Here is a 64,814-nt window from a genome sequence, read left to right as displayed (position 1 = left end):
TGTGGCCTCTCCCGTTGCGGAGCACAGGCTCCGGACGCGCAGGCTCAGCGGCCACGGCTCACGGGCCCAGCCGCTCCGCGGCATGTGGGATCCTCCCAGACCGGGGCGCGAACCCGGTTCCCCTGCATCGGCAGGCGGACGCGCAACCACTGCGCCACCAGGGAAGCCCCTTAATCTGCTTTTAAAGAGAAAGATGACATTTCTTATACTTTAATGACATGGAACAAATTCCTACTGGCTCTACCGATGTTACCTGGAAAACCCAGGGATAGATGAGATGACCCAGGATGAACATTTACCCTGAGAAGAGAGCTGAGGCTGGTGTCCTGGAGACACCATTTACAGAGCTTGAGGAAGACAGAAGGAACAGCCAGAGGGTCAGGAGGGGAACTGGGAGAGCTTGGTGCCACAGAAGCCGTGACAATTTCACAAAGTAAGAAGTACTCAATAGTTAAATGCCGCAGTTCCAGTAAGATGAGGACTCAAAACGTTCCATCAGATTTGGCAACATGGCAGTTCACTGACATGATGGGGCAGGAGCCAGATGGCCGTGGATGGAGGAGTCCATGGGGAACAAGGATGTGTGTCCCCTCACAGCCCTGAACTGTCAGCTCCTTTGGCTGAGCAGTCAGATGCCACCAGAGCAGGGCCAGGGACAGGAATCCATCCTGGTCCCATCAGTGCTGAGAGAGCAGGGTGAGCTCAATTTAGTGCATCTCCATGACTTAGAGAAGCCACCCGTAGGGGACGGCCATCTACCCCAGATGGTAGTGTCATCTCCATGGAAGATCAGCCCATTGCTATGAGACTAAGAGGACAGTTTACGGAGAGAAATGGCAACTTTGCTAAGCCCTGGAGATGTTTCCAAATTTCCCTCTCCTATCTCACTTATTGGGTGAAGTGATACGGAAGTGAAGGATCTGGCCCTTTGGTTGCAAACTCAACATTTGTTGAGAGGTCCTAATATGCCAGTCACTTTGCCCTGTGTGTTTACATGCATCCTCCCACTTAATCCTGCAACAACATGTGGCCTAGATACACCCATCTCACGTATGAGGAAACAGAGATTGGCTTGCCTAAGCTCACAGAGCCAAACAAGCGGCGGAGCTGGAATGTGTACCTCCAGGTTGCTTTGATTCCAGCTCCAGGACTCTCTCCACTACCACATAGTGTAATTAGGAGGAATTATTCAAAGAAGGCTCCCAGCTCCCTCCTTGTATGAAAAGTGAAGAAATTCTGGGACCTGGGACTTGGACAGAGGAGACAGCTTGTTATATCCACAGGTTTCGCTGGGAAGAACTGAGCTTGAAGGACCAAAGACCAAGCCATGCTCCTCCCTTCTCAAAGGACTCATCCAACAAAGGCTCCTGCCTGGAGCGTCCCAGCTGCTTATCTCCAGAGCACAGCTCTCTGTGTTCCCTGGGTAGGCCCATTATAAGACCAGCATGGGGCTTTCTCCCTGGGCTGGGTGGCAGTTTCCAAGGAACAGGAAGCCTGGGCCAGTGCAGAGGAGGTAGGGAATGAGTGGCACGTACCTCTCAGAGTCACCCACCCACATCGAGGAGACGTGGAGGTGTCCTGGGGCCATAGCGGGTCATGGCATGGGACGGTCTCCCAGAAACCATCCACTTGGGGGTGGTGGGGGAGGTGCCAGGGGGCCTCCTTCCATCCACCATGCATTTGTCCCAGGTTCTAGAAGCTGCATGGGCTAAGGCTCTGGTCATGTGACACTCAGGGATATGCCCATCCTCCTCTGGGGGGTTGTCCCACTTAGCCCCTCCTACAGCACAGGCCTGGTGGAGAACAGAAAGATCCACAGAGCCAGATGGCAGACCCCACGAGGCAGCAGCTAGGAAGCCTCCACCTGCTTTTAAAGCAGCTTTTAAAATCAGACAGCCTGGATTCAAAGTCCAGCTCTGCCACTTAGTAGTTGTTAGTGTGGGGGAAGCTTATTCCAGTTCTCTTGGCCTTGTTTCCTCATCTGTAAAATAGAGCTAATAACAATGCCTACTTCATGCGCACAGAAGATAATACACATCAGGTGTTCAGCACAGCATCTGGCACATAGCAAACGTTCAGCAAAGGCTAGCTATTAGTGTCATTATCCTCATCATTATCATTACGAGGAGCTCTCTCCATGTGCATCTCTCAATGTCCTCCCAATTGCATCAGGACATCGGCTAAGCAATTACGGAAAACAATAGGTCTTGGGAATCTAACCAAACCCCAGAGGCAGCTGGATGGGCAGCAAGGCTGTAACTGGCTCCTTCTCCAAAGAGCCATCATCACCTGTCCTACCCCTAATGCATTCACTTGACCCTCCCCCATTCCCCAGGGAAATTCCAGGGAAATTCAGCCATCAACAGAGCTGACAAAGCCAGAGAGTTTGACTGGAACCTGGAGATGCCAGGTGGACCCAGGGACCATAGGACAGCGTCACCAGCAACACTTCCCCTCAGTACACACACCCATCTCCCTGGAGATTCTGGATCAATGTGGGAAATCCCATCACCCACCCACCATGATTTTTTTAGCCTCTATAGATGTCCTGGGCCTAAGGAATATTTTTCTCTTCCCATCTAGATACTGCTTTTTCTCTTACCTCTCCCTGACACACATCTCTGCACCCCAGCAAATCAATTTCTGCCCTAGGAAGCCAAGAGAGGAGAGAAAGGGTCTGGTTCCTAAGGAAAAAGGAACAGTAATGGCCTAAGCCCTAACTCTCTGACCCAAGGCCTGGCTTCTGGGATATGACCAGCTTCCTCTCGGGGGCAGAGATGGCTGGTTCTCTTCCCAAACAGGTGTTTACTCTTGCATGGGAACTGCCCAGGGACTGACTTTCTTAGTGCCTTTCCCACTTGATCTAGGTGGTGCCATGTGATATGTTGACACCCATAAAATATGAGTGAAAATGACATGTATCACTTCTGAGCCAGAGCATTTAAGAAGTGGATATGCTTTCTTCATCTTTTCTTTCCTCTGTCCACCGGCTGGAAGCAGATGACAAAGTCACTAGGCTGAAAGGATCTGAGCCCCTGAAAAATCATGTGGAAGAAAGCCTCCCATGGGCCAGACACCCTCACTGGACTGTTAGGTAGATGAGAAACAAACTTGGATTGGGTCAAGCCACTGGGATTGTGGGAAATTTGGGGATCTGTGACAACAGTTGTGTTACCCCTACTGCTAAATATAGTAAGCCTGGCACCTGCCCCCTCCCCATGTTTTGTCGTGCAGACGGAGCAAGAAAATAATTGGAGGAAGGATTTCCCCTGACATCGACAGGCGAGATTAAACAATCTTGGGGTGTCCAAAGGCCAGGCCCATGGGCGCAGGACTGGAGAAGTCTGTGCTCATGGCTAGAGGCACGCGAGTGTGTGGAGCGTGCTGGGAATTCATCGTGGGATCATAATGGGCGAGGCCAATATATTGATATTAAACACAGGAAAAGTAAGTGCAGAGCAAGAAGGGCTAGATCTTTCAGAAGAGGCCAGTGGGACCACCCATCCAATTCTCCTGGAAACAGTTGAGTAAGCCCTGGGGCTTCTTTGTAAACATGCCTTTTGCTGAGCTGGCAAAGTCAGAGAAAGAGCAAAGAGGGAAACCGAACAGGCACTGGCCTGCTCTTGCCCCACCCCAGCTGCTTGGTGAAGACTCACCTACTCTATTAAGATTCATTTCAAATCTCACCTCATCTATGAAGCCTTCCCTGACCTCTCTAGGTGCAGCTACTGGCTGTGTTCCAAGCACGGTGTCCACACTGAATCACAGCTTCTATCACACTGGGTCACGACCACGCCTTCCTGAGGACCATTGTGGTTTTTGTACCACCTGGGCCTGGCGCAAGTTCCCGGTACGGAGCAGGCACCTATATGGTGGGTGAATTAATGTATGATTAAATGAGCAGAACCCAAAGTTGAAGAACCAAAACTAAGAACAAAAACTGAGGATGTCTGGGCACTTGGGTGGACAATCTCAGTTTTCTACCTAGGGTACCATGAAAACATCCAGTGACACATTTTTCAGGTCACGCAACTTTTATTGCTGAAGACCACTGCTAGGGGTGCTGTGGATGTGAACGTTGCCACCCCCTAAAAACCCCCAGCTGTGATAACACGTCACCAGCCCCCTCAGACCCTGCCCAGTGAAAGCTAGCCAATTCCAACTGCTCTTCCAGAACAGTGTATCCCCTGAGCAGCCGTCTGCCTGGGCTGGGCTGGGCTGATCTGCTCGGACCCTGCCGATGGGAGTCATAGCACTACCAGACAGGCCCAAAGATGGTAGGAGAATGGGATTGCGGGAGGATCGGGTGCCCCAGAGAAAAGGATGGGGAAGGTCCAGGACTTCAGCTGGTGTGGGGGCTAGACGCACTGATGCCCTGCAGGAGGGGCAACTTGGATCCTTCAGAAAAGCTGTTCGGAGGGCCTGGGGACAGAGCCAGCTTTCTCTCGAAGGCAGTTTTCATGGCAACACTATGTCTCTGAGGAGGTGAAAGATGGAGAAAGCTGAGAAGAAATTCCAAAGTCCCAGGACAGCCCTGGGTACCAGGGATGCCCATCCACCTGGATTTTCCCAGGCTCTGGGGCCAACAGAGAAGCAGTATCGGTTCCTTCATGCTCCTGCAGCCCTCGGATGCAGCAACAGTTGTGGTTCTCTTTGTGAAGGATTCGCCCGCCAGCCCAAGTGAGGATTTGCTTCCCTGAGTATCTCAAAGGGCCCCTCGAGGGCAGGAGCATTCTGTGGGACTCCAGAGGGGCACAGCTGCCAGGAGTGCCTCTGAGTTCCTGAGGTGATTGATGTTAGCTCTCTAGGCTCCTGAAATTTTTTTTTTTAATTTTTATTGGAGGATCGTTGATTTACAATGTTGTGTTAGTTTCAGGTGTACAGCAAAGTAACTGTTATACATGTACATATATCCACTCTTTTTTCTTTTAGATTCTTTTGCTCCTGGGATTTGTGGAGAATTTTTAAAAATACATCTACTTCTATTTCTTTTTTTTTTTTTTTTTTTTTTTTGCGGCACGCGGGCCTCTCACTGCTGTGGCCTCTCCCATCGTGGAGCACAGGCTCCGGACGCGCAGGCTCAGCGGCCATGGCTCACGGGCCCAGCCGCTCCGCGGCATGTGGGAATCTTCCCGGACCGGGGCACGAACCCACGTCCCCTGCATCGGCAGGCAGACTCTCAACCACTGCGCCACCAGGGAAGCCCTACTTCTATTTCTTGACTATAAAAATAAAATGAAATAAAATTTGCCTCCAACAGCCTGTGACCAAACGAGGACAGTGAGCCCTGTCCTGAGTTGTCAGTGGGGACAGCCACGGCACGGCCCCAGCAGGAGGGCTGAGAGGGGAGAGGCCACACAGAAGGTCAGCAGGAATGTCTTCCCGCTAGGGATGGTCCCGGTACCCTATGAAACCTATTACTGGCCCTTGATGGCAGTGACGGCTGGGCCACCGTCGGGGTGGGGGGGTTGCGCAGCCCATTCGGGACTAGTCTCCAAGTTAGGGTCAGAGAAGTAAGAATTCCTGATGTGACCTTCCAGGCCCTTCCCTGGGCTCCACCTCCTCCATCCATTATGGTCACCCCTGTGGGAACCTCCATGGTGTCCAAACAGTTATCTTCAGGTGATTTCCAGCCTGGTGTTTGAGAAGAGCTGACAGCTCTCCTGGTTTCTGAAGACCTTGGGAAAGCAGTGACACACACATGTGCCCACGCACACACACATGTGTATTCACAGAGGCAGCAGGCAGTGGAGGTGGCAGTAACGATGGTGTCTGGTGGCCTTTAGCCCAGGTGATGGTGCCTATGGCCCGATCACATTGGCCAGAGTCTTTACAGCAGTCAGTGCCGTGCGGTGGAGCCAGACTTAGGCTTTCTGGAAGCGCGTCTCACTCTGAGGAGAGAGGGAGAACAGGGTGCGGGTGGGCAGGGTGTGCCTGGAACACAGAAAGCTGAAGGTGGGGGCTCAGAGCCTAAAATTCAGCCCAGCTGTCATCGGGCACTTCCCCTCAGAGAAGAGGGGCAGCCCAGAGGAAAAGATGGGAACAGGACCTGCCCCACTGGATTTCCAGAGAAGCCTTCCCATCCCCACCTGAGCCCTCACCGCCTGGGCAGAGAAGGGAAGGGTCGGCACAGCATCCCTGCTCTACAGCTAGGACGCAGGCCCAGGGAAGGGAGGGGCTGGACCGGGTCCACAGAGGTGGGGGGTAGACCTCCATTTCCTGAGGCCCAGTTTCCCGGGAGACCCACCTCCTGCCAAGCAGGGGAGGCCTCCTCCTGTCAGTGTGTGGGCTCCTGACGCGGCCATCACTGGGCGGAGGACAGTGATGCTGGGGCCGGTACCCAGCCTAGACCCACCACTTTGCAACCCTCTGAGCACTGTTTTTCCGGAGGAAAAGGGGCGGAAGGAGCACAGGCAGCTGGGGTCGGCCCAACATTTGACTCCTGTCCTGTCCTGGTCGTTCTGAACACCCCCAAAGGCAAGGCGTCAAGGGGACCTCGCCGAGACCCTGGCGAAAGGGTCTAGGCCCTCTTCCAGGCACCCCACCTTTGGGAGTCCCCGCCTGCTGGGTGCACACACCCTGCAGGGCTCTCACCTCCATCTTGCTGTATATCCAGTGGAGGACTTCCGTCACTTTGGTGTACACGCCGGGTTTGTTTCTCTGGCCACAGCCCACGCCCCAGCTGGTGACTCCTGCCAGGTACCAGTGGTGGTCCTGCTCGCAGACCAGGGGCCCCCCGCTGTCTCCCTACAGGGGAGTGCACGCCCATCAGCAGGGTGAGAGAGGTGGTCCCTGGGCAGGAAACGGTGGGCATCTGACTCTCCCTCCGACCCCAAAACCTCAGCCTTCCTGCCCTCCCTTGGGGTCCCAGGGCCTGAGCCCCAGGCAGGAGCAGCCTCACCTGGCAGGAATCTCTCCCTCCCTGCAGGTCCCCCGCACACATCATCCTCGGGGTGAGGTAGCTCTTGTAGACCAGCTGGTTGTTACACTTCTTGAAGTCGATGAGGTTGACCTGCACCTCCCGGAGGAGGGGGGATGTCCTCTCTTCAGTGCAGTGGAGGAGAGACGGGACGGGAAGGGAGTGAGACTCCGGGCGGCCTTGTGGCCTTCCAGCTGCCCCACCCCACAGCCCAGACTGGCAGCCTCCCGGGCGTGGAGGGCACCATTCCCACGGTAGGCCACCCAGGATGTATGGGCACATACACCCTCACACCAGACACAGCTCACGACACGTAACAGAGGCGCACGTACACAGACAAACGCACGGGCCCATCGGACTGCCTTACACGCTGCACAATGCCTTTCCGTAACCGGAGCAACGTCAAATGGATCACTCGTTTCTGGTGACCACGTGCTCTGAGGAGCGCAGGTGTGATGAATCCATGTACAGAAGGAGAAATCTAGGGCCGAGGAAGGACTTGCCCGCGGTCACCCAGCCAGTCAGTCACAGGGCCAAGATCGAAACGAGGCTGCTCCTGGCCGGTCACCGCCCCATCCCTCGAGCGGGCCCGACACCTGCGGCGGCCATAAGCTCACAACTCTCATGGCAAGGCCAGCTGTGACTGCTGTGCCCTCCTGCCCGGTACACACGATCTTACAGACCGGACACCAGACACGACCACCCTGCGATCACGATGAAGTGAGAGAAAACCAAACCGCTTCCTAGCCTTGTTTCAGCACAGACAAGACACAAGGTAGGTCAAACCACGAGAGGACCAAATAGCCCCCTGTCCCAGCCAGGATGAGCAGCCGCTGCTTCTTCACCAGCTACAGCTTTAGACTCAGTCTATTAAACTCTTCCTAAATGAGATTGTTAAGATATCCACTCACAGGATCATCCCTGCTTCCTACAAGCAACCAACCTAGAGAAATACTTCACTTCTTTGAACCCCCTTCAAAGCACCTGAATCCTATAAGTCCTTTCTGCCACCCTCTTGTCGAGATGCCCCACGGTTCTCCCTGGTGTGAGTTCTCCCTCGGTTCAATGAGCAATGAACCCAGGTCTTTCAAAGACAGGGGTTTTCCTTGTGTTCTCGGCTGGGGCATTGTCACAGCAGCTGCTTTGATGTATACACAGGTGTATATACACACACATTCACACCAAGGCCCATGAATCTATATATCCAAACCCTCATCTAGGTAGACCCTCATCTCTATACCCTGACATATCACCCCCACACACTCTACACAGACACATATGTATACACACACACACACACACACACACACACACACACACACACACACACACTCTAGCATCTGCCTCTCACCATCTGTCTCCTTGGTCTTGCCGAAGCCTGTGACCCAGCAGGTCTCATTGAGGCTGAAGGTCTGTCCATGCATGGGGAGGCAGGCAGGGTGGACATGTGCTGTGACAAGACCTCAAGACATCAGTGAAGGGACAAGGCTGGAGGTTTTCGGGGGGTGGTGTGTGGAGGGACAGGAGTACCAACGTCCCAGGACCTCCTCCTTCCCCCCAGAGTGCTTCTGAATCTTTCAGGGCCTTGAACGGACCAGGCAAGAAACTCAATCACTTTATCTTGACCCTCCAGCCTTTAGGTGCCGTCAGAGTCCCCCAGACATTCTGATTTTTCAGTGGGTGACATGTGGGCAGATGCACACGTCTTGGAAGCTCCCTTGTGCCAAGCTGATACTGGGTGGCTGAGGGTCTCTCTGTTCAAGAGCGGCTGTCCTGGCTGAGCCTCTTCCACGCCTGTCCCTCAGAGCAAGGAGCAGTGCAGGCTATATCCCAGGTATTACTGCCATGACGTCTCAGGGGTGTGTCCTGCCTGGTCTAGGGAGGGCACCCCTGGTTGGCCAGGGCCTGAGCCTCTCTCTCCAGGGTGAGACAACCTCTCCAAGTGGGGAGAGCGCATCCCTAGAGGCACCGGCCACGAAACTGCTGCTCCCTTGCTCCCACACTCAGAATCATATAGAAGGTGCTGTTATGCATCAGTTCATAAGCTCCCTCTGAGGACCAGTGTTCCCATGTGGACTAGAGCCTCGACCAATTTTGCAAGAAGAAAAGAGTTGATAGAATGTTTGCAGTGTTCACGATTGTTATGCTCACTGCAGCTTCCCGTGCCTAAAACAGTGCCTGACACATAGAAAGTGCTCATAGGAAGGAAGGAAGGAAAGAAGGGAGGAAGGGAGGGAGGGAGGGGAGGAAGGGGAGGGGGGAGGGAGGGGAGAGAGGGAAGGGGGGAGGAGAAAGACAGAGGGAGGGAGAATGAATGTAAAATTTTGCTCCTGTAAATTGGGAGTCTAACACGTTTCTCTGCTAGAGGGTAAACAAACAAAAAATAAATGAAGGGATGGCATCAATTATTAACCAAAAACACAAAACATGACTTCTTAAAATAGTGTGTGCCTATTTTAGAGACATGCAGTCTTAAAAACATGTAACACTATTATATATTCTACTCTTTTTATGGGGTAATTAAATTGATCAGTGAGCCTTCACAAGTTTTCTCAGCTAGTACTGTGACTTCGAAGTGCTCAGCCTACCAGACAGTTTAAGAAACTCTGCCCTGATCTCTAAACCAAAAATCAGTGCACATGGTCTGACCACAGGACTACGTAAATCTAAGCTGTGACTGTCTCAGCCTAGAGATATCCTTCCTTCCTAGGAGAGTGGGAGGGGGTAGCAGCGGCTATCAGAGTCTAGAGAGGGACTGCTGCAGTCTGAAAAGCATGGGTAGTGCTATAATAGCTTTAATTTAGTTTTACAAATTAATTCTATTTGGAATTCCAAATAATATTCAGGGGGTTTGGGGTGATGGCAGGTAAGATCTGGACGGTTAGCCAAATGAAGTCTGGGTTTTACGAGGTTGGGAAGGCCTGTTCTGGTCCTTCAGACTGCCTGCCCCCTTTTCTGTGTGCACGAGGGGCAGGGCAGGGGCAGCACGGCACCCCCATCTCACCGTCCCAGGCTCCACAGACAAGGCTAGGAGGGGCAGGAGAAGGGCTGAGAGGGCTCGCCCGTGGCGGGTGGTGGGCTTGGCTTCTGCTGGGCTGGGCTCTGGGCCAGCTCCACCCAACCCAGTCCTGCGTTGGGGTTGGGGTTCTCCTCCGCACACCGCTGTGATGAGCTAACCGCTGTGACTCAGGACCAACACCGCCTCCGTAATTCATGTGCCGGCAAAGGCCCGCTCACAGGCCCAGAGCACCAGAACGGCTGGACTAACCAGAGAGCCCTCCAAGGCTTCCAGAAGCCTCTGTAGCCTGCCAAGACTGATTAGGTGCCCGAATCTGTGCCACCATGGCTCTCCGGGGTGCCCCCGACATCACATCACTAGCTTCTAAGTGGCTGTTTGTGTGTGTCATCCGTTTTGTTCTCTTTGCAATGGAACTGCAGAGCCGCTATGTAGTAGACACATAGTATTTGATGCGTGAACAAATGCGTGGATGAAGTAATGAAGAAAAACTCTGATCTCCTGAGAACTGCAGTAGCATTTCCTTCCTGCAGGCCCATTTGGTCCTCAGCTCCAACCTCAGCTCTCACGGCAGTGAGATGTTTAGATGTATAGGTACTTTTCTTGTGTTCTCAACTTTGGTGTTGGCAATTTGCCAGCAGAGAGCAGCGTGGGAAGAGCATTGCTTAGGAGCCAGACCCAACTGGACCCAGTCTTGGAGCTGCCACTTATTACTGCATGGCCTCAGGGAATTCTCTCTCTCTAAAGCTCCTCTTCTCAAATGTAAAATGAAGCTAATAATAGTACCTGCTCCACAGGACGGGTTGTGAAGAGTAAACGAAATTGTAGACGTAAAATGCCTACCACAGTGTCTGGTCTCTGTCAAGTGCTCGATATACCAGTGAAACAATTCGATCTGTTTATCTTGATGAAGACCAGTATCCAAACCCTGGCTCTGTCACCAATTTGCAATGTCGGATGTGTCACTGGGGCAAGCTTGTTTCCAACCTCTGGGGCTCAGTTCCCCTAACTGTAAGACAGAGGTGTTCCACTAAATGATCTCTAAAAATCTTTGACATCCACCATGCTGAAGCTCTGGACCCTGGGATGGGTCAGTGGATGCTGTGTAAAGGCTGGGCCCCAGGGCTACTGGATGAGCAGGGTGGGGTGTGACAGGCATGGATTCACTCACCGGTCAGAGTCAGGGGCTCGGAGAGCCGCATGAGGGCGATGTCATAGTCGTCCCGGTTGTCCGTGTAGTTGCTGTTGATAATGATCTGGGCAATGGAGGCTCCCTCGGGCAGCTGGTGCAGGTTGTTGGTGCCCACGTACACCTTCCAGTCCTCCAGGATCTTATCTGGGGTCCTGCCAGAGCCACAGAGAGCACGGGCCAGTTACCACCTGGCAGAGCCCTCTGGCAGCACCTGCTGCACACAGGGAGCTGCAGCCAGAGCACCACTGGAGGCCGGAGAATGGATGAAATGACCTCTGGAGGGAGCTCCCTATCTTAGCCCAGGGATCTAGGGCAACCCCCTACTTCCAAACAACCGCTCTGAGCTGGCGGTTCTGTACCTTGCAATCGAAAACGGGAGGGATGAGTAAGACTTCTGGGACCGCTGGCCCCACTGTCTCCTCTGGGCACCACCAAGGATCAAATAAGGTGGGTGGGACACATCTCAGTGGTAGTAGCCTCAGCAGAAATGGAGCTTTCGACAGGACAAAGTGACCCACTGAAGCCTCGCTACTGGGGGAAGCCAGTGCCCCCTGAGGCCTCGTCTCCGAGCCCTTTCCTGTCCACCAGCTCAAAGGACAGGCCTGGCTGGTGACTGTCAGCAGCTGACTGCACTGCCCTTCCCACAATCCCCATCCCTCAATTCCTGGCACAGCATTCCTGACGTCTTGGGCTCCTCCCCTCTAACTTCCAGTTTCTGGAAGCAGCAACAAGCCCCAAACCTCTTTATTTCACCCTGTTCTTTACGGCAGGCTCACAAGCCCTTCCTTCTACCTGCCTCTCTCTCTTCCTTGGAGCCACCAATAGTATTTTCTCGCTCTGTACTGGCTCAGAACAAGTAATCCCAACTCAGTCCCAGGACCAAATACCAACGGCAAATCATGGTCCTCGCCACACACGAGCCGCCCAGCCCACAGGGGCCAGGCTTACAAACAAAGCCGCCCTCCACAGAGAGAAGTCAGTCTGCCCTCAGCCCTTGCTGGTGTCCCCGACCCTCAGCGGTGTCGCATCACTGCCCCCTTGGGCACTTACATGAAGAAGCAGTGGGCGGCGGTGAGAACCCACTGGGCGTCGATCAGCGTGCCCCCACAAATGTGGGTGTGGGCATACTGCAGACTAACTTGCCAAGGCCACTTGCTCTCGGGGGCCAGCGCCCCTCCCACGATCCGCCCGGTCATGGCCCTCAGTCCACAGTCTGGGGAGAAGCAGAAGAGATGAACTAGTATGAACTCAAGCTTTTCTCAGAGCTGCTACCATGCTCCCAGGCCCAGGGAATCTCAGGCAGCCGCATCCTGAGGGTACCACCCACCCACGGAGGCCGCTTTGCTCACTTAATCTGATGAGGCACAGCTGCTTCCTGCCAACACAGAGCTCTCACATGGTGGGTTAGCTTTCTGGGATCATCCAGTGGGTCGTTTGGTCCTAGGAAAGATCCTATTTCCTCCCACTCATTCATTCTTCCATTAATTTGATAAATGCTTCCTGAATACCTCACGCTTTGGGCACTGTGCCAGGCATTAGGATCACGACGGTGAATCCCAGGGCTGCTGTCAGGAGCTCGCGAAAGCAGACCAAGTGTCTAACGTGACCCTGAATTGGTAAGCACTGTGCTGCGGATCGTTTCAGAACAAAGGAGAAAAGCCCTTCCCATGATGCACAGGTAGGTGGTGCCCACATGTTTCCTCAGTGGGTCATTTCGTGCTGTTGGGGACCCTGCACCCCAAGCAAACATTTCCGAACATGTTCTGGAGTGAGTCCTCCCCCCAAAATCATGGACAGAGTTTGTTCACATGTGTGTTCTTTCTTTGAAGAAGGGGAGAGTGAAGAGCCAGCGGTGGTCTGAGGGGGCTCCATCCACAGCACTGTGCCCGCCTGCTTAGGGGAGCACCCCACCTGGTCATCATGAGAACACAGCACTCATGGACCGGTTAACAGTTTGGGCTTTGGGGTCAGACCCAAGGTCCAATACCAGCTCCTTACCTACCAGCAGTCTGACCTTAAGTAAGGCAAACTTTTCAGTCTCTTTTCAGTAAGCGGAAAATAATGGCACCTGCCTCGTGAGAATTAAACGTAATCACGTTTGTAAAGCCATAGGCGCAGTGCCTTGGCATCCAGTGTGCTCCGTAAATGTTGGCTCTGGATCTAGCTCCACGTCTATTGATAGCAGAGCTTTAAGCTGGCCCTGACGTGCTCTCCCAGTCCTCTGCCCTCTGCCCAGAATCCAGGAGACTTGAATGGCGAGGTTGCTGGGCTAAGCAGAGTCAGGAGAAGGGGAAATGCTACCCTGAGAATGTCCATCCAGGTGCCTTACAGGGACGCTGGCCCTGAAGCAGGCCTGCTGCTCCAGCCCCTCTTCCTGGCTTGGACACCCAGGGCTGGCCCTCACCCTCATAGGGACCCCACCCTTCTGCCCCCTGACTCCCACCCCACACAGGCCACTATCCAGGAGAAAGGGCATCTTCTTACGGGGACACTGGAGAGTCACATACTGCTGGGAAGGGCATTCAGACCTGCAGGAGGAAACACAAAAGATGAGAAAAGGGCACATTAGCTGCCTCCTCCAGGAAGCCTTCCGTGATTGGCTCCTGCTAAGTCTCATCCCATCCCCTCTGCACAAGAATATGGAGATTCTTTTCTTCTTTTTTTTTTTTTTTTTTGTAACATCTTTATTGGAGTATAATTGCTTTACAATGTTGTGTTAGTTTCTGCTGTATAACAAAGTGAATCAGCTATATGTATACATATATCCCCCATCCCCTCCCTCTTGCATCTCCCTCCCACACTCCCTATCCCACCCCACTAGGTGGTCACAAAGCATCGAGCTGATCTCCCTGTGCTATGCAGCTGCTTCCCACTAGCTATCTATTTTACATTTGGTAGTGTATATATGTCCATGCTACTCTCTCACTTCCTCCCAGCTTTCCCTTCCCCCTCCCCATGTCCTCAAGTCCATTCTCTACGTCTGCGTCTATATTCCTGTCCTGCCCCTAGGTTCATCAGAACATTTTTTTTTTCTGTATATATGTGTTAGCATATGGTATTTGTTTTTCTCTTTCTGACTTACTTCACTCTGTATGACAGACTCTAGGTCCATCCACCACACTATAAATAACTCAATTCTGTTTCTTTTTATGGCTGAGTAATATTCCATTTATATATGCGCCACATCTTCTTTATCCATTCATCTGTTGATGGACACTTAGGGTGCTTCCATGTCCTGGCTATTGTAAATAGTGCTGCAGTGAAACTTGTGGTACATGTCTCTTTTTGAATTATGGTTTTCTCAGGGTATATGCCCAGTAGTGGGATTGCTGGGTCATATGGTAGTTCTATTTTTAATTTTTTAAGGAACCTGCATACTGTTCTCCATAGTAGCTGTATCAATTTACATTCCCACCAACAGTGCAAGAGGGTTCCCTTTTCTCACACCCTCTCCAGTATTTATTGTTTGTAGATTTTTTGGTGATGGCCATTCTGACCGGTGTGAGGTGATACCTGATTGTGGTTTTGATTTGCATTTCTCTAATGATTACTGATGTTGAGCATCCTTTCATGTGTTTGTTGACAATCTGTATAACTTCTTTGGAGAAATGTCTATTTAGATCCCATTTTTGGATTGGGTTGTTTGGTTTTTTGCTATTGAGCTGCATGAGCTGCTTGTATATTTTGGAGATTAATCCTTTGTCAGTTGCTTCATTTGCAACTATTTTCTCCCATTCTGAGGGTTGTCTTTTAGTCTTGTTTATGGTTTTTTTTGCTATGCAAAAGCCTTTGTTTCATTAGGTCACATTTGTTTATTTTTGTTTTTATTTCCATTTCTCTAGGAGGTGGGTCAAAAAGGATCTTGCTGTGATTTATGTCATAGAGTGTTCTGCCTATGTTTTCCTCTAAGAGTTTTATAGTGTCTGGCCTTACATTTAGGTCTTTAATCCATTTTGAGTTTATTTTTGTGTATGGTGTTAGGATGTGTTCTAATTTCATTCTTTTACATGTAGCTGTCCAGTTTTCCCAGCACCACTTATTGAAGAGGCTGTCTTTTCTCCATTGTATATTCTTGCCTCCTTTATCAAAGATAAGGTGACCATATGTGTGCGGGTTTATCTCTGGGCTTTCTATCCTGTTCCATTGAGGTATATTTCCGTTTTTGTGCTAGTACCATATTGTCTTTATTACTGTAGCTTTGTAGTATAGTCTGAAGTCTGGGAGCCTGACTCCTCCAGCTCCATTTTTCTTTCTCAAGATTGCTTTGGCTATTCAGGGTCTTTTGTGTTTACATACGAATGGTGAAATTTTTTGTTCTAGTTCTGTGAAAAAAGCCAGTGGTAGTTTGATAGGGATTGCATTGAATCTGTAGATTGCTTTGGGTAGTAGAGTCATTTTCACAATGTTGATTCTTCCAATCCGAGAACATGGTATATCTCTCCATCTGTTGGTATCATCTTTAATGTCTTTCCTCAGTGTCTTATAGTTTTCTGCATACAGGTCTTTTGTCCTCTTGGGTAGGTTTATTCCTAGGTATTTTATTCTTTTTGTTGCAATGGTAAATGGGAGTGTTTCCTTAATTTCTCTTTCAGATTTTTCATCATTAGTGTATAGGAATGCAAGAGATTTCTGTGCACTAATTTTGTGTCCTGCTACTTTACCAAATTCATTGATTAGCTCTAGTAGTTTTCTGGTAGCATCTTTAGGATTCTCTCTATATAGTATCATGTCATCTGCAGACAATGACAGCTTTACTTCTTCTTTTCCAATTCGGATTCCTTTTATTTCTTTTTCTTCTCTGTTGCTGTGGCTAAAAGTTCCAAGACTATGTTGAATAATAGTGGTGAGACTGGGCATCCTTGTCTTGTTCCTGATTTTAGAGGAAATGGTTTCAGGTTTTCCACCATTGAGAATGATGTTGGCTGTGGGTTTGTCATATATGGCCTCTGTTATGTTGAGGTAAGTTCCCTCTATGCCTACTTTCTGGAGAGTTTTTATCATAAATGGGTGTTGAATTTTGTCAAAAGTTTTTTCTGCATCTATTGAGATTATCATATGGTTTTTATCTTTCAGTTTGTTACTATGGTGTATCGCATTGATTGATTTGCGTATATTGAAGAATCCTTGCATTCTTGGGATAAACCCCACTTGAAGATGGAGATTCTGACCTTTCTCCCTTCCAGTGGGTCAGACCCTTCCAGTGCTTTCTGCAAGAATGGGGATGGCTTAGTGCAAACCATGCCCACTCTTCTCCCAACCTCCCAGTTTTTCTGTGGCAGATTGCACATATTGGCTAGGTCCGTGTCCTTTGAACTCATGACTTCACTGTCCCAGCATCTTTCCCCAGCTAAACAGGTGACCCAAAATTCCTTTGACAGTTGCTCAATGTTCAGCCAGCAACGTAGCATGCAAACCACCCAGCATAAAGCAGGCATGCAGGAGGCAGCTCATTGCCTCCCTTCCCTCCCCATGCCTACTTCTCTCACAGCCTGGTTTCTTCTCTCCCCTTCCCAAGGTAAACGCTGCTGGCTGGTGGAGCACCACCCTCCAACTCCTCCCCTCCACCCAGTGGCGGTGGGAAAGAGCCGCTGCAGTGCAAAGATGACAGAGAGCGAGGCCCAGGGGGATGGCCATGCTCCTCAGATGGGCCTCCCTGACCCTGACTACCTGCACCTGGTACTCCCCCACTGCTGCTCTCCCTCCCCATTCCCCACCCCAGTGATGTTTCCCCCTTTTCACCCCAAGCCGCCTCCCTGCAGCAGCTTTCAGTACAAACATCAGGCTGACCAGTGGCCCCGAGGTTTATTCATTGTCTCTGGCAACCAGGTAAACTCTTGGGGGCCCCTCTGACCTCGAGGTGCTCTGTGAACCCAGCTTCGACTACTTTCAAGTCAGGAGGCTGGTAGTGAACGAGAGCTGTTTCTGAGATGCTCTTGACATTCATGAGGGACTCCTGGAGGTGGGGTCCCAGAAAGGTCGAGGGAGAGGGGCTCCCTGACTCAGAGCACTCCTTCACTCGCCTGCTCACAGGTGACAGCCTGGCCCGCCTCACACACCTGTAGATGCTCTCCTGGAAGGTGGAGCTATATTTGGAGATGGAGAAACTGCTGTCAAAATTCTTATTGGTCACCTTGGCTGTCCGGTAAGCACTGTAAAGAAGGAGAGGGAAGAAGAATGAACCTCCTTGAGACGGTGCACACCCACGGTTCCCCAGCCAGCATTAGAGTCCCAGTGAGCCCTGCTGCAGAGGCCAGAGGCAGTTAAAACCCAACAATCTCAGACCCCACCCACATATTCCACCACTGCCCCCTACTAGCCCTACGCACTAACCCAGTAGTTTTGAAAGTGTGGTCCAATCCCAGGGGACAATGTTAGCACTGCCTGGGAATTTGTTAGAAATGCAAATTCTTGGGCCCTGTCCCAGACCTACCAAATCAAGAATTCTGGTTTTCCGTTTTAACAAGCTCTCCAGGCGATTCTGATGTGCTCTCAAGTTTGAGAAACACTGACCTAGCCCTTTTCTATCCAGACTGTGATCCATGGACTGACAGCAGCAGTATCACCCAAGACCTGCTGAGCCAGACTCTGCATTTTAAAGATCCTCATGTTATGGGTTTGCACATTAAAGCCTGAGAACCGTTTGGCTTTTAGACCACAGCGTGCCTAAGAATCACCCCCAGTGTTGTTAAGCAGGTTTGAAATCCTAATCCCAGAGATTCTGATTTCAGGGTGCATTTTAACAAGCACCCCAGGTGATTCTGCTGTGGGTGATCCATGGACCGCTCTCTGCGTGGCCCTTTGGTGTGTTTCTAGAACATGGGATACCCTTGCATGAGAGCATGCCTTTGCGGGCGCTGGCCCTCTACCCAGGGGCCTCCTCCATGCTCTGCTGACCTCCAGGCACAGTCAGGCACCCTCCCCGTTGTGTGTGCTTTCCATTACACATCACACGGCGCTGTGATTACTGGTTGAAGCCTCTCTTGCCCACACCATACCAGAGATTGTTCAAGGGCAGGGATCTTGTCTGGGTGAATGGCTCAGACATAATAAAAGCTCGATGAATGTTCTTTAAATAAATGACACTATCTATTGAAGCCCAAGGGAAGTTCGCATTTGCATAAGGTCACACAACTCAACGATAAATGATGTCTGTTGTCTTCCAACTAGATCACCCAGGTCGTCTTTCACAGATGGGAACTCTGAGGCTGAGGCAGGGGCAGAGAACTGGTTCTAAGTCCTCGTCCCCAAGCCCTGGTGTTCTAGGTGGTTTCTACAGAGAGCCCACAGTGAGATCCTAAATAAACCTTTCTCGCTACAACTTCACACACATTGGTGAACCCCCAAACTACTTGGTTTGAAACCCAGACCAAGAGGGAGGATGGAGGTGACTATGTGGCCTGCCAACCGGGGGCTCCTTCAAGGGGGAAGGTCATGGTAAACCCCACTCCCTACTCCACCCGCTGGTACCAGCTTCTTGTTTCAGATCTGTAGGGCCAAAGATGCTAATGACTCTACCTAGCTACATCTGCCCATCTCGTTCCTCTTTTGATGCATTCTAGCCCAAGCTGCAGCTCAAAGTCCACTGAAGGGTTTGCACAGCCTGAGTTGCTGGTTCCCAGATGTGAGGAGAAGACGAGACCTGCCCCAGTGCCTACCCACCTCACAGGGCCTCCGCGACCACTGAATGCAAGCGCGGGCACGAGGGCGCTTTGATGCAAAAAACCATATAGGAACGTCATCCTGCTGCAGATCTGTAAATAACTACTTTGGCCTCCTGGAAACAGCGTGCCCCCAGACTTGGGCTCCTCGGGCCACTGTCCCTTTGAATAATTCAAGTGTGCTATGAGCTAGTGACCTCAGCCCTGGTCCCCAAGAGTCTTTTTAATATGAGTTTCCATCAATGATCCTGAGATGCCCTTGTGAAGGGTCTGAGGCACCCCTGAAGCTGGGACTCATGGGGGAGGTTTACCTCTTGAAACCCAGCTGCTGGCAGGTCTTCTTCGAGTAGAAATCATTCCAGCTGTCACTGCAAATGGGAAGCCACTTCTGGGAGGATCCAGAGTAGACTTTAAGCAGAGACTTGTCCCAGTCAAACCTCACTGCAGGGCAAAAAAAGGTCAAGGCAGGCCCTCAGCACCAGGAAGCTCCAAGTTCTTGAGGAATGAACCGAGTAAAGCTCTGAGATGCTCCTGTCCTAAGGCTTCTCACTGAGGCCTTGCAAACAGCCGGGAGCTCGGCCCGGGATGGGATGATCATCAGCCAGTGCTCAGAGCCCAAATGCTCAGTAAGGGCAGAGCCAAGGCAAGGGGCTGGGGCGGAGCAGAGCGGCGATCCTCTCCATCCGACAGGGCCCACGGGCCGTCACTGGGAGAAGGGGTGTGCACTGCCAGAAGCTATCACCCCAAGAGGGCAGTGACGTGCCCAAATAAGAGAGGGACAAGGGGAGTGATGATCCAACTGAGTGCTCGCTAGACAGGCTCAATCACAGATGGATGTGGTCATGGGCAAGGACACACATATACACACAGGTGGAAAGGGCCAAGTGTGCACCCCCAGACACCCACATTAGGGCTGTACATGGACAACACAAGTAAGAACCACTGAGGACCAGCGCTCAGAGATCTTTGTGCTCACGAAAGCCTTCATTTCCAAACTGACCTTCCTGAAACCATAGGGGTGGCAGGTCAGAGGTCACCTGCTGGGCACATGGACAGAGCTCTGGACCCCACACCTGCCTCCAGCCAGAGCAGCCCTGCTTTGCTCACTCTGGGAGCTGCGAGCTGTCAGATTGTATCTGAGAACCACTAATCTTGTCCAATCCACTCATTTTCCAAGTTAGGAAACTGAAGCCCAGAGAAGGTAAGTGATTAACCCAAGTCACATAGCACTCAAAGCCAGGTTCCAAACCCCAGCCTACTGTAACTAGAACCCAGATCTTCTGAGTCTCTGTCCATTGCCTCCCATTTGAGCTGATACCCAGTTTGCAGCCCCCAGAGTGTACATGCGTGGGTGTGCGCACGCGCACGCACACACACACACACACACACACACAGCCGGCCTCCTTACCACAGCCCAGCTCGTCGCTCTTCAGCTTACAGTCCACGACCCCATCACAGCGCACAGCCTGCTTGGGGCAGCTCTCTACCGGCTCCTTGTACTTGATCCCTATGTGGTCCCGCCAGAAGTAGACTGAAAAAAATGAAGCAGAAGCCAGGTCACTGCCAACCCCAGAGAGACATGACACTAAGCAGCCCAAGGCCCTGGGTGTTCTGAGACACTGATCTGCAATCCCTCCTGGACTCTGGGTCTCTCGTCCCCCATCTGTACGGAGAGAAAGCCTGCTCAGGAATGCTCCGGAATGCTCCAGAAAGCTCCTGCAAGCAGGGCAGCACTCAAGAGCAGCCACCCAGAGAGGGAAGGAGGGAGGGAGGGAGGGAGGTGTGGAGACGGTTACTACTCTGGGAGCTCCCCTGCCCTACGTGCTGGCCAGAGTGGTGGTCAGAGAAGGCCCTTCCTCCACCATCCCAGAGGCCCCTTCTCAGAGCCACTCTGGCATCCCTCCGCCTCTGTGCTCTGCGGGTTGTAGCAGAGACGTTTCCATCTTCAGTCATACACTTGCAACCACTACCTGTCCTGTCTTCACAAGGGCTGTCCTCCCAGCCTCAGAAGCTCCTGGATTTTCTTCCTCCTCCCTCTTCTCTAAACAAGGGATGTCCCCTTGGCTCAGTTCTTGCCCCATTACTTGTCTTGATGCCTTTAAATGTCTTCCCACTCCGCGAGCAACTCTAGGTGGCTGATTCCTAAATACAAATTGGGCTGAAAAGCCAACAGCTTTACAAGCCATATGTGAAAATCAGCTTCATGACTTCTTCTAAGACCCACCTCTTTCCAAACTAGGAACCGTCATCCCTCCTGCCCGGAAACACCTCCCCTTGGTTGCCTAAGAAACCCTGGGTTCTGACTCCTCACCCTGCCTCTTGTCTGCAACCTGTTCCTCAGCCCTCACATATCCCACTGGTCCCACTATGCTCTCCGTCACCCCGGGTGAAGGTCAGCCTTGTGTGACTGCTCCTTCCAAGTCCAGACACCAATCCCTCCTAACCTCTTGGACTTCCCCCTCCTCTCTGTGCCCTGGTCTTTCCCTCTCCCACGTCCTGGGCACTGAGGCTCCTGGGATCACTTTGATGTGTAGCAGAGAGAGCTCTCAGGGGCAGGGGCTCTAGTCCTGACCCCACTGCAGAGCTGCTCAGTGATCACTTCCCTGGCAATTCTAGAGGTCAGGGAACTTCAGGGAATGCTGTGAAATCATGCTGGGCACCTGCCCTCAGTTGCCATCTCCCCCCTCCATGGGTCATTTCCTACTGGAGCAGCTGTCCCGTGTGGGGAAGGGAGGCAGCAGGGTGGGGCACCCCAGCGGGAGGTTCACATGGTTGCTACGTGGCGGCAGGTTCCGTGTTGACGCCTTCACATGCATTGTCAGGCAGGCGGGGAAACCGAGGCTCGGGACGTTAATTAACTTGCTGAAGTCACACAGCTGTTAAGTGGCGGAGCTGAGATGCTTTGGCAGGTCTGTCTGGTCCTAAAGCCATACTCCTTGTTTGTTTGGTTTTTTTACTTTTATTTGTATTTATTTTTTGCAGCATTTATTCCCGGGCCATAAGTTTTTGTTTCTTCAGTTTCTTCTGAGATATCTTCTTCTTCTGGGCAACCTCCTCTTCTGGTTTAGAACAATCTGTTCTTTTTCAGTAAGGATCATCTCAATGTGGCAGGGAGAGCTCATTGTATGGGTTGATCCAACCACAAGCTCTGTTAAGTCCTGCGCCGCATCTTGGGGGCTCTGTTCACCTGGATGTGCTCAATGACCAGAGAATCTACATCTAAGCCCTTAGGATCAGCATTACTCTCTGCATTTTTGAGCACGTGCAGTAAAAATTCAGCATTGCTTCTGGGCCACCGACCCTGCGTCCAGCCCCAGTGTTTGGCCTGGGCACACCTACCAACTCCACCATTGTAACTATGGAATGGCACACATTGCCTCTTTAAAGTGACATCCTTCAGATACTTGGCGGCTTTTCGGATACGCATACCCTTAATGGCCTGGGCAGTTTCACGAGTGTTCTTAAAGTGAACACGAAGATTTGAACCTCTTGACTTGCATGATTTTGTGGGGTTTTCTGGGTCAAGTGAAGAGCGAACCATTTTTAGAGGTCACCTCAAGCCACTTACCGGAAAAGGAAACATAAAGCCATACTTTTAACCAGCGTGCAACTTCTTCCCACGCAATCCTCTCCCTCAAACAGCCCTGCCCTTCGCCACCGTGCTGCCTCTTTAACAGAATCCTTACCCCTCAGTCTGGCATTTAAAGCTCTCTACAATGTGGCCCAGCCACGCCCAACCAAACGACAGCCCTCAGGTCCCCAAATGAATATTCTCTCTGGTTAAGTGGGTCCCTTCCCTCTCTCCATGCCAACTTGCCCATGTGCCCCCCACCCCACATTTCCTGCAGCTGCTCATCCTGCTCAGATGCCCTGCCCAAGACGCACCCCCCCCCCGTCTTCTAGGTCCTCATCTGGCCCCATGGCCTTTATGAGCTGTCCCCTGCCACCCCAGCCCATACAGCTGTCCTCTCTTCCTGATGGCCACACTCAAATCCACTTGGTCTTAATCATTTCCATCTACATCCCCCAGGAGACTGTACTGTCCCTGAGGACAGGGTGGTGTGATGTGTGATCCCCTTTGCTCCCTCCTGAGATTTCCCACTGTGCTGGGCTCAGCGTGGACTCCCCAGCAGGGAGTCCAGGGACATGTCCTGAGTATCTTTCCCAAAGGAGGGCATGGAATTGAGGGAGCCTGGACCCCTGAACACTTTATCCCGTTGACTAAAAATGCCTGGGGACTTTTGCTAATCAATGTTTGTTTTTTAAATAACTAACTTTTTTAGAGTGGGATTTTGTGCCAGGCATTGTGCCAGTAGCTCATTTATTCCTTACAACCCAGTGAAATCTTTAGGAAATTTTACTGAGCACATAATAAGTTGAATGAATGAATGTAATCCCATTTGAAGAAACAGAAACTGAGCTCAGACTGGTTAACTCCTCGCCCAGGTAAGTAACACAGATGGGACCCAAGCCAGGTTCCTCTGGCTTCCCACCCTCTCAACCCAGCTACCTCCAAGGGGCCTGGAGGTGCCATGGTCCAAGGCCATTTGCAGGAGTGTGCCTTTGTGGACATGGCAGCCGGTGAGTGTGTGTTCCCCACTCATCTCCCTGCTGTGTGTCCCCATCCCTGAGCCCCACTCCACCCCGCAGTGACCAGAGCCCAGCCCTGCTCCCTCTGTTAAACTCACAGACGACGAGGAGCGACACCACGAGGGCGATGAGCAGGAGGACACATCCGATGAGCAGCAGCTGCTTCAGGCCCTCCCGCCTGGTGAACTTGGGCAAGTTGACACCTGGGACAGGCCAGAAGTAGGGGAGGGTGAGGCTGTTGGAGAGGACTCTGGCACAATGCATGAGGGAGGAGGAAAGAAGGCTGGCCCAGGAGGGCCCTGTTAGGACCACTCCACCCAGAATACGGCACCGCCCCTGCCTGAAACCAAGCTCCCTTTTACACAGCATCTACTGTGGGCCAGCTAGGCGTTTGCATGTGCTATCTTATCTAATCCTGACAGCAACTGTGTGAGCTGGGTCTCACTATGCCCATTTTATAGATGGGGAAACTGAGGTTCATGGATGTTAAATAACTTGCTCAAGCTTACTTGGCTAGTGAGTGGCAGAGTAGGGATTCAAAAGAAATGTGTCTGGGGCTTCCCCGGTGGCGCGGTGGTTGAGAGTCCGCCTGCCGATGCAGGGGACGCGGGTTCGCGCCCCGGTCCGGGAGGATCCCACGTGCCGCGGAGCGGCTGGGCCCGTGAGCCGTGGCCGCTGAGCCTGCGCGTCCGGAGCCTGTGCTCCGCGGCGGGAGAGGCCGCGGCGGTGAGAGGCCCGCGTACCGCGAGAAAAAAAAAAAAAAAAGAAATGTGTCTGATCCCAAAGGTCTCCGCACCAAAGTGCCTCACTGCTCCTTCAAAGGGCAAGACTGGGCCCCAAATCTGGGATGCTCCCCCAGACCTGTTTATATTGCACTGCTGGGGCAGGAGGACAGGAGGAGGGCAAAGTTGGGATGGGCAGAAAGTCTGCTTCCCTAAAGGCAGAGCCAGTCCCTGAGGACCATTTGACGTCTCTGTCTCCCTGTTAGCTGACGTCTATAAGCCAGCTTGGGAAGTTGGGGGTGGGGCATGCCTGCCTGATCTGAATCTCTCTCTTTGCCCCTCTACCCAAAGATGAGACCACGATCATGACTGTACTCCAGTGCAGACCCCAGCTTCCCTGGCAGACCCCCAGGGCAGCCCAAGGAAAGAACCCTGGTTTCTAACCAGGAGGCCTGGCTCTCAAAATCTGCACCTTGACCCAGACTGAGCAGCCTGCAAAGTTACATCTGCTTGGTCCGTCCTGGTTTCTTATCCTCTACCCCATTTGCTGCAATTTCCCACTGCCTTGGGTTTGCATGTCATGGTTCCTTTCTGCCCCCACCTCCCCAGGTCCCCCACTGCCCACCCGGACCATCCCCCCTCCTTCCCAGTCATCGTTATTCAAGAGCTAGAGGAGGAGCAGAGCGTGACAACTTGGAGATTCCCCCCAACTGCACCCCCCTCCGCCCTTGGACTGCTTCCCTGTTCCTCTTGCCTTCCCTGCAGGAGCCCCCTTACCTGGACTCTCCCTGGTGGCGCTGGCGGCCCTGGCAGCTGGTGTGGACCTGGCAGGAGTTGCCTGGACATGTACGGCCCTCACTGGTGTGGCTTTAACAAGGTGTACTCTCATTGGAGATGATGTCGTGGAGGCTGACATGGCAGGCGATGACCTGGAAGGTGATACCCAGACTGGGCATGCACAGGCCAGCGATGCCCGGGCTGGAGGCGTCCTTGCTGAGGAGGCATTCTGAAAGCAGAGTGAAAGCCATCCCTCAGGCTGCTCCCCACCCGCCAACCCACCCAGCTGTCAGCCCTGCTGGGCCAGGAGATAGATGCCCTGGAGCAGGCGGCTAGGGGGGTGAACAGACCTCCCAGACAGGGAAGAGAATGTCCAGGGATGGATGAAAGCTCAAAGATCCTGCGGTACCCTACTCCCTGTGGTCTCTCCCCATCACAGGGACCTGCGGAGGTGCGCAGAGGGCTGTGGGTCATCTGCCTGGGGTATGGGGGCACCTGTTTTGGCTACACGTGTCTAGGGACCCTCAAAAAAGAGGTTGCTGGACCGGACCCTCACTCTGAGGGGGAAGTAACCACCCTTTCTGCCCTCTTCACTCCCCTGCATCCCGCCCTTCTGTGTATGTGTGTTATATTATAAAACAGCATTCTTACTATGAGCTGTCATCAAAAAGTGTGAAAGCACGACCTAAGAAAAGCCCTGACCTGCCTTGTACCCCACTGTTCTCAGTAACACAGGAAGTCAAACACACACGCGCGCGCGCGCGCGCACACACACACACACACCCCAATACATCAGGGAAAAAGGAGAGGCAAGATGAAGGGGAAGAAGGTGACCAAGGTCCTTAACCTTCCTCAGCTGTAGGTGGAGTGATTTTGTCATTTAGATTTAGCACTTTAATCTGTAGTTACAGAGTGTGCTTTATGTATTTACTCACTTGATCTTGAGAACAACCCTATGAGGTAGGAACTCTTATTATCCCCATTTTGCATCAGGGGAAACAGAGGCAGAGAGATTCAGTAACTTGATCAAACTCGCAGAGTTAGAGTGGCAGAGACAGGATTTGAGCCCAGAAAGTTGGGCTGTGGAGGCCACAGTCAACCACCAGGCTTTGCTTCCTCTCTGAGGAGGGATGCGTGAGATAATGCAGCAGTGGCCAGAGCAGGCAATCAATGAACGCCAGTGCTGTTCCCTCCTGGAGAGTCTGAGCCTTTGGGTGCACTGAATCTGGGATTGGGAGCTGGTGGGCAGCCAGGGCTGATGGAAAGTCCTTGAGCAGCCTCTAGTGGTGGCCAAGCCCTGGTCTGCAGGAACCCCAGTCCCTGTCACCAGATTAGGCATCCTCTCTCCTCCCTCTGGCTCCTTACAGAGATCTCTGCCCTCCCTCACACCATTTCTGCTTTCTAAGCCCCCTCAGGTGTCCCCAGGACAGCAGGAGGAGCTGGAAACTGACCTGGCCACGTCTGCCCCTCACTATCATTTCTGCTGAACACTGACTGGATACTCAGGAGGGCAGCCGGGGAGCAGCAGGGATGGTGTGGGAAGGGACCTGTGCTCAGGGACCCTGCGCTCTGGGCAGTCGGCAGGGCTGTGGGGAAGAGACGGGCTCTGGACCCTGGGCACCTCTATTTCATCCCTCCCCTACCACTGTGCTTAAAAGCATTTGACATTAGGAAGCAGCTCAGTTAATAAAAAGTCCTCTTCCTTAGAACATCCGGTTCAAGTCAACACCATCAAGCCTACCAGGCAGGGTGGGTTTTTTTGTTTTTTCTAACTCCATCTTCTAAGAGTCAGAGGTAATTGATCTGGCCACTTCTCCATTTTTCTGGAGGCTGTGGGATGAATTCAAGGAGGGCCATTGGGTCCCTGACCACACTCAGCTTGCCAGAGGCAGGGACCAGGAGTGACTATCCCCAGGGAGTTACTGGGGTTAAGTGATGGACGTGGGTAAACACACATGAGTCCAGGTGCCCCAGCCGGCGAGCAGGGACACACTCGTGTGTGTTTAGGGATATGAAGAGAGCTCATATGAGCTGAACCAGAGCTCAGATTTCCCTCTCACCCCTGTTGTCTAGAGACTAGATTTCCACAAAACGAAGACAGGTTAGCCCCTGGAAGCCTCAAGGGGAACAGGACTGGAGTTGGAGCATGGAGAGGGGGTGAGGATATGCTGAAATGTACAATGCATCTGTTCACAGCACTGGCTTTGGAGTCAGGCAGACCTGGGTCTCAAACTTAGTTCTAGAAGTGTGACCTTAGACAAGGCACTTAACTTTCCCTTTTCTTTTTCTTAATCTGTAGAATAGGACTAATACTCCTGAGGAGTCAATGAGATAAAATAGGAAATCTCTTGCCCGTGCCTGGCACACAGTGGCTGGGCAGGAAACGCTCGTGCCTCTCCCCCCTTTGCACTGGCACGCCCAGCGCCCACCGTGCTGAGATTTAACAGCCCTGAGGCACGGCCGAAGGGCTAAAAGGTGGTGTGAGCTCATCTTGGGAGAAAAGAGGGTGCTCAACAAAGGCCAGACTAAGGTCCTTCAATAAGAGGAGCAAGTCCAGGCTGTGTAGAGCCCTGCGCTTCCTTCCCACAAGTGGTGGCCCCAGCCTCGGCACCTGAGCGAGACCTTGGCATTGTGGCACCTCAGCTGGCCTGCCAGGCCTCCCCCCCTGTTATGCTCACAATATACATCTTCCCTCACCTCAGGGGAAATTCCCATAACTCAATACAATAAATAGATTATATAATTGATTATATAATTAAATATAATTGATTATAGCTCCCAATGTATGGTACTTTCGGGTTTATAATACACCTGCACATCTATGGCCTCCTGAGGTCATCACTCCATCCCTGAGAGGTTGATATGTTTAGAAGCGCATTTTACAGGTGAGGAATCCAAGGCTCAGAGCTCAGATTGCCCAGAATCACATAGTCAGGAACCTGGCCCAAGCACATCTGCATCTGAGTCTCCTATCTTTTTGAGTCAGGAGCAAGAGGCTCCTGGCCCAGTCTTTTCTCTGAACCCTGTGCGTGGGATGCTCGTTCTGCATCTGTGACGTGGCTTGAGAATCGGGCCTGGGACCTTGCAGGGCTGGGAGTGCCATGCAGAGCCTGGGGGTGGAGCCGAGGTTTCCTGCAGGGAGCTTGGTCTTTCCAGTGGGAAGCAGGGAACTGAAAGTTTCCAGTGGGAAGCAGGGTTGGGGCCGGTGGCCTGCCAGGACAAGCCTGGTCGTCAGGAGCAGTGGAATCACAGCCCTCCAGTACTCTCAAAGCCAGCTGGTGACTGGGCAAGAGACTTCACTTCTTTACATCTCGGTTTCCTTACCCGTGCGGTGAGCCGGTCACCTTGCTTCATAGCATAGCAGTGATAGGTCATGTATATAAAGTAAGACTTGGTGACTGTTAGCTGTGATGGTGGGCGGGTGTTTGTCTATTTGCTTGTTTGCTAAAGACACTGGGCTTGAAATAGAAAAATCTGTGTTCAAATTTGACTACATCCATCCCTAACTAGCTTGGGCAAGTACATTAACCCTTCAGAATCTGTCTTCCCACATATAAAATGGGATTGATCTTACCTTCTTCCCCCAGATTGACAAGGAATAAATATGAAAGAGGCTGGTTTATAAATGCATATCACCGTAATAATAGGAACAGCCCACTAGGCATTTTACTTGATCCCATTTCAACCCCATAACAGCTCTTTGTGGTTGGTATTATTAAACCCATTTTATAGATTTTAAAACTGAGCTCCAAGGTGGTTAAGAGCATGCCCAGATTTACATCTCAGGTAAGTGACGGGGCTTGGATTCTATCCAGGCCTACTCAGAGCAAGTTGAGTCTGGCCCAAAATTATCACGAATGCCCACAGTAACTTCCTGCATTTCTTCAGGGCTTACAATTTGCAAAGAGCTTTTCCACCCATTATTCCATTTGATTCTCACAGCGCTCCTAGTTAGCAAGCTGGACAGGAGTTATCATCCCCAGTTTATACACGAGGAAACCGGGGTTCAGAGAGACTCAGGAGCGTGCCTAAAACCCCAAAAAGGGTTAGCGGCCCTGGGACTCTTATCACAACCTTCTGACTGCCCCGGCAAGAGCTCCGGCCCTCCACCTGAGCGGGACCCCACGACGAGCTAGGGTCCTGTCACCCCATCAGCAGGGCCTGAACGAGAGAGAGGGCTGAGAGGTCCACAGGTGGTGGAGGCCCAGAGGAAGACGGGTGGGGAGACCTGGGGGAGGATGGAGGGAACAGGTAGCGGGCAGGCATAGCAGGAAGCTGGGGGCAGCCAGGGTGGAAGGGAGACCTCCTGAGCCTGGCGGGTCCCTCTCCCTGATGCTGGCTCCACCCACAGGTAGGTCCCAACGCGCCCACCCACGGCCTTGGCCGGCAGGAAGTGGGGAGGAGAGGCCCTGGGGTCCCGGCAGGAGACCCACCTGGGTCCCTCTTCTCTGAGTCTAGAGGGAGGTGGGACGTGTAAAATGGAGCTAACCTGGGACTCAGTACCCAAGGAGCCAGGTGGAGGGGTGAGTAGTCTCCAGCTAAACTCTTTCAAACTGTTACCTCTGGGCCTCAGCGGCCCAGCACAAAGTCTTCCCAAGGTTGGGAAGAGTGGGGTGTGGGGACGGAGGGGAAGCTGGCGGGGAGGGGAGAAAGGGTGCCACCCAAGAAGGGGCGGGAGGCCCTGGAGGCCCTGGCCTCAGGAGAACGAGCACTCTGGTGTCGGACAGGGTGGGAGACGGTGGAGAGTTTCTGGCCCCACGGAGCAGGACAAGAGAAGAGCCCTGGTCCCCAAAGTGCCAGATAGAGCTGCCCATGTAGAGAGCTGCAAACCCCAGCCGGGACAGCTGGATGGAAGCGCAGCGCCAAGACCAGAGGAACACAGCCTCCAGAGTGAGGCCGTCTACTCCATCTTCCTGACTCCAAACCATCACACTTCCAGGACGCTGCTGGGAAGAGTTCTCATTTTCTAGGACCACCAGAACAGGAGATTCCCCAGCCGTCCTTCTTTACCCATTTCACAGCCTTCCACCCCACCCTCCTGGAAGTTCTTCCTGACGTCTAACCTACTAGAGCAGTAACTCATTTCCCTTCCTCAATTCTTGGAGATCAACTGCTGAGATTCCAGCATCCCTCCTGGAGGCTTGACCTCTCCCTCAGAGCAGATGCCTTGAGCAGGTGGGGAACAGGGAGGGGAGGAGAATTCTTGCCCAAGGTCCTGAGATACAAGGGACAGAGCCCAGACAGAACCGGCCTGACTCCTAGCCTTGGCCGGTGAGCAGCAGACCCAGGATTGGGAATCAGATGACCAAGGCCAGACTCTCCACAACCTGCCTGCAGACCAGAGGCTCCTCGGTCTTCAGGGGGACAGGGGCACAGGGCAGAGCCAAAGCATGGGTGACTCTGGCCGTTTCCCTGGCCTAACATTGCCAATCATTCTCTGCCTCTCTGCCCCTGCCACCCCCGGCGTGGTCTCTGGGGTTACCCCCTGGGCTAATACAGCCACGAACCCTCACCGTGTCATGGACCAGGCTATACCCCAGGCTGTCACTGATGCCACCTGCCTGTGTCTCTGCAGCTCCCGGGGACCCCTACTCAAAACTCATCCAGTCCCCTCAAGACGTTCTGCGGCAGGAGGCAGCGGGCAGGGCAGGGACACAGGAAGGCAGCAGCGGATGAGCCAGGGAGAGGCCTGAAAAGAGAAGTGCCTGGCTCTGGGGCTCGTTCCAAGCACTTTCCTGGACAGGAGCTGATAAGGATTATTATTCCCATTTTATAGACAAGCAAGGAGAGGCCCAAAATATTTGTGTGCTTTGCTCAGAGTCGCTCAGGTACGTCTTATAACAGAAGAGGGACTAAAACCCGAGACCCATTGCACCCGGACCACTGCCCTCTATACCACAGTTTCCGGGCTAGATTCCCCAGCCCATGGCACCTGGGCCAGTGTTACGGTTTCCTGTGGCAGCTCTGCCCTGGGCCCTTACCTGGTGGGCGATGGGAGTAAGTTAACAAGCCCCCAAGTGGGTCCTACCCTTGGCCTCTCTGGGTCTCCTGCAGGCCTAGCCAGCAGTGCCAGAGAGGAGGGAGCTTCTGCTGTGCTGAGTGATGTCACAGTCACCTCCTAGATTGCTTCGCCTCAGTGGTTATGTGGCTCCCCCCATGGATTGTGCCCTGGGCTTTCCGTAGAGACTGTTATTTACCCATAGGCGGCAGCCTGATCTCTGGCCCAGATGCACTGTGGGTCACTCAGAGCACCTGGCATTACAGGGAGAAGAACCCTAGAATAAAGTCTCACGCTAGGCTTAAGAATGTCCACCTGCAGTGACTTGAACACGGTTTCATGTCTCTCGGGGCCCCTTCAAGTCCAGCACGAGCTGACTGGGCCTCCCTCCTCAGTTCCGGGCCACGCTCAGGCTGGGCATACCACGGGGCTAGAAGCATCTCGAAAACCCTCTAGTCCAACCCATTTTCCTATTGATGAGGCGATGAAGGCCCAGAAAGGCAACGTGATTTGTCTGAGATCACACAGCCAGCTGGGGGCAGTGCCAGGACCAGAACCCAGATCTCCTGACTGCCGTCCTCAGGCTGTGGCACACCTCTCTCAGTGCCTGCCCCTTACCAAGCTCCAGCAAGGAAGGACCCTTGTTAGATTCAGGCCCCTGTGGCAGCGTCTCTCCCCCAGTGACCCTGAGAATCAAGGATGTTCAAAGGGTGGCACCCCAGGCCGGCACCCCAGTATTGCAGGCTACGCAGGATGAGGTGCTCCCCAATCCCCACCGGAAGCACAAGCGGTACCCAGAAAGATCAGGAGCCCCCTTTCACAGAACTTAAAAAGCCTCCTTGCCTGTTGGGAGCGTGGGGAACCCCTGGACCATGGCAGGGGAGCCTGAACCCCCTCCAGTGTGGACTGGACTGGATCGGAGTGCTTCATGCTTCTTTCCATCCTTACTGCCCAACCCAGGCTTCATTACACCTCCAGGTACACAGGGTCCCGTCCTACCCTCCCCGCTCCCTGGATCCAGAGAAACCGCACAGATAGAGGCCCCCTCAGAACCCACAGGCAGATTTCCCAGCACCTCCTGCCACGCAGCCACCAGCACGCCCCACATACATGCAACGTTAACCTCAGGGGCCCCAGTCGGCCCGGAATCAAACTGGGCTCCAGACTAAGAAGCCGGAGCCCCGAGGCCCCCTCACCCCAGGCACAGGAGGCTCCGGGGGGTCCCGCTTCTGTTCCTAACCAGCTCCATGACCTTAGGGATAGTCACGTTCCCTTCTGGGTCCAACCAAGGAAAAGGCCGGACAATCAGCTGTTTTCAAACAAGTTTCTACAGAGCATTAGAAGTTCCGTGGAGACGCCTTGGAGGCCAGCTTGTAGGTAAAGAGCTTCGAGTCCTTTACCCCACTTCAAACAGAGCAGTGGGTTTTTTTTCAGTTTTATGCACTGGGTTCCACATAAGATTTCATTTGAACCAAAGAGGCTGCTACTACAAAGAACTTGAAAATTGCAGGCCTGATTGGGTGCTAAAGTTCCTTCTAGTTTATGATGTCTCTTATACACATAAAAAAACCTTGGGGATCCCTATTAGACTAGAATCAAAATACCTTCCTGCTCATTCATTCATTCATTCATTTATCAAATAGTTTAAAGAGCATGGAGTACCCCCTACTGCCAAACAAATAACGTTTGGTTACCCAGGACCTTGGTGCCTCAGTTTCTCCCCACGCCCCCTCTCTGCCAAGGCTGGGGTGGTAACAGGGCTGCTACGTAATGGGGGCCCCATGGACAGTCCTGGGTATTGCTTCCCTATCACAGGAGCCAGCCGCCGCCTGGCATCGCCAAGGCCTCCACTTGGCTGACAAAGCCCTGGGTTCCCTGTGCTGGCATCCCTCCCTGCCTGGCTGGATACCGCCCACCCCCGTTGCTGCCATACCAAGAGGAAACTGTTTTGCCAAAGCAGGACACTTAAGCCAAGTGGCTACTGTTACATCAGTCAGCCTTCTCACCCAGCACCCAGCCTAGAGCCCCGTACACACACTCCCACACATTTCATGCTTACATTTGCCAGGTCACAGGGACAACACAGGGGGAGGCAGGGTGGGCTGGGCCCAGTGTAAGGCTGCTTGGCACCAGTGCCAACATGGAACACAGAGGTTTCAGGTGAGGGCTGCATACCTGCAGGGACAAAGGGCAGGTGCTAGGAGTCCTGGGGGTGCCTGCACTTTGGGGTCTAGGGGATAGCAGAGCGACCTGAGCCTACTGGTCTGCCATCTTGGGAACCTGCCCAGCCCCATCTAAAGACGGTGCCTCATCCTGGACCAGCCCTGGGGCCTCCAGCCATTCTCAAGTGCACAGCACCTGTGGTCTTGGGCTGACTGAAAACCGGCTCCACTTTATGAAGACCCAGGGCTTCCCTGGTGGTGCAGTAGTTGAGAATCTACCTGCCAATGCAGGGAACTCGGGTTTGAGCCCTGGTCCGGGAAGATCCCACATGCCGCAGAGCAGCTAAGCCTGTGTGCCACAACTACTGAGCCTGCGCTCTAGAGCCCACGAGCCACAACTACTGAGCCCACGTGCCACAACTACTGAAGCCCGCGCACCTAGAGCCTGTGCTCTGCAACCAGAGAAGCCACCACAGTGAGAAGCCCGTGCACCGCAACAAAGAGTAGCCCTGGCTTGCTGCAACTAGAGAAAGTCCGTGTGCAGCAATGAAGACCCAAAGCAGCCATAAATGAATGAATGAATGAATGAATGAATTAAAAAAAAAAAAAGACCCAGTAGAAGAAAATCCACTCTACAGAGGACTGTTGCTTTATCAGGGGGTCAACTTCAGTCTTTCTTTAATAAACATGACACTTCTTTAAGCATTAAGCATGCGACGCCTTTTGAAAAACACAAAGTATGCACTATTCTTCAGGAACAAATGCGCATATCCAGTGTGGCGCACCTGTAATCCCACTCTACGTGATTCCAGAGACTGTCATGGAACCAGAAAGGGGCCTCAGGGGGCAATTTGTCCAACCCTCTCCTTTTGTAGGTGGGGAAACTGAGGCACCGAGAGCAGAAGATATTTGTCCAAATTTAGAGGAGCTAGGACTAGACCCTAGATAATGATGATGGTGAAAAATCTTCACTCTGTGAATACATGTCTATCTATCTATCTATCTATCTATCTATCATCTATCTATCTATCTATACCAGATGTTCTTATAAAAGAGACTTACTATGTGAAAGACACTATTCTAAGACCACTTGAAGTAGATACTATTTTTATTCCATTTCACAGATGAGGAAACTAAGGTGCAGAAAGGTTAAGTGATTGGTCCAAAGTCACTGCTGACCTGGAACTTGGTCAGTGTCCTGTCCACCACATCCTGCAGCTTCTCTCTTGAACACAAAGAAGCAGTGAGCCTTCTCCACCTTCTTTCTAAGATCCCCCTGAAGTCCCAACCAGCTCACACAGGAGCTTCATCAGGCTTAAGTCCATTGGCCACCATCTTTCTCACTACTTTATTGAGCTGATAGTCAAAAATCACAATGCATCTTTCTGCAATGAAGTCCTCAGGGAAAAAGGCACAGCCTTAGACGACCAGTTACTCCCAGTCTCCTCTTATTCAATTTAATTAGTGTTAAGAAATCTGTTGCAGATAAGCTTAAGATCTTCAGGAAGCTCTCTCTGTCCCCACCTGAGGCTCACTATCTTGGAGGTTCCACCTTAAATAAGGGGTCAAATCTAAGAACTTTAAATAAGGAAGTAATGGTTCAGTTCTTTCATTCCAAGGTAAGTCTCCCAGAGTGAACCTGGGACCTGCCATACCATGTGACATTTATTCTATCAATAATGAAAAGCCTGTACTCTACCCTGTGCCCCTCCGGTGACCTTCCATGTTGGTCCCTGACTCTGGAGAGATGAGTTTCCTAGCAGGTGCCCCACCCCCCCATCACACTGCCCCAGGGACTGGCCCTACCACCCTTCACATAGCTCAGCGCTTCTCACCCCTTGTGTCTAGGGACCATCAAGTTTAGGCTCCCAGCAAGTTACCAAGGAACATGACCCATGGCTGTGACCATGGGTTCACCTTCCCGACATGCCTCAAACAAAACTCCATTCTGCCTTCTGCAACCCCCTTACTGCTCACCAGAGGTTCCAATGAGCCCCAGAGGCCTAGGGTCAAATGACCTCGGTGAGGCAGAGACATGGGCCAAGGAGACCAGATCAGAGCGCAGGAGAAAAAGCCTGGGACAGAAAAGTCAAGGAGGGGCTGGAAGAATGGTGGGAGCGATGACGGTAGAGTTTTCAGAAATACATCTGGGGTTCAGAATGGACCACAAGCCAACTATCAGCCAGAACATAGGCTAAGCTGATCCTCAGTTCCAGAGTTGGCCCATCCTTCCCAGAGTCCCAGGTTCTACCACATCACTAGAGTACAAAAGAAGGTGGAGATGAGCAGAAAATAAGACTCAAGGAGAAGTAAGAGCACAGAGGAATGTCCCTCAAGAAAAGAAAGCCGAGGAATAGTTGAACAAAACCTTTGGAAACCACATGTATATGACTGGCTTTTCCACAGAGGACACTTAGCTGCTCTCTACCAAAAAACAGAAGAGGGAGGTAATCTTAGTTGTAGCAGAAGGAATCATGGTTAGACACAAGGAAGCACTTTCCAAGCATGAAGATTATTAAGCCTGAAAATAATGACCAAGAGAAGTTCAAAATCCCCTTGAAGATCTTCAATGCCACCTTTTCCAAGATGGTTTATGAGTCTAGTGAGAGGGTTACCCAAAGATAACCTTGAAGCCCAGTTAGAATGCTAAGCTTCCATGATTCTCAAACCAGCAAAGCTGTCCCAACAGCACATATGTTCCTGGCTGGGGTTCTCAGGGGCCACAAAGCGGGACGCCAGGATTCAGCCACACAGCCCTGGGGTGCTTGCTGACCGGACCCCAAATCCCATCAGCTTCTCCTCCCATGGGGCCCCTTTTAGGAACCATGATAAAAGGAGGCTGCGTGATCTTGACCCCCAGCAGCTTCAAACTAGAAAGGGCACATTCAGTTTCCGCCTGAAACCGAGGCACATCTGTCGCCGCCCCACCTAGCTTCCAGCCCCATCCCTGTTTCCTCAGTGCCAGGAGGTTCTGGCCCAAGCTCCACAGATGCACTCACCAGGCGGCTGTCTCTTTCCATGGTCTCCGGAGGGGTGAAGCTTCCAGGCTCAGCTGATGTTGACGGGAAGATCCATGTTTGGCTTCCCAGGCAGGTAAGGAAAAGGGGGTTGGAGGGCTGAGGGCCAGCCCTCACCAGATGGGCGGGGAAGCCAGTTGGGACATGTGAGGTAATCCTGTGTATGAACAACAGGGCAGAACTAGCCAGACCTGTCCCTCGCCCCTCCTCCAAGGCCATCCCAGTTACTCAGCGAATACCAAATACTGGGAGGATGAAGCTACCTTTATTCCCAAAGCTGTCCCCACAGAGTCAGCTGTGGGGAAACCAGGGGTTCCAGACCACCTTTTTCAGAGGGGGATTCTGGGGAGAAATGGCCCAGGCCTTGGGAGGACAATCTTAGCCATGCCAACCTGGGCCCCTAAAACAGGTGCTTCTGAGCCCTCTGAGGTACAGCCCTGTCCCCGGAAGGATCGTCCAAGATCAGGGACCAGCTCCTACCTAGGGCAGGACAGAGTGAAACTTCATCTCCAAGGACCACATGCCCAAATCCCAAATCAGGGCACATGGTCTGGCAAGAAGAATTTTTTTCCTGAACTTTGCTTATTTCTACAACAACTCTCAACAAGGAAATTAAAACCAAATGGCTTCTAATTATGCACATAATGAATTGCCTCTATTGAAAGTAATAAAATGTTATGAAACAACACATCAAAACCAATGAAACTAAAACATACATATATTGGAATGGAAACCATTCCAAGAAATACCATGCTGACTCATGATTCCCTACCTCTGCCCCAGCCTGTCGAAAGAAATAGTCTAAAGAAACAGAGGAAGCGCTGCTGTGAAGGGAGAGTTAGCACCTCCACACCCAGCAGAACTGCTGAGAACAGCAGAATGTAAGCTTTGGGAAGAACTTTCCAGCCGCTGAGTATTTGGGGGCACAGAGATCATAGAACTGCAGACCCTTAGAGATGGAAGGAAGCTCAGAGTTCATCTAGTGATTCAATCTCCTCATTTTACAGATGGAGAAACAGAGAGCCAAGTAGCTGAGGAAACGTCACAAGTCACATCTAACAAACAACAGCAGCAGCAATAATAATAAGGTGCTGGGTGTCCTATGAAATGCTTTACATACAGCAATGCACTTAATTCCTACAACAATCCTATGAATCCATCCTTCACCCATCCATTCAACAAGTATTTATGGAGTGCTTCTTATGTTCCTGGCACTGTTCTAAGTACTAGGGACACAGTGAACAAACTCGGCAAAGACCCCGGCCCTGTGGCACTAGCATTGGGGTGGGTTGGTGCAAACAAAACGAATTTTTAAAACAGATAGACAACAGTGGTGACGATAGATGGATGATACAGTGTAGCAGAAAGTGGAAAGTGCCATAGAGCAAAACAAAGCAGGGAAGGGGATCGAGAGGGCTGGGCAGGCAGAGTTACAATTGAAACAGGAAGGTCAGGGAGGGGATCACTGACGTGACATTTAAGCAAAGACAAGGGAAGTGACTACTATTCTCTCCATTTACATACAAGAAAACAGGAATTTCTAGCTCAGAGTGGAAACTGTCGGCTCCAAAGCTGTCTTGAAGGAAATGGAATCCAGAGGCAGAAGGATGGTGGGCCCAGGCAGAGACCGTAGGGTTCTCCAATCTTGGGTTATTTGGGGTGTAACTGCCCTGGCTCTCCAAGAGGACTCAGCTTCAGGCCCCATACCCTGCCTCCTCCCTCCACCAGCCTGCCAGGGCAGAGGGGCCCCTCCCACGTGGTCATCCGGTCCCGAGGAGACGCCGAATTGTGTCCTCAGCACCTCCTCTTCCCTCTTTCCTAGGGAGGTACCCAACCCCTCTTAGGCCACCGGGGACTCTGAGGCTGGAGACTGGCATTGGGCCTTTCCTTCCATAGACCAGACCTGAGGAACCCCATTCTGTCTCTCAGGCAGACCACTGGCCTCCCAGGGTCACCCTTAGCTTCATTCCCTGAAGGTCCCCCCTGTCCTCTGGTAAGAGCTCAGGATTGGGGTTCTGGGCCCGTGGTGGGGGGGAGGGGTGGAAACCCCACCTCGGAGGTAAACGCCAGCGACGTGAACTTGGAGGTCTTTAGATTCACCCTCTGGAAGACCGTGATGACACAGCCACCCAGAGAATGTGTCCGGCACTGGGGAGGCTCTGAAGAGACGGGGGTTGTATCTCTTGCTCTGTTCCTTGGGTCCATCAGAGATACAAGTCGTCCCAGGGTCCTTGCTGACCAAACCAGGTGACCCACGTGGAAATGCCCATCAGCCATCTGTTCAGTTCGATCAGCATTGACAGCTCAGCACCAGGCCCCGCCGCAGCTGTTGGAGGTGAAGGTGGCAAAGAACGGAAGGGTGGAGACCCTGCCCCGGGCGGTGGGGGGAACATGCACTATCCCGCGCTGGGGCTTGGAGGGGGGGGCCAGGGGACACTGAGGCATGAAATTCTTTGCTGGTAGTTTTCCTATTTCCAGAGGCGAAGGTCCTGGGGTGGCACAAGGCCTGGACTCTTCCCCCAACAGAGCTGGCCTTAGTAACCACCTACCCCAGCTTCTGCACCCGGCTCCAGCCTTGCTCTGCCTCTTCCTGTCTCCTTGGAAGGAAGGAGGCCCCGTCCGTGCCATCCCTGCATGCCTCTGACTACCCCCTTTCCTTTGCCTCCCCGCCCTCCTGCCTCCAGAGACCTGATCACGATGACTCTCCACCCAGAGTGGAGCAGTGCGCTGGGCCCAGGTGTTCATCTGCTCTACGTTTTACCTCCCCTTCAGTGGGGACTCCAGGCTTTTAGTAGCCTGGTCCTTTCCCGCCTCTGGGTCATTTCCATTTAGGGTGGAGGGAGTTTTACAGAAAATATATCATCCATGCAAACACGTACACGCCTCAAGGCAGCCCCAAGAGAGCGAGGAGTGACAGGAATCTCACTATTTCGAGACTAAGCTCCTAGAGCTCTGCTTTCATGGCCGCTCCAGTTGCCTCTACCCAGCACCTTGCAAGCTCCTTCCTGGGGCTACAGACCAGGAAACAGGGCTCTTGGCCATTCTTGTGCCACCTGGTTGTCAACAGTCCTGGTTCGTGAGTCCTCCTTCATCAGCCCTACTTGTGAATTTCCTCCCCGCTCCCTCCGTGAAAGCTCTGAGTACCATCCCTCCTGTGTAGCCCACTTCTGAGCTTCTCCATCACTCAGAGCTCAACAGAGGGACTTCCCTCCAGGTCGAAGGGAAGCTGGGACACACAGATCACATACTTAGCGGCCAGGCAGAGAGGAGACAACAAGCCCACCCTCAAGGGAATAAGTCACCAGGAGAGACCCCCTGGGCCAGGACACCTGCCCCGCCCCAGAGCCTGGACTCTTCCCCCAGCTCCTGCTCTCCCCACCCCAGAGCTCCTCCCTGAGCCCAGACCAGCAAGGCTACTGGCCTGGACCCACACCAGGTGCTTGGTTAAGGGTGCTCCCGGATATTATAAGGGGAGGCTGGATAGGGTGGCTGTATTTTTTTTCTTCAAGCCCAGAGGAAACATCTCATGAGCCTAAACAGAGCCCCTCAGCCAGCCTAAGGAAGGCTGGCAGGGGACTCTGCTGGTGGGGCAACTCTGAGGCTCCCCACATCCAGCAGATATGGGGCCTCTTGGCTGAGTAATAGGGACAGGGGAGGGAGGAAGGCCAGCCACACCCAGAAAAGAAAGGTGGGCAGAAAGCCTGAACTTGGCCAAAGGACCACCTGATGACCCCCCCAGCAGGTCAGGGCCTCAGAGAGTCTAGAACCCTCAACCCAGGAGCCAGCGTTCCCCTTAGTCATGGAGTTTGCTGCCCCATTTGTCTTGTTCAGGACCAACAGGAGGCAGAGAGGGACCAAGCCCTGTTCTTCTCCCCGTAACCATCATTGTTCTGGTTGCATCACCCCAAATCCGTGATTAGATGGGATAAACTAGGTTTAAAGCCTCTGGCAGAACCCCGGACTCCCTGTGGCACACTCTGGCCCCCAGCCCCTTAAACAGTGGGCCATGGGCCGTGAGGAGGGCTGGCCCCGCCCCTCCAGGGTGTCCCGGGCCAGGGCAGCCAAGTCCTCTCCGGTGGACCATCTGTGACCCTCCTACCTGGAAGTCACCCAGCTGTGCCCAGATTGGAGTGGAAAACACCACCATCTGGAGACAGCTCTGACTGTTTAGGTGCCACCTGTTTCCAAAGAAGCGTTTGACGCGGCTGCTCTTCCTCGTGATTCGCCCACACCCGTTTTTCTGTATCCCCAGTTCCCCTCCCTGCAGAAGTCAAACCCCATTTCAGCATGACAGCCCCTCTCACACTTGAGGGAACAGTTTGGTGACTCTCTGAGTCAGCACTCTGCCCACCTGAACACACCCAGTTCCTTCACTTGCTCCTGGTGTGAGGTGATGTCAAGTCCTCCTCCCTCCATGGACTTCTCCAAAAGCAGGTCCACGGGCACTATGGCACCCCTGAAGTGTGGTCCCAGAGCCACTGTCCCCACAGCAATATCTACAGGCTCCTCCTTGAGATAAAAACCAACCAGTGGTTCACCAGAACCACCAACTGGGCTGCTGCTAATTTTTCCGCAGGACTGAAGCAGCTGCCCACAGACCAGCGGTGCTGAAAGACAGGTGGGGATTAAGTCCTGCAGAGGCAAACATGGGTCACCTGCACACAGCCACATTCAAATACTCACAGAGTGAGGACGAATGAGACACTGCTGTGACCACGAGACTCCACATTCAGACAGGAACATCTCTACTCCCCTCTGATCCATCTGAGAAGGCTTTCTGGAGGAGGAGGTGGGATTCCAGAAGGTGTGAGAGACAGGCAGTAAGACAGCCTGGCACTCTGGGGCTGCCAAGGAGAGTGTGAGAGTCCTCAAAGGAACATTCAGGGCAGGAAGTGTTGAGTGGTTTGTACAACAGACTTTGAGATCTGTCAGACTTTGAATCAGAGCTCTTCAGGTGCTACCTCTGTGTCCTTGGGCAAGTTACTCCCCATCTCAGAATCTCAGTTTCCTTAAATGGGGATAATGGTTCCTCTCAAATAGAGTAGTTATGTCCATTCACTGAAATCATTTGTATAAAACATTTGGCACAAGGTCTGATACATAGTACCCACCGATAAGTAGTAGCCATTGTGATATGATATAATTTCAAAATTTGGTTGAACAACAGGTAGTGCTTTGAGCAGGTATGGAGAGGGCTAAGACATATGCTTTGAATTCAAAGTCCAGAGAAAATGGTCCTTTGCTGGCAGTTTGGTGGAGAAAGCCCTGGGCTAAGACTCGAGACTGGGCTATTATTGCTTCTCTGTTATTGCTGAGCAACTTCTCAGGGGCACCAGGGCTCAGCTTCCTCATCTCTAAAAAGTGAGGTCCCTATCAACTCTGGAGAACCTAATCTCTAAGTAGAGAGATTGGGCACAAGAGAAGAGAGTCAATGAAGGTGACCAGGCAGTCTGGAGATCCTTGCACAAGAGCTGAGGAACAGAGAATCTGACAGAAAGAAATAGAATTACAGTTTGAGAAAGAAGAAAATGCTGCCAAAGGTTGCCCAGGAAGACAGAACAGAAGGGTGGTCAGAACCCAGAGAAAAAGCAAAAACAGGTGCAATGTGCAGTAAATAAGAATTATGAGGAGAAACTATATATTTTTTTCATGGTTAAATATAAAAAGAACACCAGGAAATAATAACTCACATTTGCAAAGCACTTGCACGAATATTATTTCACTTTGTCCTCAGAACACAATTGCAGTTTGCAACAGGGAGCAAAGAGTCAAAGAAATACACTTTCCACTGTCAACAGCTTATGAAGGATGGAGCTAATGCTCAAATCCACATTCTCTGCTTCCACATCTGTGTTCTTACTATGACAGTGTCTGTTGTAATAGACGGGTATAATGGATCATCATATTTTTAAATTTTCCAAAATATCAATACACTGTTTTGATAATAAACAGTACAGAATGTTAAATATGTACATTCTTGTTAGAACCTTTATCTATATTCTTTACAGTTCAGAGTATTTTAAAAGGAACACTTCCTTTGGATGTAATTCTTTCCCTAGCTTCATTTTTTCAGCTGCTTCAGATGTGTTTTTATCAGAGCAGATGATAAGTGTGAAGTCACTGAAGGTGAACCCCTGCAGGTGCCCAGATTAATCATCCTGTGTTTTGCCAACTGTCACCAAAAGATAGACATTTATATTGTTTGCTCAGTGAAAGGGAAATGTTATGAATTTTGAACTTTTGGCTTTTTGAATATGAATTATTTTTTAAAAGATACAAAGTTATACAGACTTTAAATCTAGATAACATGAGAAACTTTAGATTTTTTTTTTTTTGCTAGTATAGTTGATTTACAATGCTGTGTTAGTTTCTGGTGTACAGCAAAGTGATTAAGTTATATATATATATATATATATATATTTTTTGCTAGTATAGTTGATTTACAATGCTGTGTTAGTTTCTGGTGTACAGAAAAGTGATTAAGTTATATATATATATATATATATATATATATATATATAGTTTTTCAGATTCTTTTCCATTATAGTTTATTACAAGATATTGAATATAGTTCCCTGTGCTATACAGTAGGTCCTTGTTGCTTCTCTATTATATATAGTAGTTTGTATCTGCTCATCCCAAACTCCTAATTTATCCCTTCCCTTCCTTTCCCCTTTGGTAACCATAAGTTTGTTTTCTATGTCTGTGAGTCTGAGCATGCAACTACATTATTCCATTTCTCCAATAGGTTATTCAGAATTTGGAAAGAGAACATGAGCCTTTCTGCTTTTTTGGCTCTCAAAAGACTTCTCAGTTTAGAACAAACTAATCTAAAGGAATATGATTTATTTTTCTCTATGCACATGGATATTAAGACATTGAATAATCACATTTGTAAAGCACTTTCTCTTTATCTCCTCTAGCCCTTAGGACAGCCCTCCAAAGCAGACAGGACAGGTGATCTCAGGAAAGCCCAGAGAGGCTCCAGGTCCCAAGGCTGGTGGCTTGGCTGGGCCCAGCTGCAGCCGAAACGTCTCCAAGTCTGTGCATTTCACATTAATGGTACACCCCAAACAGGGGCCCTTAATAATTATGATCAACATAAAATTCATGAAGACAAACGTTTCCCTTGAAACTATCTTTATATCCAACCTAGAGCACTGCTTAGGGACAATGCACCTTGACCCAGGTCCAGCCCTGGCTTGGCTCCTTCCCAGAAGTGGAAACTTGGCCAAATCACTTCACTTTAGTTCTCTCAGCTGTGATCCAGCAAAGGTATGATCTGCTCTGCCTGTCCCTCAGGGATCAAATGATATTGTGAGATGGCTCTTGGGAAACGCTGACGTACTCTAAGGATATAGAATGTGATTACTATCAGCTTAAAACTCTGTGTGAACAGATCTCCCTACAGCATGACTTCACTCAATGCTTTTGACCCCTAAGATGTGCTCTTTTGTAACACATCAGAATTCAGTTCAGCCTTCCAAGTTTTATAAGTTTATATTGGGTTTATTTTTTCAGCTTTAGTTTTCCCACACTGAGGGGTCCTGACGTTTCTAGCAGTTTCTGATGGAGACCCTTAATCACGGAAGCACTGAATGGAGGCTGTTACACAGAGCAGGAGAAGGTTTCCAGCTGATGTTTGCCTGAAAACATCCAGATTCCATCGGCCTTTTGGGCTGTGACTACCCTTTGGACTACCCACTGGTAGGCTGTATCCAAAACTGTTTGTAGCACCTTTTAGATCCATTTCTTGAGTCAAAACAGAAGGCTCTGTCACAGCTGTGACAAAGTGAGAGTGGCATGGACATATATACACTACCAAACGTAAAATAGATAGCTAGTGGGAAGCAGCCGCATAGCACAGGGAGATCAGCTCGGTGCTTTGTGACTACCTAGAGGGGTGAGATAGGGAGGGTGGGAGGGAGGGAGACGCAAGAGGGAAGAGATATGGGAACATATGTATATGTATAACTGATTCACTTTGTTATAAAGCAGAAACAAATACACCATTGTAAAGCAATTATACTCCAATAAAGATGTTAAAAAAAAAAAAAAAGACAGAAGGCTCAGGACCCACGACCTTAAAGCTAGTGCATGGATCATTTTGCTGAGATTTGTTCCCTTTCACTTACCAAATCAAAGCTCACTCACTCAGCCCCTGAAATCTTGCTTAATTTTTATACACCTGTAAACAATTATTTGCTGTGCACCTATCATATACCAGGTACTGCTCAGGCCACTAAAACATAGCAGGGGCAGCCCAGCATCATGCCTGTCCTTATGAAGCTTACCCTTCCGTGAGAGCCTCACTCTCCTCCATCCTCACCCTCCTCACCCTCGGACTTTGCTACCAGAAAAAGAATAGCTAATGCGTATTGCACCCTTTTTGTGGACAGTGTTTTAGTTAATTGCCACATCAAACTTATAAAGAAATATTTTATACCCATTTTACAGATGAAGAGCAATCAAGGCTCAAAAAGGATAAGTAATTTGCCCAAGACCACAAAGCTAGTAAGTGCTGGAAATGGGTTTGAAACAGCTCTGTTGGACTTCTGAAACTGCTTGTAATGCTACTCTATGCCTCTCTATACAGTCTCCCAACTCAACATCGACTTCAGACATAGAAATATGAATGGTCATTCTGTCTTCCAGAGAATTCATGAAGATTTAAATAAGGTCTGTCCACTCCAAGATTCTTAGAGAGTGTTACTTAATTCTTTGTATAGAGAAGTTTCCAATTTTCTCTATGGTTGGTTTTCCATTCTAGGCTAGCTGCTTATCTATATGGCAATATAACATAATGGTTACGAATGTAAACTAGACTATGGTTTAAAAAAAAAACACCCTAGGGTGAAACTTTGGTCACATTAGTTACAAGTTTACTATCTGAATCTCAGTTTCTCCATCTGCAAGAGAGAAAATAATACCTATCTGATGGGTTACAATACCCCATTAAAGATTAAATGAGATAACACTCAGTAAAACAGTAATGTACGTTACCATACAAATTTCCTCTTAATCACAACTTTTTCAATAGTCTTGGATATTGGAACTTTTACCATACTTAGAAAATCTAAAACAAACATTGAAAACTAGCTTCTCTCTAGTTGGATTAAGATGTGTGTGATGGGAGAAACTCAGTGTTCTTCCTGTATTTCTCCACTACTACCTTACCCACAACACCCTGACACCAGATGGTGGGGTTTTCCTCCCCACACCAAGCAATTCTGTGACACCAGATGGATGTCCTACAATTTAACTCAATTCTGTCACATCCCACGAGACTGCCTCCCAACTTCAGATGCCACTACAAGTAGTAGGGGCCCAGCTTACCTACCAGTTTTGTCCAACTTAACTACAAATTGGAGATTCTCATGACCTCCACCCCCTTGGATTCAATTATTTGCTAGAACAGCTCGCAAAACTCAGGGAAGCACTTACACTTACCACGTTATTAAAAGATATGGTAAAGGACACAGCTGAACAGCCAGATGAAGAGATATATAGGTGAGGTCTGGGAGGGTAGGAGCTTCTGTCTCCGTAGCGCCCTAACCCTCCCAATATATGGATGTGTTCACCAACCTGGAAGCTCCCTGAGGCCCACACTATTGGGATTTTATGGAGGCTTCCTCATGTAGCCATGATCAATTATCAACCCCATTTCCAGCCCCTCTGCCCTCATTAGGGCATGGGGGCTGTGAGGCTGAAAATTCCAAGCTTCTCATCATGGCTTGGTCTTTCTGGTGACCAGCCCCCAACCAAGAGCCATCCAAGAGCCCACCCAGAGCTGCCTCATTCAAAGAAAAGACACTCCTATCACCCAGGAAATTAAAAGAGTTTTAGGAACCCTGTGTCAAGAACCAGGATCAAAGACTAAATATTAAAACCAAAGATTCTCCTAGCATCCTATTTACAAGGGTTTCAGGAGCCCTGTGACAGGAACTGTGGGGTGCAGAGACCAATACATATATTTCTTCTTATTTCACAATATATTTTATTGAATCTGGACAGGATTACTTTTACCTGAATTAATTGCCGACACTTAAAAACCCAAAGAAGTCTGGTTCCCCTTCCAAGATTGGACGATACTTTTCCCATACTATACACTCAATAAGTATTCACTAATTGACTGATATAATTCTTTTGCATCTCCTCACAATGTCTAGCACAAATCTAAGCAATCAGTTAATCAGTCATCAAGTCTTTATTGAGTCTGTACTATGTGCCTATCAGGAGTTGCTTAATAACTAAATTGCTTCCCTGATCTCCCCATCATGAAGAAAAATTACTGTGAATAGGCTACACCTCATGGGGTTATGTGAGGGTGAACAGAGCTGGTGCGTGTACAGCCATGGCACAGACCAAGTGCTCAGTGGATGTTCGCGGTCAGACTCACAGAATGGCCAGACTGGAAGAACCTCAGGGATCCTCTTTTCTGAATCATTCTTTTAAATTTCTGATTGCAGGGTAAACCTCTGACATCTTATGGCAGAGCTTTGAGAGGCCAGGATTCTAAAGACCCACTTCCTGCCTTTGGCCTTTCTACCCAGGCCTGTGCCCAGACCTCAGAGTCTGAAGTCTGCCCAAGGCTTCTTTGGTTCAACACCAAACCACAGACCCTCCTATACCAAGTTCAATGCTTCAAGGCTAAATACAAGGCCAACCAGCCAGCCATCCTCAGCTCCCGCTGGAACCACCACGGCCCCACCTGCTCTAGGTTCCAGTTTTGGGGTGAGGAGTGAGGAAGACCAGAGAGCCCTCCTGTGTCACCACTGTCCCCTTTTCTTCTCAGTGCTGGGTGCTCTGGCTTTCCACTCACCCTGAGCACCTGGAAGAGCCGGTTCTCCCAGTCTTCACTGGGCCAAGGCTGGTGTGTTGCAATGTGGCCCAAATCATCAGGCCCAAGTTCAGTATAATCAGGCACATGTGTGGATGACACACACAGAGGGGCTAACGAGGGGTAATTACCCCGGGCAGGGTGACAGAGCCAGTGACTAAGGGAATGCTTTGCTCTAGCTTCAGAGAGCTGGAGAGAAAATGCCAGCAGGCCCACCTGGGCCTGGACCCTGTGTGGCCCTCCAGGACACCCTTGCCATTAGGTCTCTCATGGGGGGCTCCATGGGGATGAAATCCCAGAGGTAGGCAGGGCGTGTGTACAGATGGAACGCCTGCATCAACTGTGCATGTCCAGAATAGAGCAGAATAGACCAGCTCATGGGGCATGTGTTACCTGATTTGTCTCCCCTAAAAGCCAGGAAGTGGTCAGAGGAGGAGATTCATTAATTCATCCCCCACACACACACAAATTAACAGCTTTATTGAGATAGAATTCACATCCCACATAATTTGCCCACTTACAGTGTACAGAGTTATGCAACCATCACCACAATGGATTTTAGAACACTCATCACCCCAAAAAGAAACACCCCACCCATTAGCAGTCACTCTCCATTAGTGACTGCTATGAGGTCAGGGGAGGTAAGCTGGGGAGCTTACCTCCCCCAGCCCCATAGGCAACCACTGATCTACTTTCTGTCTCAATAGATTTGTCTATTCTGGACATTTCATATAAATGGAATCATACAGCATGTGATCTTCTGTGACTGGCTTCTTTCATTCATCATAATATTTTCAAGGTTCATTCATGTTATAACTTGTATCAATACTTCATTCCTTTTTATTGTGGAATAATATTCCATTGCATGGTTATCTCATATTTAATTTATCCATTCATCAGTTGATGGGCATTTGGGTTATTTCTACGTTTTGGCTATTATGAATAATGCTGCTACAAACATTTATATACAAGTTTTTGTGTGGATATATGTTTACAGTTCTCTTGGGTATATACCTAAGATTGGAATTGGTGGGTCATATGGTAACTCTGTGTTTAACATTTTAAGGAACTTTTTCACAAATAATTTTGAGAGCTTCCTATGTGCCAGGCCTGGGCTGGGTGCTAGGGATTCTTGACAAATCTGGTGAAAAAAATCTGAATAAATTCTAGTGAAGAAAACAGATGAGGTTCTGTCCTCATGGAGCTCGAATTATAAAAAGGAAGACAGGCAGTAGGCCAGAAAAAGTAAATAAGCACGATCATTTCACATAGCAATGGAAAGAAAACTGATGAAACGGAGCAAAATGAAGGAGTTGCTTTGGATGGTACAGTCAGGGAAGGCCCTGGATAATGAAAAAGAGTCAATCAGGCAGTGCTCTAGGCAGAAGGAAGAGCTCAGAGGAAAAGAGAGCAGCATCGTGGGAGCAGAAAGAGGAAGGAAAAGAGTGGTCCTAGGGTCCCGTAGGCCACAGGCAGGGATCTAAATTTTATTCCAAGAACAATGAAAAGCCATTGTGTTCTTTCAAGTAAGTGGTGGAAGTGGGGGAGGGGAGTGTAGAGGCATGATCTGATTTTTTTTTTTAAATCAGATTTTGTGAAGGGTAATTTATGTACAATAAACTTCACCTTTCTAAAGTATGAAGTTTGATGAGCTTTGAAAAATATTACAGTTGCATAGCTACTACCGTGCTCAAAATATACAATATTTCCATCTCCCCAAGTTTCTCTTATACCTTTTCTCAGTCAATCCTCTGTCCACACTCCCTGTCCCCGACAACCACAGATTCATTTTTTGTGCCTTTTTAGAATGTCATATAAATGTAATCATAAACATGCACTCCTTGGTGTGTGGCTTCCTTCAGTCAGCATAATGTTTTTGAGATTAATCTATATTGGCAAATAGGAATTGTCTGTTCTTTTTTCTTGCTAGTGGTATTCCATTATATGTATATGCCACAATTTGTTTGTCCCTTTACTAGTTGATTGACATTTGGATTATTCCCAGTTTGGGGCTATCATGAATGAAGCTTCTATCAATATTCATGTACATCCTTGTATGGACATGTTTTCATTTCTCTTGAGTATAAGCACCTAGGAGTGGAATTGCTGGGTCACATGGTAAGTTTTAACCTTATAAGAAAAACTAAACTGTTTCCCAAAGTGGTTGTACCATTTTTGCACCGCCCACTAGCAACATATGAGAGATCCAGTTGCTCTGCATCCTCACCCACACTTGCTATTGTCAGTCTTGTAAAATTTCAGCTATTCTAGTGAGTGTATAGTAGTATTTCAATGTGGTTTCAATGTGCATTTCTCTGATATCTAATGATGTTGAGCATTCTTTCTTGTGCTTATTGGCCATTTCCATACCTTCTTTACTGAGTGTTTATTCAAGTATTTTTGCTCCCTCCCCTTTTTATCTAATTGTTTGACTCTTTATTATTGAGCTATAAGTGTTCTCCATATATTCTGAATATGTTTTACACACTCTGGATATATGTTTTCATATATTTTCTCCAGACTGTAATTTGTCTTTTTATTTTCTTAACAGTGTCTTTTAAAGAGTTTTTATTTTTGATGAAATTCAACATATCAACTTTTTCCTTTACAGTTTGTGTTTCTCAGGACTTACCTAAAAGTCATTTCCTGGGGAATTCCCTGGTGGTCCAGTGGTTAGGATTTGGCGCTTTCACTGCCAGGCCCAGGTTTGATCCCTTGTTGGGGAGCTAAGATCACACAAGCCTCAGTGCAGCCAAAAAAAAATTTTTTTTTTAAATTAAAAAAAAAAGTCATTTTCTAACCCAAGGGATTTTTCTCCTATTTTTCTCGAGAATTTTTATAGTTTTAGCTTTTACATTTAGATCTATAATCTATTTCAAGTTAATGTTTGTATTTGATGTGAGGTAAAGGTCAAGGTCCATTTTTTTTCATTTTGGACATCCAATTATTCCAGTACTGTTTATTGAAAAGACTATCTTTTCCCTATTGAATTACCTTAACACCTTTGCCCAAAACTCAATTGACCATATATTTGTTGGTCTATTTCTGTAGCCAGAGAGAACATTAGTGCCTGAAGCAGGGAGCTATGTATCAGCCTCTGATCCCAAAATAGGAATGAAATTAAGGCCTCCAGGCAGCCACATGGCCCCTGGGCTGGGTGATCCCTAGGACCCAACTGGGCGGAGGCACACACTGGAAACGGTCTCTACTGCGAAGAGGGAGAGGAGGGGAACTCCCAGGGCACAGGGCCTGGCTCCGGCCCCGGCGGAGGGGACATCTGAACCTAGAGATCTCTTTCAGCTTCTCTGGTGAGAACTGAGAGAGGCTGGGGAAGGGGAAGGCCAAGAAAGAGGAAGGACAGAGGAGGGGATATCATTGATTGGTCCAGGCCTAGTGGGCAAATCAGCGTTAGGAACCCAGGCATCAGAGGTAGAGAGACCAAGAGAGCAGCAAAGGGAGAAGGAGAAGAGAGAAAAGAAAAGAACCTGCTGTTGTCAGCAGGAACAACAGAGGCCACACGGGCCAGCACTTGAGCTTAGGGATAAATTAACGAATGGGTTCAGGTATAACACTCACCGCAAATGAGGATCAGACCGCCAGAAAGGACTCTAGATTCTGAGAGCAATGGTTCCCCATCCTGGCCTCACACCAGCATCTCTGATACCCGGCCCTCACCCCAACCAACGCTCTGGAAGAGAAGCTGGACATTGGTATTTTTGAGGTGCTTCCTCAGTAATTCTAATGAGCAGCTGGGGCTGAGAAGCCCCTGTTCTCATCCAACTTCTTCATCTCACAGAGGAGGAAACTGAGAGGCAGAGTTGGGCAGTGGCTTGAACTGGGATAAATGACCATCCTGGTTTGCCCAGAACTCAGGGGGTTCCTGGGATGTGGAGCTTTCAGTTCTAAAGCCAGAACAGTTCCAGAACATGAGACTTTCAATGCCCAAACTGGGAGAGTCCCAGGTAAACCAGGACAAGTTGATCATCCTAACTAAAACATTTATCTCCCTATCCTCAGTAGCTCTTTCCACTTAAAATGATAGATTAGATGATCAGTGAATCCTGGACAAGCAACTGGGCATCTTGCTGTTGGATCAACCCCCTAACGTGGTAGAGCTTGTGTTTCTAGCTGCCCTTCAGGACATGACCTCCCCCAAATCCAAATACAAAACAGTCAGTCAATTAGCCTCTGAGAGGACGGAAGTCAGGCGATCTCAGTAGAAGCCACATCTGGCTTTGCTCGGACATGTTACCGTGCTGGCTTCCTGCCTCTGTGGGGTGACAGAGAGGCTCCTTTCCCGGCTAAATTCTCCTAGAACAAGCTTTCATGTTACCACATACCTCTCCTCTGTAGCTTGTCACACTAGTAATTCTATATTTGTGTGATAATTTGATTGACATCTGTCAAGATTTTAAATTCAGTGAGGACAGGGGCCATGTCTGTTTCAGCTCATTATTGTATCTCAGCACTTAGCACAGTATCTGGCACATAGTAGGTGCTCAACAAATGAATACATGTAGGCACGCATGAATGAATGAATAATGAATATCATTACCTATAATTGTGCCCAGGGAGTAACACTGCCTTACATCCTTCTATCACTGGGAGATTTCAAACCAGTAGGGGCTAAGGGTTAAGTTCTTGCCTAGGGGGTTTCATACTGTTATGATAAATGTAATTTATTCATCATCCTCTGAAGTATAGAGGCACAGGATGATAATGAGGGGAGTGATGGCGTCGCTGAGAGGCCTCTCTTTGCTACCTGCTTCCTGAGACATGGCTGCTTCTGAAGCAGAACTGCTGATTACCCTCAAGTCCAATCCACACACCTCCCTGTCTCAGTAGAGCAGCAAAGGGAGAAGGAGAAGAGAGAAAAGAAAAGAACCTGCTGTTGTCAGCAGGAACAACAGAGGCCACACGGGCCAGCACTTGAGCTTAGGGATAAATTAACGAATGGGTTCAGGTATAACACTCACCGCAAATGAGGATCAGACCGCCAGAAAGGACTCTAGATTCTGAGAGCAATGGTTCCCCATCCTGGCCTCACACCAGCATCTCTGATACCCGGCCCTCACCCCAACCAACGCTCTGGAAGAGAAGCTGGACATTGGTATTTTTGAGGTGCTTCCTCAGTAATTCTAATGAGCAGCTGGGGCTGAGAAGCCCCTGTTCTCATCCAACTTCTTCATCTCACAGAGGAGGAAACTGAGAGGCAGAGTTGGGCAGTGGCTTGAACTGGGATAAATGACCATCCTGGTTTGCCCAGAACTCAGGGGGTTCCTGGGATGTGGAGCTTTCAGTTCTAAAGCCAGAACAGTTCCAGAACATGAGACTTTCAATGCCCAAACTGGGAGAGTCCCAGGTAAACCAGGACAAGTTGATCATCCTAACTAAAACATTTATCTCCCTATCCTCAGTAGCTCTTTCCACTTAAAATGATAGATTAGATGATCAGTGAATCCTGGACAAGCAACTGGGCATCTTGCTGTTGGATCAACCCCCTAACGTGGTAGAGCTTGTGTTTCTAGCTGCCCTTCAGGACATGACCTCCCCCAAATCCAAATACAAAACAGTCAGTCAATTAGCCTCTGAGAGGACGGAAGTCAGGCGATCTCAGTAGAAGCCACATCTGGCTTTGCTCGGACATGTTACCGTGCTGGCTTCCTGCCTCTGTGGGGTGACAGAGAGGCTCCTTTCCCGGCTAAATTCTCCTAGAACAAGCTTTCATGTTACCACATACCTCTCCTCTGTAGCTTGTCACACTAGTAATTCTATATTTGTGTGATAATTTGATTGACATCTGTCAAGATTTTAAATTCAGTGAGGACAGGGGCCATGTCTGTTTCAGCTCATTATTGTATCTCAGCACTTAGCACAGTATCTGGCACATAGTAGGTGCTCAACAAATGAATACATGTAGGCACGCATGAATGAATGAATAATGAATATCATTACCTATAATTGTGCCCAGGGAGTAACACTGCCTTACATCCTTCTATCACTGGGAGATTTCAAACCAGTAGGGGCTAAGGGTTAAGTTCTTGCCTAGGGGGTTTCATACTGTTATGATAAATGTAATTTATTCATCATCCTCTGAAGTATAGAGGCACAGGATGATAATGAGGGGAGTGATGGCGTCGCTGAGAGGCCTCTCTTTGCTACCTGCTTCCTGAGACATGGCTGCTTCTGAAGCAGAACTGCTGATTACCCTCAAGTCCAATCCACACACCTCCCTGTCTCAGTAACCTTTGACATCTCTATTAGTATCTGTGACATTCAGGGCTTGCCAGGCAGGGCCTCTGTCCCATTCCTAGTACCTCGATACAGACGGCCCATGGATTTATCATCATCACCACCATCATCATTATCACCAACATCATCATCATCACCATATCTTTACTGAACATCCCTATGTTCTAGTCACTGTGCTGAATGCTGGGAAAGCAGTGGCTGGGGTGGGAGTTGGTAAGATAATCATGATAGATGAGACATAATTCCTGACCTAGCATGTTTTACCATTCAGCTGGGTGGAGAAGTATGTACTTAGAAAAAGCTGATCAGATTCTAGGACAGTTTGCAATAAATGTCAGAGACATAGTACAGTCATGAAGTGGCTCCCAATGTCAAAGGAGGGAGAGTACTAGATAGAACCGTGGGTAGGGCTGGGCTGGGGCGCTCTCCACTGTGTCATCCACACCCCCCATTTTCCATGTTCAGATACCAGTCTTTGGCCCTCACTCCCACCCTCCACTCCACTGCCCAAACTCAGAAGGAAACAGGACAGGGGTATCTTTGTGGAAATGCTTGCCATGTCCCTTCGGTCCAGGCACTCATTAGAATGTCAGATGAATGTCAGATGAATGAATGAGTCAAGAAGGGCACCCCCAGCTGCACCCTCACCTCAGATATAACAAGTGATACAGTCCTCCTGGGTCTCACCCCATTGAACCTAGTGACGAACACCCCACTGTTGAAGTCATCCTGGTGAGTCATTTCTTGGGAAGTGGCCTGGAGAACCACCTCCCGCGTTGCTGGCTTAGCCCCCCCAGGACATGCTTGGCTTAGGGCGCCACCTGCTGACACTCCTAGGAAAGACTCTCCAGGTCACCACCTCCTCCCCCACCTGGGCCAGCCTCAGAGTCCTCCAGGCTGGTAACCCAGGAAACCAGAACCCCAAGGTCCAAGTTCCCCAAAAGAGCAGAATCAACCCTCTTCCAAGGCCCTTACTGTGCGGCTTTGGTCTTGAGCATCCTTTTAAGGGAAAATGTCACCTGTGTATCAGCTATTTATATGTCCCTAAAGCATTCAGCTGTCTGCAGTTATTACCCTCTGCTTCCAAGCCCACACAAGCGGGGAGCCAGGGTCACTCCCCACACATCCAAGGATTATGGAGGGGGACTTACGTTTCCCAGAGTTACCTTTAGATCTGCATTCTTTCTTCTGCTGGTGTTGGAACTCTTGCTCGCTGCTCTAGGTTTTACATCCTATTCACGTGCTGCTCTTTTTCTGCACCCTGTACCCCACCAGACAACACCCCTGTTGCTTTGTTCCCCAAAGGGCCAACTACCAAAGGCTGTGCATGCAGCACACTTCACAGAAGGTGTAGAGTCGGAAGCGGGTGTTCAAGCAGGGAGGTGCCTTGTCAAATAACTCAACACTGGGCAAGAGATGGGGGGAGGGAGGCTAAGGTCGGCATGACGCCATTTACAGACCTAACCTTATTGTGGGAATAGAGGCGCCAAGACAGCTCAGATCAGTTCCGGACAGGAGTTCTGCATGGACAGAGAGATAATGGTCCTATCCTCGTGAAGCTTACATCCTAGTGGAGCGAGATGGGCAATAAACAACTGGACTAGTAAATAACTAGGTGACTTCTGTAGTAATAAGCGTTATAAAGAAAACAAAGCGATAGGGAGTGGCTAGTAGAAGAGAAGGGAGGCACTTGCATAAAATGATGTCAGGGATGACTTCTCCAAGAAGGTGAGAGGTGAACCAGGACCTGCATGGTGAGAAGGAGACAGAGCAAGGGGGAGGAGAAGGGTGAACAGTCAGGAAGAGAGGCGGAAAGGAGTCGGAGTATTTGCCTTTCACCTTTGGGGCGAAGGGTCAAGAAGAGACCTCCCCAAAGCAAGGTAACCAATGTGATTTTCAAGGACAGTAATTTCCGTGTACAATTTCAAGATTGTGTGTGCATTGAGGGGTACAGTGTGGCCACTCATTTTCAGTAAATCAATCATACTCACGGATTTTTTTGCAAGGGAGTTTTTACTTTTGTTTCTGTTTTGGTTTTGGTGGAAATCAAGGAAAGAAGTGAGATTGTCACCCATGGAGCAGAACAGAAAACATGTATCTAGAAACAGAAACTCACAGATAAAGGCAAGCATGAGCTCACAGGTCCCCCTGGGAATTCCTCTTCAGCAGGGTTTCAGACCACAGCCAGTCTGGGACTTGGGGCTCAAACTCATCTTAGCTAGATCCCAAGGAGCAGAGATAGAATTCCCAATGTTTATTGCATACTTGCACTTTACTTCCAATATCTCAATTTAGTCTTGCCCCTAGGTACCACTGTTACTTCCACATGATAAACGCGGACACTAAGGTAAGAGAGGTTAAGTAACTTGCTGAAAATTACATAACTCATAAGTGGAAGACGTAGAATTTGAATTCGAGGCTGACTCTAAAACCCTGTGCCCTGGATCAGACTCTACAATGTGAATACAATGAATTTTTTAATGAATGTTTCTCCTTCCCTCTCACCCCAACACTCAGACACCCATAGACACAAGCAATTCCTCGCTCTTTTCACTCCCCCATAGTACCTGGTCTGTTGAAATCTGAAAGAGACTTCAACTACACAGAGCGGTGGTTCTCAACCAGGGACATTTGGCCACGTCTGGAGAGGTTTTTGTTGTTGTTGGTGGTGGTGGTGGTGGTGGTGACACACATCTAGTGGGTGGAGGCCAGGATGCTGCTAAACATCCTACGGTGCCTGGGACCCACAACAAAGAATTATTCAGACCAAAATGTCCCTCGTGCTGAGGTTGAGAAACTCTGATGTGGAAGACGTCATCAAGGAAAGCTACTAGCTGGCCAACTTGACATTACCCTGATGACTTAACCTCGGTCAGGGAGCTGTTGCTCAGCTAGCAGAACCCAGAACCTAGGTTTTGTGAATTCTCCAAGATGATAAGGTCTTGAAGAAATGATTCACCTCAAGCCAAAAAAAAGCATAAGAACTAGAGCTTTCAAATTTTTGAAGCAGATGGACCCCCAAAATCAAAACAAGCAAGAACCCTCCCCGCTCTTCATAGACGCTGTTGCAATACACTCTAGAAAAAAACAAAGGAGGAAAGTAAAAGGAAACCTCAAGTCCATTCAAAGTCCTGGGGTATCTGAGCTCCTTCCCCAGCAGTCAGGGGAGGAAGAGCCCCGGGTACCACTTGTCCAGGGCTGCTGCACTGGCACCTGAGAACAGATACCAGAAGAAGTCTTTCTATTAAGATGAAGATCTGGAGATAGTCTGAGATCCACAGGGACAAAGCCAAAGGGAAAGAGCCCAGCAACGAGACCAAATACCACCCACGTGAGTGAGACCAGTGAATTCTCCAAAGCTATGCTCATTAATTTACCACAAAGAAACCTAAGGGTCACACAGTCTAGAATGTTCTCATTAGCATAGAAATAACTTCTTCCCAGAAGCAGACCCTCAGAAAACCAACTGCTCATTCAGTTTGAAGGGAATCCCCACAGAGGAATGAATAGTCTCCTTTGAAAGTGCTTTTCTCACCCCAGGACTGTCCAAGCTATACTCTTCCAGAAAGATTCTAGTCCTGAATGCAGATGACCTTCAAGTTCTCAGTTCCAGGGAGACCTGGGTTCCCCTGCCGACCTCCCTCCTCACCCACATGTCTTCTTCCCAAGGGCACATTGTCCAGGTTGTGGTGAGTCTTTCTTAGCCGGAAGCCAACAAGTCTCCTGATTTGACCTGGGATGTGTTGATTTTCTAGGTTAGCTCTCAAGAGGCTCTCTTGTTTCCCTTGTTCACCAATGCTAGTTCACGGGGGAGGGGGGGTGGCCTGTCCCCTGTGCTGCGGCTCTGTGCTGGCTCCCCTGTCACTTCTTACACTGTAAGAGTTCCCTGAGTATATACAGTGCCTCCCGACCCCTCGTCTGTGGTTGGCAAGGCAGGTTCAACAGCACAAACTCTCGATGTGGACAAAGTCGAGACTGAGTCCCAGCTGCAGCCCACGCTGGCTGTGTGACCCTGGACAATGGGTTTAACCTCGCCAAGGCTCAGTCCTCTCTTCTGTTAATCAGGGCTACAAGCGGCGATGGTGGCTTGAGGACTAAATGAGGGGATGCGGATGAAGTGCCTTGCACAGTGCCTGGCAATGGTGAGCACTCAGGAAACGTCAGCAATCATGGTAGCTGTCACCTTGCACGGGGCCTAGCAACAAGGGCGGTGGCGTCTCCCGCCACGCCTCCCGCCTGACCTGTGCCCAGCACGTGTTTGTGACTTGGGGTACCGGCACGGAACTCCTTGTTCACTACTCATTTCACGTACACATGATTGTCCGATCAGTGTGGATGAGAGATTCTGTGAGGGCAGAGAAGAAAGCAGTGCGGCAAGGTGGAGCCCAGAGCCTGGATGTCAATCCTGCCTTCTGGATCACCCCAGCAGGTTACTTACCCTCTCAGCTTATTCATCGGAAAAGTGAGGAGATGGCAACATACGCCTACCTTCTAGACCAGCACTATCCAACAGAAATATAACATGAGCCACAAATGCAAACCACAGAGATGTGATTTTTAAATATTTAGCGCCTATATTATAAAGAGTAAAAAGAAACAGACAAAATTGATCTTAATGTATTTTATTTAACCCAAGATATCCACAAGATTATCATTTCAACGTGTAATCAATGAAAAAATTTAAGGGGTTGTTTTACAGTCTTTTTTAAAAATATTAAGTCTTTGAAATCCAGCATGTATTTAATATACACAGCACATCTCAATTCAGACTAACCAGGTTTCAGACACCCAGTGGCCACATGTAGGGAGTAGCTGCCATACTGGACAGTGCGGTCTTAGGAAGTAATAAAAATTGAATGAGTTGATGGAAAGAAATCAGTTGGTCCCAAGTAAGTGCAGGGTAAATGTTGGTGTTCTAACTTCACCACTTGAAATAGCACACGGGTGGGGGTGGGGCTCTGAATAATTTTGTGTCAAAGTCTTTTTTGAATACTCATCTTCTTATAAACATCATATACAGTAGAGGATAGAGGCTAAGCACATAGCTTCTGAAGTCAAACCGCCTGGGTTAGATCCCACCCGTGCCACTTACTAGCTGTGCAGCCTTGGGACAGTTACTTAATGTCTCTGTACCTCAATTTATCCATCTGTACAAGGGAGCTAAAAATAGGACCTCCACCATGGGGTAGTTGTGCGGATGAAATGAGTTCATTCATGTAAGTGCTTAGAAGAGTGTCTGCCATCTGATCTCATAATAGTAGGTATTATTGTTCCATGTTTGGTAAAGAAAATCCGAAAATACAGAAAGTTTGGAAGAAAATTAATCAATTAACCCCAGAGTCTTTTCCAACCAAACGAACCACAGGTGATATTTTTCTGCTGTGGTTTCTCAATAAAACATGGGGCCCCACCTAGTTCCTCTCTTGATGTTATAAAGTGCCTCTCCCATCCTTCCCTTACTCTCCACTCCACCTGCCTTGTCTGCCTTTGAAGTCTCTGGCCCCCGAAGCCAAGCGAAGGTCAAAGAACATTCCTAAGAACAGGAAGAAAAGGCGAAAAAATATACTCATGCTTCGAGGCAACACTTCTTTGGTCTGTTGTCCAGTGACAAGTCTCATCAGTAATTGACATGACATCTTGCTTCCACCAAAGGTCAATTGAGATGGGACTGTTGATTTGGTCATATCACAGCACAGGGCAGCTCTGTGTGTCAGAGATGTGACACCCACCTGGGACAAGCCCAGGGTCTTCTCTCAGTCATGCTGGACAGTCCCAGGGCACCCTGGCAACCCAAATTTGAACAAAGAATGCCTGTCCCTGATTACAACCCCTCCTGCCAGGCCTGCAGCTCCAACTGTGGACACTTCTTTCTAAGGCAATGGTTCTCAAACTTGAGGGTGTGCTTATGAGAATTACCTACTGAAATGGTTACAATGCAGATTTGACTGGGTTCGACTCTGAAAGTCTGATTTAACAGCTGTGGGGATACCCAGGAATCTGCATGCCGGGGGGATTCTGATACGTGTGGTCTGCAGCCCACTCTTTGAGAAGTCCTATTCATGTAAGGGGGGTAATTCTCTTTGCAGCTCACTGGTATCTACAGACACAGAGACCAAGCTAGAGACAGTGATGGTGAGAGCGAGGGAGTGAGGGAGAAAGGGGGAGGGAGCCCTCCCTGAGTCTCTGACCCACAGTCCTCTCCTTGGAAGTTCAGTGTCAGGCTTGGACCGGAGCACGGACAGCACCCCTCACCGTTTTTAAAAATGGTGTGACTCACATATAACATTCCAATGATAATGGAAAGAAATATCATGTCTGGAGTCAAATCTTAACTTTGCACCTTAGCTGTGTGACCTCAGGCAAGTGTCCTTCCTCTTTGAGCAATTTACTCATCTGTAAATAGGGATAATGAAGCCAGCCTCTCAGGATGGTTTTGGCTATTAAATTAGATACTGTATGTGAACCAACAGAGCAGAACCTCCTGCATAGGAGAGGCTCATTTTAGTTATTTGACAACTATTTATTGGATACCAGTATGTGCCAGGCTCCATGCTAGCTTTGGAGGCACAAAGATGCATCAGAGGAGCTGCCTTTTTATAAGGTGTCCTCCAGGTGCTGGAGAAAGCAGGCAAGGTCTCCACCATGAGACAGAAGAAAAACCAGAGAGGCAGGGTGGCTTCCCAGAAATTTGAGTACCTTCCCTTCCCCAGATGATAATTTGCTACCCATTCAGAAGTTGGGGAGTGGCCCACTGAGACCCAGTCATCCCCAAACTGGGACTGGTCATGGAAAGGACATGTTTATAACCTTCAGCTGACCGTCCCAAGGAAAGCTAACTTTCAGCAAAACTCAAATCCGCTAAGTGACCTAGGGAGTGAGGCTTGGTCAGCGTGCAAAACTCTTGCCTCAGTGCACATCAAAGACCTTTCGTATATTTATGCCCTAATAATCCCAGTTCTTGACATTTCCTCTAAGGAAATGAACTTAAAAAGAGAAAAGCTTTACACACAAAAATGATATGTCAAAAGCTGTTTTAAAAAAAAGCCCATGCCCTTTAATCTAGTAATTTCAATTCCAGAAATCTTCTCTAAGGAAATAATAATAGAGTCACACAAAGACTGTGATGTGTACGGGTTGTTCATTGCAGTGTTTTAAGTAAAATTTTTTAGTCTAACATCAAACAAGAGAGGAATTGGCTAGGTAGGAAATAATAGTCAAAACATTAAACAACCAGTACAAATAAGGATTCTGAAGGCCCATACTATGCCAGGTGTTACCCTTCTAGCTGCCAGACTGTGAAAAGTTTGGGGAGGGGTGTCCAGGGCAGCCTGGAAGGGAAGACAGGGCATTGTACCACTGGCTATCCTCCTACTTACTAGGCTAAAAATTCAAATTAGATTCAGAGGAGAACCAGGCAGTCATTAAAAATGATTGTGGTTACATGTATATACATTTGTCAAGACTCACCAAATTATACACTTAAGGTCTGTGGAGTTTACCGTATGTAATTATATCACAATTTTTTTAATTATTGTGGAATAGAGTAGTGGTTAAAAGCCTGTATTCTGACCTCAAATGGATCTGGGTTGGACATATCAGCTCCACCAATTCCCTTTCTAAGCTTCAACTACCTATCTGTAAAGTGAGGATAATGATAGTTTTTACATCATAATATTGTGAGATTAAGTGAGATAATTAATGAAAAAAATCAACACAATGCTCAACACTTAGTAACTGCTCAGTAAATGTTAGCAATAATTTGATAATATGAAAAAGTAGATATGATATAATATATATCATAACACATATGACATACATATTATATATATCATAGACATAGACATATAATCATATACATACATATCATATGTATATCATATATACATATAAACCCATGATATAATAAGAAATATGAAAACCAAATACAAAATTATATCTGCAATATGATTAAAGCCATATATATTTTTACATGTTTAACCTTTGCATTAAACAGAGACAGGGATGGAGTTATGTCACCAAAATAACGACATAGGACATTCCCGATTTCACCCCCTCACACAAGAAGAACAACGAACAACTATTCATGGACAAGACACCACTGTGAAAATCCTAGAACATGAAGATGAGGCTGAAGCACACCCTGTACCACAGAGACCAAGACAGATCACATCAGGAGGGTAAGAGGAGCAACCACACGCTGACCACATTGCCCCTTCTCCAGGCTGGCACAGCACCACATGGAGAGGTCTCCCCTGAGCCTATGGTTCCTCCAGAGGCAAAAGAGAGCCCAGGCTGGACATCCAGCTTCCCCATTGTTGTGGATCACTTCTTGGGAGTCCCACACTTGTCTTGCCTCAGGGGGACTGCAGGGGAATCTGTGGAGCTTGACCACTGGGAATCAGATTGTGATGGAGAAGGGAGCAGGGCTTGTAGGAACCAGCATTTGGATTTTGGCAGACCAAGTTCCTACTAGCAGCACCTAAGTGGTAGTCTCAACCAGGAGCTTTACTCATCTGCAGAGCCAAGACAGTGGTGCAGTCTGACCAGGGAACTCAGCAGGGTGCAAGTCTGCCTGATTTGGGACCTCAAACAAAAGGCTTTGTCAGCCCTGAAGCCTGGTCTGCCCCTCCACCCAGGCAAGGGAGCTAACTCATAGCCCTATCTACTGCTGAATACAGCCTCCAACCCTGCTAGCCAAGAAACCTCACCAGAGCTCCTGGGAATCTCAGTAGCCCACCCTGCAGCCCCGATTACAGTGGCACTTGACTAGAGAACCCAGCCGGTAGCTCTGAGCCTGCAGGGCCAACTCAGTGACCATGTCTGTCCAGGGAGCTAAGCATGCAGGTCTGTCTGACTTGATCACCCAGCAAAGAGCCCTGACAGCCTTGGGGCCTGTTCTGCAGCCCCAGCTGGCAGAGAAACTAATCTATAGTTCTGCCCAAAGCTGAATACAGCCCTTGGCCTGACCTGAACAAGAAACCTATCATCTGTAGTTGCAGAGCTATCTTGCAACTCTGGTTACAGCAAGACTTGAGCAAAGAACCTGGCCAGTGGTCCTACCCATCTGTATAGCTATGATGGTGGCCCATCAGGCCAGAGAACTTTGACCCCTAAACAATAGCCTTGTGGGACCTACCCCAACAGAGAAACTAACTTATAGCCCCACCCACTGCTGAATACAGCCTTCAGCCCATCCAGCCAGGGAATCTAACCAGAGCACACAGGATGCTGTGTAGCCCATCCTACAACCCTCCTTCCAGTGGCATTTGAACAGAGAGCATATCCCATAGCTTTTCCTGTCTACAGAACAAAATCAGTGCACCCATCTGCCTGGGAAGTCAGTGCACAGTCTTACCAAATTTATGTCCCCAAAACAAGCTATGCAGGCCTTGGGTATGTTCTGCTGCCCCCCGCAGCACAGGGAAGTTAATTCATAGCCCCACCTACTGCTGAGTATAGTACCCAGTACCAAATATCTAGGAAGACTGACCAGAGAACCCAGACAACCACAGAACCTATCCTACAGCCTTGCATGTGCAGGGAACCAAGCCAGCAGTCCTATCTAACTGTTCTCAGCCAATGGCAGCCCCCCAACCTCAGAGCTTGGGCAGTGGCCTCATCCAAAAATAGACCCTGATAGTAAGCCCCACCTGTCCGAGGATGTTACCACCTGACACATCTAGAACTCTAACCTGAGAAGCCTAGTGAAGAACCGTCTCTGCCAAAGTGAACCTGTAAAGTCTGGAAAAGAAGACGGCTTACTCAAATGTACAGATACAAATGTAAGGAATCACGGTTCATGAAAATCAAGTACACATGACACTACCAAAGGAAACTAATAAAGCTCCAATAACTGACCCTAAGGAAATGGAGATCTATGAACTGTCAGACAAAGAATTGAGAATAATCCTCGTAAAGAAGTTTAGAAACTACAAGAACACACAGATAGACATTTAAATGAAATTAGCAAAACAATACATGAACAGAATGAGAAGTTGGAAAAATGTTTTTCATGCAAATGGTAACAACACAAAACAAAACAAAACAAGAGTAAGGGTACCTATAGTTATATCAGACAAAATAGACTTTATTTTTTTTAACTTTTTATTTTATATTGGAGTATAGTTGATTAACAATGTTGTGTTAGTTTAAGGTGTACAGCAAAGTGATTCAGTTGTCCATACATATGTATCTACACTTTTTCAAATTCTTTTCCCATTTAGGTTGCCACATAATATTGAGCAGAGTTCCCAGTGTTATACAGTAAGTCCTTGTTGGTTATCCACTTTAAATATAGCATTGTGTACATGTCAACCCCAAACTCCCTAACTATCCCTTCCCCCCACCCTTCCCCCGCTAGTAACCATAAGTTCATCCTCTTAAGTCTGTGAGTCTGTTTCTGTTTTGTAAATAAGTTCATTTGTATCATTTATTTTTAGATACCACATATAAGCGATATCATACAATATTTCTCTTTCTCTATCTGACTTACTTCACTCAGTATGACAATCTCTAGGTCCATCCATGTTGCTGCAAATGGCATTATTTCATTATTTTTAATGGCTGAGTAATATTCCATTGTATATATGTGCCCCCCACCTTCTTTATCCATTCCACTTTTGATGGACATTTGGGTTGCTTCCCAAGTCTTGGCTATTGTAAACAGTGCTGCAATGAACATTGGAGTGCATGTATCCTTTCAGACCATGTTTTTCTATGGATATATGGCTAGGAGTGGGATTGCTGGATCATATGGTAGCTCTATTTTTAGTTTTTTAAGGAACCTCCATACTGTTCCGGCCATGGCTCACGGGCCCAGCCACTCCACGGCGCGCGGGATCCTTCCAGACTGGGGCAAGAACCTGCGTCCCCTGCATCGGCAGGCGGACTCTCAATCACTGCGCCACCAGGGAAGCCCTGGATTTTTTGATGATAGCCATTTTGACTGGTGTGACGTGATATCTCATTGTAGTTTTGATTTGCATTTCTCTAATAATTAGCAATGTTGAACATTTTTTCATGTGCCTCGGCCATCTGTATGTCTTCTTTGGAGAAATGTCTATTTAGGTCTTCTGTCCCTTTTTTGGTTGGGTTGTTGGTTTTCATGATATTAAGCTGCATGAGCTATTTGTAAATTTCAGACAAAATAGACTTTAAACTAAAAATGGTAAAAGGAGACAAAGAAAGCCATTCTATAATGATAAAGGGGTCAATTCATCAAGAAGATAAAACAATTATAAATATTTATGCACCAAACATCAGAGCACCCAAATATATAAAGAAATACTAACAGAACTAAAAGGAGAAATAAACAGCAATAGTTGGAGACTTTAATATCCCACTCTCAACAATGGATAGATCATCCAGACAGAGAATCAATAAGGAAACAGCAGATTTGAGCAAGACTATAGATCAAATGTACCTAATAGTCATATACAGAACAATCTATCCAACAATAGCAGAACATGTATTCTTCTTAAGTGCACATGGAACATTTTCTAGGACATACCATATGTTAGACCACAAAACAAGTCTTAGCAAATTCAAAATTGAAATATACCAAATATCTTCTCCAACCACAATGGTATGAAACTAGAAATCAATAACAGGAGAGTTATTAACTGGAGTTAAAAACTGGAAAGTTCAAAAATATATGGAAATTAAACAAAAC

At 49.2% G+C, this 64,814-nt stretch overlaps 1 protein-coding gene across 4 annotated transcripts; it reads right to left on the bottom strand.

The window, feature by feature from the left end:
* Window positions 1-4,985: 4,985 nt before the first annotated feature.
* Window positions 4,986-36,270, bottom strand: TMPRSS13 (transmembrane serine protease 13). Of its 4 annotated transcripts, XM_055091450.1 has the most exons (14): window positions 36,034-36,096; window positions 32,932-33,047; window positions 24,875-25,103; window positions 23,474-23,578; window positions 20,194-20,316; window positions 19,097-19,226; window positions 17,148-17,276; window positions 13,612-13,655; window positions 12,178-12,340; window positions 11,107-11,279; window positions 8,271-8,369; window positions 6,902-7,044; window positions 6,595-6,747; window positions 4,986-5,891 (listed from the first exon to the last, which is right to left on the bottom strand). In XM_055091450.1, exons 2-14 carry the CDS (start codon window positions 33,043-33,045, stop codon window positions 5,865-5,867), a joined length of 1,632 nt encoding a protein of 543 aa, XP_054947425.1. In that variant the 5' UTR covers window positions 33,046-33,047; window positions 36,034-36,096; the 3' UTR covers window positions 4,986-5,864. The 4 variants fall into 4 exon arrangements, with proteins under 4 accessions (XP_054947425.1, XP_054947424.1, XP_007101878.2 ...); XM_055091449.1 differs by lacking the exon at window positions 32,932-33,047 and having other exon boundaries at window positions 36,034-36,270; XM_007101816.3 differs by lacking the exon at window positions 32,932-33,047 and having other exon boundaries at window positions 17,184-17,276; window positions 36,034-36,270.
* Window positions 36,271-64,814: the final 28,544 nt, after the last annotated feature.

The sequence above is a fragment of the Physeter macrocephalus genome, chromosome 16 (assembly GCF_002837175.3).
Source record: "Physeter macrocephalus isolate SW-GA chromosome 16, ASM283717v5, whole genome shotgun sequence".
NCBI lineage: Eukaryota > Metazoa > Chordata > Mammalia > Artiodactyla > Physeteridae > Physeter > Physeter macrocephalus.
The sequence above is the reverse complement of the archived record's forward strand: the minus strand, read 5'-3'. Positions and strand labels throughout refer to the sequence as shown.

Bases quoted from the DNA above. Each gene is read 5' to 3' on its own strand.
- TMPRSS13 (XM_055091449.1), bottom strand. From the start codon at position 36,270: ATGGCCTTGGAGGAGGGGCGAGGGACAGGTCTGGCTAGTTCTGCCCTG. The intron at 11,280-12,177 runs GTAAGTGCCCAA...TGGCTCTGGCAG, and splicing joins GCCGCCCACTGCTTCTTCAT to GACCCCAGATAAGATCCTGG. The intron at 7,045-8,270 runs GTGAGAGGCAGA...ACTGCACTGAAG, and splicing joins CAAGACCAAGGAGACAGATG to AGAGGACATCCCCCCTCCTC.